At 47.7% G+C, this 71,283-nt stretch overlaps 1 protein-coding gene across 1 annotated transcript; it reads left to right on the forward strand.

Annotated features, from left to right (window-relative positions):
* Positions 1–19,433: 19,433 nt before the first annotated feature.
* Positions 19,434–48,213, forward strand: LITAF (lipopolysaccharide induced TNF factor). Its single transcript, XM_087815651.1, has 4 exons — positions 19,434–19,479; positions 38,638–38,862; positions 43,801–43,957; positions 45,837–48,213. The coding sequence occupies exons 2-4, from the start codon at positions 38,643–38,645 to the stop codon at positions 45,943–45,945; spliced, it is 486 nt and encodes a 161-aa protein (XP_087671777.1). The 5' UTR covers positions 19,434–19,479; positions 38,638–38,642; the 3' UTR covers positions 45,946–48,213.
* Positions 48,214–71,283: the final 23,070 nt, after the last annotated feature.

Consider the following 71,283-nt stretch of genomic DNA (forward strand, 5'->3'; position numbering starts at 1 on the left):
GGCACCACAGCACCGTTTAAAACAGTTGAGTGCCCAGGCTGTGCACAAAGGGGCTTTTGATTCTGGGGCCGACCTGACATCTGCTGGGGGGCACTCCCTTCCCACTGCCCAGGGTGCGGGCTGGGGAGCCGGGAGCGGGATTAAAGATTTCCTGCCTGCCCGCCCGCTGCATCCTTCCCTGCTCCTCGCTCTGGCCAAGCCACCCCCACCCCAACTAGGCATAATTTTAGAAACGTAATAGTTGCTGCACTGCACATTCTTGGCCTGGAGCCTGTGGGGGCAGGTCCTAACAGAATACAGACATTTCTTTCTTAGGCCATGTCAATAGAGATCCTCTGTTTTCCCCGGGGACAGGTTTCTGAGGGGCCATTGTATGCCAACAAGGTCCTCGCACACTCACTTCTTTGTGGGGTCTCCCCACCGCCCTATCCCACCCGGACTGCATGATTTTGCAGGGTCAGTACCAGCTTCTCTTTGCCTTTTTGGGGTCCCAAAGCCACTAGGAACAGTGGGTCTATGGATTCGAGGGCCCCAGGTGGTGGTGGTGGCTGCAAGGCCCCTTTGCAGATCACTGGGGTAATTTGGTGTCATAAGCTATAAATGATGATCTGGGCCCTCTGGGCCTGGGGAAAGAAGGCCTGTAGGATCTTAAGATCCGGAACTTGGACAACAGTCAAGGCTTTTGTTTCCTTCCCAGACCAGGAAAGCCCGCATGATCTTTTCAGGTTTCAAGGAATTGCCCATTCCTGGAACCTGCATTCTCGGGGCTTCTGGAGTCTGAGGGAGAAGTGGGTAGGAAGGAGACACATCCAGAGTCTAAGCACTGGTGCGGCAGGCTCCGGGCTGCACACCTCATCTGCTTACCTTCTCTTCAACCCCAGCGGAGGGGGGAAGAGTGATGTGCCCATTTACAGATTAGGAAACTGAGGCTCTGGGGGGTGACCTGCCCATGGTCACTCAGACAGTACTGAAGCCCGAATTCTCTACCTTGGGAGTACCCCCTCCCCCTTCTTCTTCTTCTTCTTTTTAACAGCTTTACTGAGCTATCATTTGCACACCATACAAGGCGCCCATTTAGTGTACAGTTCAATCGGTGGATTTTAGTATAGGGAGAGTTGTGTGAACATCACCACTGAGTTTTAGAACCTTCTCTCATCATGAAAAGAAACCCAGTGCCCTTTAGCTATTACTTCCCAATCCCCTTGTGCCCCCAGCCCTAAGCAACCGCTAATCTACACTCTGTCTCTGTGGATTCGCCTATTCAGAGGCTTTCATATGAATGGAATCCTACACTGTGTGACCTTTTGTGTCTGGCTTTCACTTAGCATCATGTTTCCAAGGCTCATCCACATCGTAGCATGTGCGATGTATCAAACTTCATTCCTCTTATGGCTGAATAATATTCCATTGTATGAATAGACCACATTTTGTTTATCCACCATCTGTTGATAGATATTTGAATTGTTTCCATTTTTTTATTATTGTTAATAATACTATTATGAGCATTCATGTTCACATTTGTATTTCTCTCAGGAGTCCCCCCAGTCTTAAGCAAGCCATTCAAATGCCTACTTATAGGCCTTCCCACTGTGGAACTTCCCTGCCTAGGACCCCCTGCCCAGTCAAATCCAACTTATTCCTCAGGTTCCAGCTTACATTCTTTACTTACGGTGACACTCCCTGTCCTCTCAGCCACAGCAAGAGGCAGGGAGCTTGCTCTGCACTTGTATCCTTTGCCTCATCACCTTTGCTGTGTGATCTTGGGCCACTCACTTAGCCTCTCTGGACCCTAGTGCCTTTATCTGTGAAGTGAGGATCTAATTCTGACCCCATGGAGCTGCTGTGAGGATTGAGATGGCAAGAGCTCTGTGGGCTGGAAGCCTGGGGATGTGGTATTGGGCCAGCATTTGTTCACCTTTCATCAGCTAGCCACTCTCACTCTGCCAAGTTCCACCTTGAGTTAGTGTCTGGATGCTGCTGAACCACTCTCATCCTGCCTTTAAGGAGCTCAGGCTAGAGCAGAGGTTCTAAACCAGGGACGAGTTTGCCCCCCCCCCCCCAAAGGACATGTGGCGACAGACATCTTTGGTTGTCACAATGGAAGTAGGTGTTACAGGTATCTAGTGGGTAGGTGCCAGGTATGCCACTAAATACCCTACAATGTACAGCCCCCCGCAACAAAGAATGATCCAGTTTCAAATATCAACAGTGCCAAGGTTGAGAAACCCTGATTTAATGATGTTCTTGTTATACATTTTTCATGTGTGTATATATTTATTTGTAACCTTGCCTCTTGCCAAAATGGATCAGAAGTAACTAACAAAGATATCAACAAAACAATTGGATTTTAAAAAATGAGGAAACTATGGGGAAAAATTACTAAGAGGAAAAGACAATAAAACAACACCTGTGCTAAAGCACAGTACTGCTTCCAGAGCTGGGCTGTGCATTTGGTCTGAGCTTCCTAGTGGCCAGAGCAAAAAGGGAAAGAATCAATTTAAAGATTTTCACCTTTCTAAAGTTGCAAACAAATTAAGAGCTCCAGGGGAGACTGGCTTTCTTGGGCCTGACAACTCAAGGCTTTTCTCTTATCAGCCCTTATACAAGGACCATGGAGAAGTGCTGGAGATGACATTACTGTCTTAGCAATAGCCCCACCGGGAACACAATAGCGAGTGTCACATTCTCCAAAGCAGGCCTGTAAGACTGAGAGCAGCTTGACAAAGGCAGTCCTTCCAGCTCCTGCTCTGAGTGTGGTGGTTTACTTTCCCAACTTGATGGCAGAAAACAGGGCCCATGCAGTTCAGAACAGTGACAGAAATAGTGGTTCTGGAGCCAGCCTGCCTGGGGTCAAGACCTGGATTTACTCCCAAGTAGCTGTGTTTCCTTGGGCCATTATCTAAACCCCTCTGATCTCACTTTCTTCACCCATAAAATAGGACAGAAATAGTACTTACCTCACAGGGTTGTTGGGGAATTAAATGAGATGGTATGTACCAAAGGCTGACCCCAGGGCTGGCAGAAGTAAATGCTTAATCCACATCAGCTATTATTTCTGTGCCGTGAAGTGTGTTGAATAAATACTTTGGAACACCTACACTTCAGATTCAGCCTTGGGGTGTGGGGCATGTGTTTGGGATCCAGTCCTGCTCTGGAAGGCAGTGAAGGGGTGAAGATTTTTGGGTGGGAGACATCCTGTAGCCAGAAGTGGTCAGATCTGATCCTGCTGTGTTCCTGCTTCAAACCTTCTCTGATTCCTCATTATATAAGGGCAGCATTCAAATGCTTTATCCAAAGCCCTTGGGGCCCATTCCTGACTTACCACAAATTTTTCTTTTCTACACCCACCTCCATTCTATGCCCCAATAATTCCAAACTCCAGAAAATTGTCAACCTGCCAGACCTTTGCCTACTCAGTCCCCTCTGCCTGGAATGCTCTCCCTTCCTATCTGCTTTGCTCATATATTAAGACTTGACTTGAGCATCAGCCCCTTTAAAAAGTCTTTATTGGATCCTAGGCCCTGGGGAATGGTAGTTTCTTTGTATCCCGCTCCCTCCCCAGCTGTTCTACTAAGACTGCTGTCAGAATGCATATTCATCACTCACTCATTGATTCAGAAGCTCATTCATTAATTTACCCAGTCACTCATTAAGTTATTGATTCAATTACTCCCTCATTCATTCATTCATCGGTCAATTACTGGGGCCCTACTGTTTGCTAGCCAATGCTCTGGGCACGGGGGATACAGTAGTGAACTAAATGCACAAAAATCCCTACCCTTGGGCCTCTGTGTCTTAGGCTTTATACATAGTAAGTGCTCAATAAACTGCCCAACATAAAGTTCTCTGACATTATCTCCAGCCTCCCCAGCCCCATGCCCTATGTCCTAGGGACACTGCTATTTAGTCCCCCAAACATGTACCGCAGGCTCCCACGTCCTTGCTCTTGCTGTTCCTTCTGCCTGGAATGCCTCACAAGGTTGGCCCCATTGCCATCCCCACTTTTCAGGGGTCGAGGCAGAAGCTCAGAGAGGTTGCAGAGCTTGCCTCAGGTCACACAGCCCTGGAGGCTCAGAGCTATTGTTCAACTCAGGTTCTTCCAACTGCAGGGCCAATGCAGGCCGATGGCTGGGCTCAGTGCTATTCATGCAGGGCCTGTGGCGCTGAAGGCCGATCACATTCCTAACTCCATGTGTCGGACCCAGGGTCCAAAGCTGGAGAAGGCAGATGACCTCGAATGATGCCATGAGGCCCCAGGCTGGGGTCCATCAGGGTGCCAGGGCTTCTTAACAGAAAGAAAAGGCCATGATCAGACTTCATTCTGCGATCTGACTGGCCTGAGTTCAAATCCCAGCTTCACCACCTACCGAGTTCTCTGACTTTGCTAAATCATTTCACCTTTCTGAGCCTCAGTTCTCTCACCTATAAAGTGGGGTTTGTAATAGTCTCATTGGATTATTGTAAAGATTAAAGGATATGCCGTGTGTGAAAAAGCGAAACAAAACAACATAATCCAATCATATTGGCCATTGTAATTACTGTCCATAAGTATTATTTTAACAGTATTTAATTTTAATTAGAATTGTTCAAAATAAATAAGAGGACTCAGCCACTAGCTTTAAGGGTTTACATTCCTCAGCCTTGGCCTAAACTCCTCCAGGAAGCCCTCCCTGACCACCCCACCCAGGTTCACCCAGAGCCTCTGCATCCTTCCCTTGTGAGGCTCTGCCCTGTTCCCATTTCCCATTATTAATGCATCTGATGGTCTCGTGTCGGGCCTCTCTCCCCGCTGAACTCAAACTTGTCTTGGCCCCTACTTGTTCTGCGTGGCCTGCCCCTGGCTGGCATCTAATCATAGCCCATAAATGTTTGCTGTGTGGCCTAAGGAGGACAGGGATGCCTGAGATGCCTTTGCTCCTCACTCTGCGGCCCAGAGGAAGACATTCCCGGAGTCCTGGGGGAGGGAAAGCAGGCCAGGAATTCCTCTGTCGGGCACCACTGAGGCCGAGGGTGCCCACGTGGGTGTTGGCAGAGCCCTGGAAACTGTGCCACATGCCTGCCTGTCCTCACGCTGCTGGAGTGTGGGCGGGAGTGGGCGAGGCTGGCCCAGCTCGGCTGGTGGCCTGTGTGTTTCCTTCCTGCCGGCTGAGAGCTGTCACCAGGTAAAGCGCAGCGCCGGGCACAGCGAGCTCGTCTCCACGCCTCTGCACCTGTTCCTTTGGGAGTCACCGCCTCGCTGCATGGCCTTGGGCAAGTCACTTCACTTTTCTGCGCCTCAGTTGCGTCGTCCTCAAAAAGGGACAATGAAAGGTGTTACCTCTTGGCACGGCTGTCAGGATGAGACGGGAACGCCCGTGAGTGTCCTGCTTACGAAGTACTCTGAAAATGTGAGCTGTTTTATTTATTTATTTATTTATTTAATTATTATTATATTTTCATCGTCACCTGAGGATATTTTTTCCATTGCTTTTTCAGAGAGAGTGGAAGGGAGAGAGAGAAAGAGAGAGAGAGAGACATCGATGTGAGAGAGACACATCCATCAGCTGCCTCCCGCATGCGCCCTGACTGGGGCCGGGGATCGAGCCTGCAACCGAGGTACCTGCCCTTGGCTGGAATCGAACCCGGGACCCTTCAGGCTGCGGGCCGACGCTCTAACCACCGGGGAAACCGGCCAGGGCTTTTTTGTTTTTTTCAGCCCCCCTCCACCCTTCTCTGCCCTGCCAGCAGGCGTTTATGGAGCACCTACCACTTGCCAAACAAGCTGACTGCCTGGTGCCGGAGACACAGCGAACAGGATCTTGTTTCGAACAAACCAGATTCTTTTAAAATGTTTGTGAGACCGTCGGGGAAATGTAAACCCAGGCTGGATGACATGGATGAAATCCAGTAATCGTTCATTTCTTTTCTGGGACGTCGTAGCTTTGTGGTTATAGTTTTAAAAACAGTCTTCGTCTTTTAGAGACTCAGACTGAAGTGTTTACAGATGAAATGATGTGATGGCAGGGATCTGCTCCAACATAATGCAGTCCCCAAAATGAGCTTATTAAAAAAAAGCCCAGCGGTGGGAGGGGGGTGGGGGCCGTAGGTGATATCAGATGATGCCGAAGGTGTTGGTAACGGTCCGTGATGAGTTTCACAAAAAAGGCGACCCCTTAACTAAAGGGACGATTACAAGCCCTGCGTGGGCGATGCTCCTGAGGGGAAAATGGGGACCCGAAGGTGGGACAGGGAGGCTTCGGTGGTCCCTGTGTTGATTCTGAGTGGATGGTCAGGGACAGGTTTCCAGTGGGCATGGTGGCTCCGGTTTTGTAGGAACCGCTCAGAAGGTGTGGACTCACCCTTAGGGATCCTTTCTTTCCCCCCAATCCTTCCCTTCTTTCTCAAGCCTTGTTTCATTGCAATTCCCTTTCTTTTCCTTCCTCCCTCCCTCTGTCCCTTCCTTCGTTGTCACCCACACCCTTGCTCTCTCCCTCCGGTACTCTCCTCCTGCCCCCTTCTGAGCTGCAGACAAGGCTGGGAAGGGGGCCGCACCCTGGGGGGCAGCCCTGGGAAAGCGCTTGCCAAAGCTCAAAGAAAGGGGGGTCTCGTCTGGAAGCAGGCAGCAGCAGCTTTTCAGACATGAGGATCCCTGGGTCTCGTGGGGGGGCTCTTGGGGGTCCCCGAAGGTAGAGCCAACACTGACTGTGTCCCCACCCATCCATCTGCCCCGTCTGGACAAACGATGGCCCCGTCCTCTCTGCTTAACATATGCCCAGTGCTACATCTGCGTTCCCCTCCCCAAATTCATGTGTTGAAACCTAACCCCCAATATGATGGTGTTAGGAGGTGGGACCTTTGGGAAGTGATTAGGTCACGAGGGTAGAGCCCTCAGGAATGGGGTCAGTGCCCTCATAAAAGAGATTCCAGAGGGCGCGCTCCCCCTCGCACCATGTGAAGACACATCGAGAAGACATCCGTCTATGAACCGGGAAGAGGGTTCTCACCAGACACCGCGTCCACCGGTGCCTTGATCTTGGACTCAGCCTCCAGAACTGTGAGAAGAAAAAAAAAAGTCTGTTTATAAGCCACACAGTCTGTCATATTCTGTCAGAGCAGCCTGAATGGACTGAGACACCCACATTCTTCATGGTCACAGCCTACTGATGAAGTCTCTGGTGCATAATTCAGAAAAAAGTGCCATCCTCCCAGCCCGGGCTCTGGACACCGAGGACGTGGCTTCCAGGTTCCCACGGCGGAAGGAGAGGAAGGTGCCCTCGGTGCCCTGCAGAGCCCTTAGGCCTCAGTCCACTCTGCTGTGTCTCCGGCCTTGGTTGGCTGCTGGAGTAGCAGAGGAAATCTCTTTCCTGCATCGCTCCTGCTTTCTGACATGGGTGGGGCTCCTGAGCCACAGATGGTCCATGTCCCCTGACAGAGGTGGTGGTGACTTAATCACCCCAGCTGGCAGTTCCTTAAAAAGGCTTTGGGTCCCTGCCCTTTGCAAAAGCAGTTTTGGCAGAGCGTTTCAGGGACCTGGAGAGGTCTCCACTTTCCTTTCCAGCAATCACACTTTTGGGAATTTGCCCGAAGGAACTAATCCTAAAAAAAAGAAAAGAAAGGCTGAGTGCCCAGCCTTTTTTAACAATAGGAGATCTTCGGCAGACTGCTTGGTGGAGTCCTAAGTTTTTATAAAAAGGAGTTAGGAGAATTCTTTGTCAGCATGGAAAATACGATATAAGGTAAGCTGAAAACACAGTACCCATATGCGGAGATGGCCTGGCTGGCCTGGGGGTCCCCAGACTTTCCTGACAGTCTGTGATATTGTCATATTGCTCTAAGAGGTAGGAAAACCAGCCTGCGTGTGGCGAGGGGTGGGCGTGGGGGTCCCAGCTTTGCTTCCCAGCTGGCAGCCGCATCCCCGGGACTCTGCCCACCAATCGCCAATCCAACGTTAAAATCCATTTTACAAAATGAAGACTGACATCATAAGGCGTATTTCCTTTTTGGATGATCCTGTGGCTTTCTGGAGGGGAAGGGAAGGCCGCCTGGAAACAAACCAGGGAGGCCCTGGAAGCCCCCTGGGAGGCAGAGCCCCGCGGGGCAAGGACATGGTCTTTTTCACATCAAAAACGTGTTGACAGCTCGTATAGCACAGCCTCTCTCCTGGAGACTGAGGCAGGCGTGTTTATTTTTTCTAAAAGGTTTAAAAAGGTCTTTTATTTTATTGCAAAAGCAATACATGCTCATTGTTTAAAAGAAAACCCCAAATAGTACCGAATTGTATAAAATAAAGCTCCTGCTCCCTTCTCTTCAGAGGGAGCCTCCCTGGTCTGTTTGGGTCCTTTATTTCTTTTAGCTATTTTTCCATATCAAAGGTTTTCAAACTATTTTTTAGCTCCAAGCCGCAGTGAAAAAATAGACTTTGCGTTGTAACCCAATACTCGGACACTGGCATATTACTAAAACACAAGTTTTAGGCAATGATACTTATAAGGAACGCTCTCTGGGGCTGTCCTATTCGAGTCTATTCTAGTCCAGTCTAGTCGATATATTCCATTCCGTTCCAAAATGAAGGTTCTGGTGAAAACCCAGTCAGGTGGTTTCATGTCCCACTGCATCAGCGAATCAACTGCCGTAGATATTAACACAATGTTGATTGCTAGCTATGCTTTTAAAAAAATTTATTTTTAAATGATAGTTGACATACGATATTCTACTGGTTTCAAGTGTATAACATAGTGATTAGACATTTATACCACTCATGAAGTGATCACCCTGATAAGGCCGGTGCCCATCTCACGTGACATATAGTTATTACAGTATTATTGACTATGTTCCCTATGCTGTGCTTTACATCCCCTTGACTGTTTTTATAACTGGCAAGTTGTACTTCTTAATCTCTTTGCCCTTGAGGACCTCACAGCCTGCTTTCCATAAGTGGACATGCAGGGCTATTACTTCCTCCTTAAGCAACAGAGGGACTTACTGAGTGGTTTTCCACCATGTATTTGTCAGCTTCCTCTTAATAGCTAGGTTCTGGGGGATCTCCCATCCACACACAGGCACAAGGACGTCGGGGTAGTGAAGCTAGCCCCTCTCAAAGATCTGATTACTGCTGGGAATGGCCTAGGGAGCGGTTCATTGAGGAGCACTTCTGGGGAGCAGAAGAACCCTTTGCTCCCCTGCAGGTCGCCGTACATCCAATGACCACACAGGACTTCATTTCTGCTTTGTTTCTCAGTCTGCTTACGATGCTGGGAAATACTTGTGTGCATTTTAGGAAATGAGTCTGACCCCAGTTCACTTCTCCTTTTTCCTCCGGTTCCTCTTTTGTCACTTGAGGGGACCCTCCTCAATGCTGATTCCAAAGCTTTTCCACACCGCTGGTCTTCCTGTTCAGAGGCCTCAGGCCTTTTGTATTGTCCAGCATGGCCAGTAAGCTTCCAGGTGGCAAGAGCTGGCCGCGTGCACACGCACGCAGTCGGAATGGGGCCCTCGGCGGCAGTGAATTAGAATGGGCCCGTTAGTTGTAGTCCTGTCTTAGGTTCAAATTCCGCTGCTGACAGAGGCAAAACCTTGGGTCTCAGTCTCTTCATCATTTATAAAATGGGGATTATACTTTTTAGGCAAAAAGGATAGAATAATGTGTAAGCACACGGACTTTAGAAAGAGCCTGTTTGAATTCCATTCCTGGCTTCACACTAACCAGCTGTGTGACCTTGGACAAAGTACTTAACTTCTCTGTGTCTCAGTTTCCTCATCTGTAAAATGGGGAGAGTTGTAGTGTCTACCTCATGGGGTTAAATGAGTTAATAAGATTCGGCATGTAGCAAACAATTACAATTTTTTAATAAATCACGGTTTTAGAAAGAGCATATTCTTGGTTCAGGAGGCGGGAGGTCTAGTAATGAGCATTTAGTCCTGTCTGGCCAAGGAGGGAGAACCAATCTTAGAGGCCCTTTCCCCAGCAGGCTTGCCAAGTATTTCTTCCACATCTCAGCGTCTCATTTCGGTGGCTCCAAGAAGGTGTGTGGGGGGGGGCAGGGAGGTGGGTAAGGGGGAGACAACCTCATCTCTGGAAGGTAGGTGGGTGGAAGGGGAAGCAGCGTAATTCACCTGTTTTGTGGAAACTCAGAATAACAAGGCCTGATGATACTGCCAGGCCGGGGCCTCAGGGCTACCTGTGCTCGAGCAGGATGCAGAAAGGGGGAATGAAGTGTGTGGAGGGTGCCAGGGTGCCCTTCCCTCCACACTGCCTTCTCTTTATTCATCTGCCAGGCCTGCGCTGGGCATCTGGGGCACATCTGGGAGCAACACAACGATCCCTGTCCTCCCAGAGCTGACAGTCTAGCTGGGGAGACAGATGCGGAATAATAAACATGATGTTGTTCATTAGAATGTGGTAAGTGGTACAGAAGAGTGGGGGAGGTGGCAAGAGGGTGGGGAGGGGCCATAATTTCAGATAGGGTGATCAGTGTGGGCCTGGTTGAGAAGGCCACATTTAAGCAAAGGCTGAAAGAAGGGAGTGAGCCATGTGGATACCTGGGGTGCCAGTGGTGCAGGCAGGGGGGATGGCAGATGCAAAGGTCCTGAGGCAAGAGTGTGCTGAAACAGCAGGGAGGCCTGCCTGCGCGGCAGAATCGGAGTGAGCAAAGGGCAAGGGTGTTTGGAGAAGAAGGCAGAGAAGAAATGGGGCTTAGGCTGCATAGGGTTCTGGAGGCCTTGGGGAGGGTTCTGACACCTCTCTAGACAGTGAGAAGACGGAGTCAGGAGCTCAGGTTGGGGGTGGTTGGTGGTTTGTGTCATGAGTACATTTGCTTGGGTGGGGCCATTTTCTTATCAGGGAGCTGTGGCTGCTGCTAGCAGATCAAAACTGTGATTCCAGAAACACACGGGGCACGTCCATAGGCCTCGTGGGGTTTTGGTGGGGACTTTTGTATTTGGTGGAAGGGGAGCCTAAAAACAACAGCCAGGCGTGGGGACATGCTGCTTCCCTTCAGGAGTTCATCTCCCTGTCATGGCCACAGTGGGAGACGGAGGACAGCTGAGAAAATGGGAGAGTCTAGCAAGAGAGGTTGGCTGAGATCCTGCCACTAGGAAGGAGGCAAAAAGGTGACTTGGTCTAGGCCTCGTGCCAAACTCAAAGCCATCACCACTGCTCCGACCATTTCCTCAAACCGAAGGGGCCTGACTGCCCGTCCCCCACACCAAGCCCTAGCCAGACCTCTGGACGTTAGGCAATTCCAGGCTTCCACGGACCCACGTGCAGGTCCCGGGCCTGCACTTCTCCTTCTGGCTGGGAGAGAAACCAGCCTTGAACCAAGTTCAGCAGCTAGTGCTAGGCAACCTAGAACTGATGGGCAAACACTGGTGTTCAGGTTCAAATTCCAGGAAACACAGAAACAGCCTAGCAATACGCGCCTGGGAGAAAACCCCAGATGAGGAAGTTCCTTTGAAAGCCAGATGGGAAGGTGGCACCCGTGTCCGGGGCATCTAGAGAGACAATGGTGCAAGGGACAGAGGGCCTCTGTGGGTGCCCTGAACGAGGGGAGGAATCTGCATGGAGACCTGGGTTGGACAAGGGGAAGTTGGCAGACTGTTTCCTTTCAGACTGGGGCTTGCTTCAACACACAGAACTGCTTGTTTCTGTTTTATAGGTTGGGGCTCTGTAGAGACTGCACTGAAGGGAAAGGCTCCGAGGTTCAGCAGCCTGAAAGACACGGAACTGGGTGATCTAGAAGGTTCTAAGTTCCAAGAAGCTCTCCATGGCATGGTGACTAAACACAGACTTGGAGACAGGCAGCCTGGGTTCAAATGCCACGGCTATCATTAATAGCTGTGTGACCTTTGGCAACTTGCTTAACCTCTCTGGGCCTCAAGTGCTACATCTGTAAAGTGAAGATATAATACTTCCTTCATAGAGTTGTTGAGGGACCAGTGCCTAGTGCACCATGGGACTGTGTGTAAAATAAATAGGATTCTGGGATGTATGCTCCACCTACCCAGCCAGGGCTGTGGAACGGATCTCAGAATGAAGCTCTTCTGTGCCACTAAGACATGTGTATCCGGGAGGCTACCAGAAGGAGCCAGGGATGATTGCAAAGTCACAGGGTACTCACTTATTACCTATTTATTATTTATCTCCCCTGCTCCCCATCAGAACATAAACTCCAGGGGAGTCAGGACCTTGCCCTTTACTTTATTATGCTGGTCCTCTCCTGGGGAGCAGTCCTGGCACCTGGGACATATCGGGGGAGGGAATAAAGAGGCTGTGTGATAGCCTCGGAGTCAGCCAGACCTGGTGCAAATTCCATCTTCAGTCACCTTCTTGCTGCATGACTTAGGGCTTGTTACTTAACCTGTCTGGGCCTCAGTTTCCTCATCTGTAAAACAGGAGGGTTTTTTGAAGGATAAAAATGAGATAATGAATGTAAAAGCACTTTGGTCAGGGTCCCGCACCCAGTGGGGACCCAGTGGGGACCTAGCTAGTGTTTCCCATCACTGTCATCATCACTGTCATCATCATCAGTCTGTACTGGGTACTCATTCTGTGTCCCTTGCCGATTGCTGTGGCTGGCGTGTGTCTTGTTAAGTAGAAGCAGAGGCAGAGGCACACAGCACGGCATTTGGGTGTTGTTATTAAATGCGTCAGGCCTCTCATCCTGAGGTCACAATCTCCCTGTCATTTGTGGTACACCCAAAGCAGGTAACCAGGTCCCCTCTCTGGGCAGGCCAGAAAAGGCCCACCTGCTACTCGGTGGGCCTGGAAAACAGAGGTGGAGCCAGTTCCAGGACGGTCTCCCACACCTCTGGGGGAAAGGCTGGCCAGGTAATTCTGGGCCTCAGCCTGGGCCTCTCCCTGGGCACTGGCTGCAGGTGCCATCACCCACAAACAGAGACAAGGGACTGACTTGGGACTCCTGTCCTGGCCAAAAGCAGATCAGGCAGGTGACATTGCCAGATAGAATAGAGAACACCCAGTGAAATATAAATTTTAGACTATGAGTGATTTATTTTGATTTTTAGTTTCAGTATGTCCTGTGCAATATTTGGGACATACTTATACTAAACAATCACTTGCTGTTCATCTGAAATTCAAATTTATCTTGTGTTTTTATTTGCTATATCTGGCAACTCTACCAAGGCCTCTCTCTGCTCCCAAGCGTCCAGAGCTATGGCTCCAGCAAGGACAGTGAGCCAGTATCAGGGCACAGGGTGGGGGTGCAACCTTGGGCCAGTGTCTCCTCCCTCTGGCCTCAGCTTCCCCATCTGCGTAGCTCAGCAGTCAGAGTCTCTGCCTTTGCGAGGATGAGTTGTGTGATGTGTGTGGGAAATGTGTTTTGGAAATGGAAAGGTGTTATGGAAACATTAGTTACCAGAATTCATTGTTATGAGTAACACAGACCAGGCGGTGGAGGCTATTTTCAGAAACTGAATTCCTTTTTTAAAAATTAGTTAAAAAAAAAAAAGAATTTGTGTTTGTTCTTGAAATGCTAGAAAATCAAGAGTAGCAAAAGGAGAAAAAAAATTCTTAATTTTCATCACTCAGAGACAACCTTTTATAGTGTTCTTTATCCTTGAAAAAGTATGAAGACTCTTTTCCAGGCATGTGTGTGTGTGTGTGTGTGTGTGTGTGTGTGTGTGTGTGTGTGTGTATTTTTCTTTTTAACAAAATGTATCCTATTCTGTATTTTTTTAGGAAGCCTGTTTTTCTCCCCTGGCTGATGTCATTTTTTAAGTAGAATGAGGAAGTCTCACCCAGAGGAAGTCTCTTCCTTCTAACTGGTCCCTGTGATTCCAGGGCTACTGGTGTATGTGTGTCTACTTCCCAGATCCTGTCCTGGGCCCTTTCTGATTAGAACACAGCTGCAAAGTCTTCAGTGGGAAGAGAAAACAGTCACAAGTGTCAAGTAAAACTGTGTGGCACCCCCATCCTTCTGTGTTCAAACAGGACATACAAGAGATGCCTGGTTTACTTTTTTTTTTAATTGAAATAAAATTCACATACTACACAATTTAACATTTTAACCATTTTAAACTCTACAATTTAGTCACATTTAAGTACATTCAAAATATTGTGGAACCACCACTGCTACCAACTTCCAGAATATTTTTAGCACCCCCAAAAAGAAAACCCATACGCATTAGCAGTCACTTCCCACTCCTTGCAGCCCCTGGCAACTGCTGATCAGCTTTCTGTCTCTGTGGATTTGCATATTCTCAAAATTTCATGCAGATGGAATCAAAAGACGTGTCCTTTCGTGACTGACTTCTTTCACTTAGCAAAATGTTTTCAACGTTTATCCACAATGCAACATGTTTCAGTACTTCCTTCCTCTTTATGACCAAATAATTTTCCATCATATGGATATACCGCATTTTATTGACCCAGTAATCAGCTGATGGGCTTTTGGCTTATTTTCACCTTTGCCTCCTGTGAATGAGGCCACTGTGCATATTCCTGTACACATTTTTATTTGGCCACCTAAGGATGAAACAGTAACCGCACCATTTTCTAGTTCCACCTGCAATGCTTGAGGGTTTCAGTTTCTTCACATCCTTCCCAACACTTGCTATTTCCATTGAAAAAAAAAATTATAACCACTGTAGTGGGTATGAGGTGGTATGTCATTGTGGTTTTCATTTGCATTTCCCCGATGACTAATGATGTTGAGCATTTCTTCATGTGCTGGTTGGCCATTTGTGTATCTCCTTTGCAGAAATGTCTATTCAAGTCCTTTGCCCACTTTTAATTTAACTTAATTTTATTGTTTTGTGGTAAAATATAGATACCATCAAATTTACCATTTTAACCAATTTTAAGTGTACATTTATTTCAGTGGCATTCACAATGTTGTGCAACTATCACCACCATCCATCTCCAGAACTTTTTTTTTTAAAGACTTTTTTTTGTTTTGTTAATACCCACCTGAGGAGATTGTTTTTCCATTGTTTTTCAGAGAGAATGGAAGGGAGGGAGAGAGAGGAGGAGAGAGAGAGAAACATCGATATGAGAGAGACACATGGACTGGTTGCCTCCAGCACACGCCCAGGCGGGGATGGGGAGCAAACCCACAAGGGAGCTACGCGCCCTTGACCAGGAATCGAACCCATGACCCTTCTGTGCACCGGCTGGCGCTCTAACCACTGAACCACGCTGGCCGGGGCCAAAAAAAGGACAATTTTTAAAGAGCAGTTTTAGGTTCATAGAAACTTAAAAGGAAGGTACCGAAATTTCCCACATCCCTTCCCCCCACATGTGCACAGCCTCCCCATTATAAACATCCCCTCCAGAGTGGTACGTTTGTTAAAACTGATGACCCTACACTGACACTGACCCATCGCTATCACCCAAAGTCTCTAGTTTACATTAGAGCTCATTCCTGGCATTGTGTACTCTGTGGGTTTGGACAAATACAGAATGACAAGGGCCCACCAGTATTTTCAAGGCCCTAAACTTCTTCTTGGCTCTGCCAATTTATCTGTCTTTGATCCCCCCAGTTCCTGGCAACCACCGATCTTACTGCCTCCAGAGGTTCGCCTTTCTGCAGAACATTTTCATCGACCCAATGCCCATCTTAAAAATTGGCTTGCTTGTCTTTTTGTTGTGGAGTTGTAAGAGTTCTTTATAAAATCTGGATAGATCGATCAATCTATATGACTACAATCAAATATACGATTGGCAAATATTTCCCCCCATTCTGTAGGCTGTCTTTTCACACTTTTTTTTAAAAAAATATATATCTTTATTGATCTGAGAGAGAGGAAGAGAGTTAGAAACATCAATGATGAGAGCCATTGATCAGCTGCTTCCCGCACGCCCCTGACTGGGAATTGAACCGCAGTCTCCTGGATCCTAGGTCGATGCTCAACCACTGAGCCACGCCGGCCAAGCGTCATTTCACACTCTTGATAATGTCCTTAGGTGCACAAAGGTTTTTAATTTTGATGAAGTTCAGTTTATCTATTTTTGTCCCTTGTTGCTTGTGCTTTTGGTGCATATTTAAGAAACCATTACCTAATCTAATAATCCAAAGTCATGAAGATTTACACTTTTGCTTCCTTCCAAGAGTTTTATAGTTTTCCGCTTTTGGGTTAAATTTTGTGTATGGTATGAGGTAGGGCTCCAACTTCATTCTCGTGCCTATGGACATCCAGTTCTTCTAGCACCACTTGCTGTAGAGACTCTTGCCCCAGGGAATGATTTTGACGCCCTTGTTGAAAATCTATTGGCCACACATGTATGGGTTTATATCTGGACTCCCGATTTTATTTTGTTGATTTATAGGTCTAGTCTTATGTTAATACCACGTGATTTGATCGCTGTAGTGTTTATAGTAACTTTCGTAATCGAGACTCGTGAAAAAATGAAGGCAACTTTGGGTGTGTTTTTTCAAGATTGTTTTTCATTATTTGGAGTCCCTTGTGATTCTATATGAATTTTAGCATCAGTTGGTATAATTCTGCAAGAAAGGCAGTTGGGATTTTGATAGAGATTACATTAGATTTGTACATTGGTTTGGGGGGGTAGTGCCATCTCTGGTGGTTAGTTTTATGTGTCAGCTTGGCTAGGCTATAATACCCAGTAATTCAAGGAAACACTAACCCAGGTGTTGCTGTGAAGGTGTGCTGTTGATGTCGTAACTGCTACAGGTTGGCTTTAAGTAAAGGAGATTATTTTGGTAATTTGGGCCTCATGCAATCAGTTGAAAGTCTTTAAGAGCAAACTGAGGTTTACCAGAGGAAGAATTCTACCTATGGATTAGAGTTTCAGCTCCTGCCTAAGAGTTTCACATATATTTATTTATAACTATCATCTATCTATTATCTATCTCTATCTATCTATCTATCTATCTATCTATCTATCTATCTATCTATCTATCTATCTATCATCTATCTATCTATCTATCATCTATCTATCATCTATCTATCTACCTATCTATCATCTATCATCTATCTGTCTATCATCAATCATGTATCTATTTATCTGTCTGGTTCCATGTCTCTGATAGAACTCTGACATCACATGAATGTCTCTCCATTTATTAAGGTCTCTTTAATTTCAGCAATGTTTTGCAGTTTTTAGTGTACAATTCTTAAACTTCCTTAAATTATTTTCTGAATTTCATTTTTGTATCGCTCCTTGTTAGTGTATGGAAATGCAACTGATTTTTGTCCGTTGCCGTAGCATCCTGCCATCTTGCTCGCCCTGCTTATTAGCACGACTAGTTTGTGTATGTGTGGATTCATTAGGCTTTTCTATACAGAAGATCATGCCATCTGAGAATGGAGACAGTTTTACTCTTCCTTTCCAACCTGGGTGCTTTTTACTTCTGTTTCTTGCCTAATTGCCATGGCTGGAACTTCCAGCACAGTATTGAGAAGCAGTGGCAAGAGCTGACATCCTTGCTTGAACCTGATCTCAGTGGGGATGATGCCAGCTGCGGGCTTTGCACAGATGGTCTTTATCAGGTTAACAAACTTCTCTTCAATTCCTAGTTTGTTGAGTGTTTTTATCATGAAAAGGTGTTAGATTGTGTCAGATGCTTTTTCTGCGCCTATTGAGATAATCATTTGGCCAGTTTACTTTTCTTGGCTTCTCGGAAGCATTGGGTTGGAAATTCAATCTCTGTGGTTTTTCGGGGATTAAGAAAAGGGTTACAGTTTTACAGCTCTCCCCAGAAAAAAATCGAATACTCACAGCCGTGGTAAGTGTTTAGGGCAGATGAAAAAACACAGCCAGCTCCTGCAGTTGAGGGGAGAAAAATGCATGAAAACGTGGTAGCACCAAGTAAAAGACAGAAGGAAATTCAGGTGTGTGATTGCCTTTCACTCTGTAGAACAGAAGGAAAGAATGGGAGGGAGAACATCCACATGGGGCTGGTTTTTAAACATTTTTCTCTGACAGATTTTCTGTAGGGCTTGTGTCTCGATGGTTTAGGATACTCTGGTTTAATGTCAGGACAACAGGTCCTTCTGCCCACCTTGAGGATGGAGAATGGTTGAGGTTGGGCACAATCCAGCTTTCTCTATAGTTAGAAAAAAAAAAAAAAAAAAAGGTTGGCCTTACTAATAACGTCTACCTGACAAGTCCCCATGCTTGGGAGGACTTTGAAATCTCCTCCTCTGACTGAGTAACACGGGCATGGCTGATGGTAGCTGGGTTGACATAATGAACAGTGGTGAGTGATTTGAACAGGGATGGAGAGGACAGTTTGCTGTGGGACCTTGGGCGAGTCACTCTCCCTGTTTAGGTCTCAGTGTCTCCCTGTCTCAGTGTAAAGGCAGGGGACTCCACCACCAGAGGAGTTCTAGGATCCAGGTCTACGAATCCAGGAATGCCCAAGTGGCATTTCTCCCTACAGCCACACCAGGGCTCCACCCATCTCCAGGACTCTATACTCTCAAAGCCCAGCACAAGCCCATTAATGCCCTATAATGACTCACCAGGGAACCCTGCTCCATCAGGGCTTCAGATATTACAGTAGCAGGCAGATGGGCTCTTATCAAACAGGCAGGCAGCAGTCATTTACCGGCAGAGGGCTGAGTGGATGTTGAAACAGGAATTACTAATTTCCAGAGTTTCCAGTGATGACGTAAGACAGTGCCTAGGGGCCACAGGCCACCCTGGGGACCTACAAAGCAGTAAAAATAGCAGATAAGATTTATTTAACACAATCTATGCTAAACCCTTTGCCTGCATTATTTCAGTTAATCCTCAGTAGATCGTAAGAGATAGGTACTGTTACACCCATTTTACAGACAGGAGACTGAGGCCCAGAGGAACTGACTTACTCAAAGGCCCAAGGAGTACTTAGGGCTGTCTGGATGCGCCTGAACGTACAGATTTGAGTTACGGGGAGATAAGGGCCACCCTCAAAAGGACAAGGAGCGGGGATCCCTCAACACGCGATCTGGGACTTGAGGTGGGTGGTCCCGGTGTCTGAGGGTGGGGGAGGGGAAGGAATGCCGAGGCGTGAGGCGGGGGTGGAGGGGCAGGCGCAGAATCTGAAATGGGAGACCCCAGGATGGAGCGAGTTGGGGGCTCCGAGGTCGGCACTAGGGGCCTGGGCTGAAACTGGGGGTTCCAGGGAGGGGGGAGGTCCGGGGTGCAATCTGGCCGGTGGGAAACCAGAGAGGTGGAGGGGAAGGGCAGAGTCCAGAGGGCAGGCGGTCTCTCGCGGGGTCAGGCCGGGCGGGCGAGGGCCGGGGGTGGTGGCCCGGGGGTGCCCAGGCGCGGCTGCTGGCGACGCTGGGAGGCAGCGAGGAGCAGGAAGCCTGGGCCGCCCGCCCCGCCCCTCCTGGCCCCGCCCCGCCCCGGGCCCGCCCCTCCTGGCCCCGCCCCGCCCCGGGCCCGCCCCTCCTGGCCCCGCCCCGCCCCGGGCCCGCCCCTCCTGGCCCCGCCCCCGCCCCTCCTGGCCCCGCCCCCGCCGAGGTGCCGCCGGCCCGCCCGCCTGCGCTGCCGGCTCAGATCTCCCGGCTCGACTGGCGGCGCGAGCGGCGGTGAGTGCGGCGGGGCAGCAGCCGGGGCGCTAAGGGAGGCACGGCGGCGGGGCCGGGAGCCGGGGGCCCTGGGTGCGAGCACCTGCCGGGGGCCCGGGAGCAGCTGAGGCCGGGGGACCCGGGGCTTCGCGCCGGTCGTGGCGGCCGACGACCCCGGCGGGCCCCGGGGTTCGAGACCGGGTGGCGGGCGCGGGGCTCCGGCCGAGAACTCCCTCGCGGGGCCGGCGCGGGCGGGTTTCCAGCCCCCCAGCGCTTGTCTCGGCCGTGGGACGGGCGGGGTCCACTCCGGCGCCCCGAGTGGGCCGATCGTTCGCGGATCGCGCGCGGCGGGGCCGCCCGTCCCCGAGCTGAAAGCGCGCTTCTCCGGGTGCGCGGCGCGCTCTGCGGCAAGCACTGCCCTCATCTTTCCAGGGAAGTCGCGATTCGCCCTGGTGGCTGCGATCTTAAAGTTGAGATTTTTTCAGACTCGTCACCCGGGAATTCTGAAACAAAACCAAACAACAAACCCCGACGAATCTCCCGATACAGGTCCCAGAAATTCGGCTTCTAGGGGCCACGGCATCTGCGTTTCTGCCCCTTCCCGGGGGAATTCACGCAGGACCCAGGACCACCCTCAGTGGGTGCCCGTGTGGTCACCCGCGGGCCTGGGGAGTCCCGGGAGATGAAAATCTGGGACACAACGCAAAGGGAGCGTTGGCCTGGCTAGATTCCCGCCGCCCCGTAAGATTGGCACCCAGTGAGCGCAGGAGTTTGCCCATTTTCCCGTCAGGATGAATGCTGTGGGCACAGGCAGGGGAACCTGTGGCCGAGGTGGACATTGCCCCTCCCGCCAAGCTAGGCAGGTGCCCTCCCCTTAGCTTTCCAGGTCAGTATGCATATGGCAGCGGGCTGGGTGTTAGGCCAGGAGCTCCTGATCAAGGTCAGGGAGGGGAAATGGTGAATCCTGGAAGGGCCATCATTTCAGGGATCAGGTCAGTTGGACCTTCACTAGCTTTCACTTTTGTGCTTTGGGATAGTGGGGCTGATGCCATCCACCCTTGGACTGTGCTTTGGTGGTTGGGAAATCCAGTTTCTGGAAACCACAGGGCCTTCCTATCTAACCCATCAGGTTAGACTCTGCCACCAGTCTTCCCATGGGAGATAAATCTCTCCCCTCCGCCTTGGTGCTGGTTCAGGGGCCTTTTGGAAGGAAAGTTGTCCCTGCAGTTCTCCTGGGGCCCTTTTAAGGAAAACCATGGTTTGCATTAAGGTGAGGCTCACTTACTTTCCTACTCCCACCCCTAACCTTCTCAGAGTGGCTCTTTTAAAATAAGACTAACCTGGGTGCCTGCAAAGAGAGCTTGGATTCTGCCACCATGTTTGGTTTTATCATAGTTGGATCAGAATCCAGAGAGCAGGTGACCTGTTCTACCTGGCGTAGAATAACACCCATGCTGCACTTGGCTTTCCTCTCAGCCAGTCCTTGCTTTGGGATCTAATGTGCACCAGACTCTCTAAGAAACACTTATTGTAGGTCTACTATGGGAGAGGCCCATCTTTCCTCTTTCCTATTACTTTAAGGCATTAATAATAGATGCTTTTATTCACATTTGAAAAAGTATCCTTGTAATGTTGCCATGGATTAAGTGACTTGGTGATTGATCTGAGACGGAGAATCAATTTGTTAAGTCTCTAAAATACTAGACTGAAGTAATTCGCTCTTTTTGGTGAGTAAATTTCACTTTGTTCCTTCAGTCCCTTTCATGGGCTGGCTGTGGGGAAATGAAGTGCTACCCTTGCCCTGGAAAGGACACAGCAGGAATGGCTCCTGGTCCTAAGGGGTTTATGCTATGAGTGGAAAGTGGAAACACACACAGTTGTTAAAGAGCCAGTGCTCACTAATGCCCGAATGGGGGTTAGGAGAAATGGAAGGGAAGTTGCTTTGAGCATGGGGACAGGTTAATCAAGAAAAGTTTAATAGCAAAGCTGACGCCTGAGCACATTTGGCAGAGGGACATGGGGACACCGGCAGCATTCCGCATTTGCAGAAGCATCTCAGCAAAGCTTCGGAGGAGGCGCAGACACGCCCAGGGTTGAGGACAGTAAAAGGAACCATTGAGAGAGAAGGAGTCAGAAGGTATTTCCAGCTTAAATTAACTTTCAAGGACATAAACAGTGTATGAATTGCGGTCCTTGACCATCCACACTGACCAGAAGTATGTATGATCCCATTCTGAGAACAGGCTGGTGCCTGTCAGGGACTTAAAATTCTGCCACCCAAGATGAATCTCCCCACAGCTATAGTGATGGTGGGAAAAAGGAGATCCATATGAGGAAGTCCTGGAGTCTTGGTACTGGGCCTTGTCCTCTGTTTTGCTTTTGCTGCCTTGAAAATAGCCCTGTGGGTGAGGTGACCCATCTCATCAGGCAGATAGGCCTCCTTAACTGTCTCTCTTTAGTGCAGACGTGTTTGTGATGTCTTTGGTGCTCATTTGGCTGTCCATGGCCTGTTCAGCACTTGATTGGTGGTTACTTACCATAAAATTGTTATTTGAGCTTAAAGCCGTACTTTCCTGAAGCCTGGAAATTTCATCCTGTTGTTTGAATCTGCGTTGGCACTCTGGGCAGCTGTGGTAACACTTCTGTAGCTAATGAAGTTGCCCCTCAACTTACTTATTTCAGTAGAGGAACTGTGTGTAATTTCATAGGGTTTGAGGTGTGGACAGAATCTAGGGTGTCTGTAGTGATTTCCTGCTCCCCTACCTAGTAGGTAGGAAGTTAATTCACCAGGATCCTGAAAGCCTAAGGCACTTTTTAAAAAAAATTATATCTTTATTGATTTCAGAGAGAGAAAGGGAGAGGGAGAGATAGAAACATCAGTAATGAGAGTCATTGATCGGTTGTCTGCTGCACAACCCCCCCCCTCCCCCCCACTGGGGATCTGGGGATCGAGCCCCCAACCCAGGCATTTGCCCTGACTGGGAATCTACCACGATCTCCTGGATCATAGGTCGATGCTTAACTGCTGAGGCACTCCTGGTCGGGCCTGAGGCACTTTCTTTATCACTTCATTCTTTTTGGTGTTAACTTCAGGAAAGATAGTGCCGGAGAATTTAAGCTACTTAGCTCTTGGAGCTTTAGAATTGACTGTGTTTCTGGGGTAGATTTAAGAGCTTAGCATTGACTTGCCTGAACCTTGAGTTCAGGGAGGTTATCATTGATATTTTTTAAAGTTATACTCAAAATAACAATATTACAGAAAGTATGTAAGATGAAGAAAATGAGGCATAATCTCAGCATGTGAGTGTAACAGCTAACATGTTCGGGTTTTTTTAATTCAGCTGCCTGGCCTTTTGTCATGGTGCCTGTTTTTTTATGGAGTTGCAATCAGGGTACACACAATTTTGTCTTGATGCAGTCCCATTAATGTTCTCATTGCACTGTTTCATCAAAAACCGTCATGTGGAAACTGGGGAAGTGGTTTCACCAGGAATCCAGAGGGAAATTGCCCGCTCTGGTTCTGGGGGAGCAGCCCAACTCCCCAATCGAAGCATTTTCCATTCTGCAATTCACTGTAATTTGTACTCGCGCTGTGTTTGAACCTGCCTTTCAGATTGTGGTAACTGTATCTTTGACTTGTGGAATATACTGCCCTGCAGAAACAGACAGAATTCAGAAGATGGAATTTGAAAGCATTTCTCTGAAACATTGCACTGTGAATGTCTGTGTTTTTATGGAAGTGGACTGAATTTGAATTTTTGGGGTGTCAGATAGCCTAACAACCATGGTATAATTTCTCACTTCCTTTCCCGAAGATGGCTGGAGATGCCAATTCCCTCTTTTGTCTAAATTCTCCCTCCTTACTAACTTAGAGTTTTAGAAGCGCCATGTATGTTGGACTTTTTCTGGAACCATAAGCATGTTAAATTCCATTACAACAAAAACAGCATTGCAGAGTCTTTGTATTTTAAAGATGTCTAGCCAATGGCCCCGACTAGCGATATTCCGTGTAATAAAGGTAAAAGTGAAAGAGTTCCTTAGGGCTTTTGTAACCAGGTTTCACTTTTGCTTACACTATTGTAAAAAAACATTTTTCTCCTGAGACTGTAAAAGACCAGATATTTTGGGCCTTTCCCAGCTGGTCCTCCACCTTGTGTACAAATTGGGCTATTTTCTTTGGAGACCTGACAATTTGCATGTGTGCCCTTCTTTTGCTGAAGGAATCCCTTTTTTCCTGGGGTCTCCTGGGGTCATTTCTGTTACACATATTCCAGGATGTCTCCCTGGTTTCTTTTCTGGGGCTGGAGGGTGGAGGCGGGGAGTGGAATTGAATAATCTTCCTTTTTTCTTCCTGAAAGAACTGATCTTAGAGGATTAAGTTGGTGGTGAAAACACTGCTTTATCTTCTCTCTGAAGGCCTTGCCCTTTTGTGTGTTGGTCTGATACCTAAATCCAGAAAACAGTTTTATACACATCATGAAGATGTATTTTTAGAAGAGTTTATTACCAACATGTGGTTAGACCACTTTGTTGAGAGTTTTGAAAGTTACATCTTAAGGGAGGGGGACAGATTTGTGGAATATTAATGTGTATTCAGCTGGGAGGAGTTTGGGAGATTACTTATATCTTAAACGCCTGATCATTTGCTTAAATTTGGGGATATCTTTTTTCTTTCTTTCTTTTTAAACCTCCCAATTAGAAATATTAGAAACCCTGGTCATCCACTTAATTTTTTTAACCTTCCTAGTTAGAAATATTAGAAACCAAAATACAATAAAAAAATACTTTCTTTTTAAAAAACAACACACAACACCCTTTTTTATATATAGGATGTCCCCAAAAATGTATACACACACTTTGAATAATTATAAAGGCAGTGTTTATTAAAATACATTTCTTTTTCAAAATTGAGCTATCAGCTGTTAAAGTGTGTGTACATTTTTTGGGGGACACCCTGTACATATATTTTAAAAATTTAACTTGAGCAACTTTGGATGAGGCCTGCCTGCCCCATTTTGCCTTATAATAAGTTTAATTTTAGATCTGCAGGAAAGTTGCAGTTAACATAGGGGTTCCCGCATACTCCTCACCCAGTTTCCCTGTTGTCAACATCTTACATCATCACGGTATATTTGTCAAACTAAGAAACTGACATTGGTTCCTCACTATTAACCAAACTCCAGACCTTATTTGGAGTTCACCAGTTTTTCCACTGATGTCCATTTTTCTGGTCCAAGATCCCATCCAGGGTACCACGTTGCCCTTAATCCCCCGTCTCCCGGTGTACTCTGGTCGGTTACAGTTTCTCAGTCTTTCCTTGTTTTTCATGACTGTTTTTCAGGAGTCCCAGGCAGGGATTTTGTAGAATTTTTCTCAAATTGGGTTTGTCAGATGTTTTTGTCATGATTACAAAGGAGTTATGGGTTTGTGGAAAAATGCCACAGAGGTGACATGCCCTTCCTGTTACGTCACATCACATCAGGGGACACATGATAGCCATGTGACATTGCTAATAACATTAACCTTCATTGCTAGATGAAGGTGGGGTTTGCCAGGTTTCTCCACTGTAGAGTTACTCTTTTTCTCTTTTTATTTATTATTTAAAAACAAGATACTAAATCCAGCTTGTACCAGGAGCAGGAGGGAAGAGATTAAACTTCACCTCCTAGAGTGGAGGGTATCTACACATGTCACTTGGAATTTTTTTTTTTTTATCGTTTTTTAATCCTCATTGAGGATATTTTTTCCATTGCTTTTCAGAAGGAGAGAAGCGAAAGGGGGAGAGAGAGAAACACTGAAGTGAGAGAGGCACATGGATTGGTTGCCTCCTGCACGCACCCGGACCAGGTCTGGGCATAGAGCCTGTAACCGAGGTACCTGCCCTTGGCTGGAATCGAACCCGGGACCCTTCAGTCTGTGGGCCTACGCTCTGACCACTGAACCAAACTGGCCAGGGCACTTGGAATTCTTCTGTAAGAAGAATTCTTCTAATGCACACTTCAAAAGAGCTGGCACTGTGAATATGCCTGTTGTCTGTGGGGTAATGTAGGTCATATATGCACATGAAATCTCAGCTCTGCAAGGAGGTAGGCTGTGTATCGCTTTCCCAAAGCTCTGTGGGGAATCCAGAGAAACAACAGAGCCCTTGCTTGCCTTCGAGGGGTGTAGTGTGGTCCATTTGGGCAGCAGAACCTAACTCGCAGACAGGAGGCAATTAGGCCGCATGAGGAAGGCATATGCCATCAGGGCTGCGTGGCATGGGCTAGGCGGGGACGTGGGACAGGCTTGAAAAGAGGACAGAGGTTAACGTTTGCCTCGCTGTCTCACCTTACTCCTAAGCCTTGCTAAAGGCGAGACTGTTGTTTTCCATAGTTTTCAAAGACATGACAATTACAGTACCCACAGTCATCTGGAATAGATCCAAAACGGAGGAAATAAGCAAATATAAGACTGCCAAGTAGTGTAGGTGTTAGCATTAAGCCAGATGCCCAGGCTGTTTACCTTTCTCATAGGTGGCACCCAAGGAAACTAGTAACCCTTACTTTACCTGGAGTCCTCACACCCCAGCTTCTGGTTTCCCAGTTGTCGGAAGCTGGGAATCAGCAGACGGAGAGGAGGGTTGGGGGCTGTGCTGCCATCGGTCCAGGCTGGACTATGGGCAGCCTGGGATAGCATAGCGAACAAGCATTTTCTTAATTATTTTTGCACATTTTAAGAAGGCAGAGGGAAATATGGGATCAATTTTAGAACATGGTTAAGATACTTTCTGGGGAGGGATGTTGAAAGAGGCTGTCAGTCAGAATGAAGCAACACCATGAGACTGGCATTTGCGTTGTTTAGACGTAATCTGGGGGAAGGACCCCCTTGGCTGTGGGCCGTGGGGCCTTTGATGTGTGTTTGCACTGACGGGGTAGTTGTTGGGTGGCTTTTGCTGTGGTTGGTTTCTCCCAGTGTTCTAGGTTTTGAGGCTTATTTTTAGAATCTGAACTCTCCTTGGTAGGAATTGAATACTTTTAGGGGGTTTTGAAGTTGCTCTTGGGCTACTGGTTAATGAAACAGAACCCTTGTGTGAGATCCGTCCCTAGAGGGTCCAGCCTGGTGCCCACCTCGTCCAGGCCGGGCTGTTGGTGGTGTGAATGTTCCCATAACCCGACTGTACCCTTTGGCCTCACCATAGGACACAGGTGTGTCTGTTCTGCACGCTTGGCCACACTGTCCCCCAGACCCTCTACTTGCCTTAGAACCTGGACTCAGTTTCCCCTTGTGTCTGCCCCCGTAATCTCTCCGTGTTGGTTAACTTTACCTCCCCAGATGGGTTCCTTAGGGCCGTCGAGGGAGGATCCGTGTCTCCCCAGCCCCTCATCTACCATCAGCTTTCAGAACCTCCTGTGTGAAAAATGGGTAATAGCAGGTGGGTGGGTGGAGGTGGAAGAGGGCATAGAGGGGATAAATGGTGATGGGAGATTTTAAATTAAACTAAAAAAAGAAAATGGATAATAGCACAAAATGCAAAGGGAATAACTTTATTTTGGTAAATAGGATGTGGTTAGTACAAATTTGAAATTATATAGCAGGAATGGTAGAGTACACATCTTCTCACCAAATAGAAATGATCAGAAGCTTAATCACTGTGCAAACATTCCGGGAGGGGCCGAGGGCCAGGTGCTGGGTAGGAACATGGGACACAGTTCACGGGACAAAGGGCTGTGATGATGTCGTTTCACTCAGAGGCAGGAGGACCTAGGAGGCCAGCTTGGGGAAGGCAGATAAGGGTTTGTAAAGGAGGCTTTTTTCTCTATTAAAAAAAGATTGGATTTATTTTCATTATAAATATAATTACAAATATAAAGTTACAATCAAATTATAAATTCGTTGAGTTATAGATAATAAACACATTAAATTTAATTTATTTTTCTTAATTTAATTTTTATTATGTAATATTGCTCTGGTTCAGTATACAAAAGATCAACAAGGTTATAAATGTGAAAAGCATTCGTTCCACTGCATCCCCAGTTCACCTGCCCTGCTTACTGGCAGCCATTGTTAGCAGTTTCTTGTGTATCCGTTTGGAGATATTTCTGCTTATTACATAAGGAAATATGTATGTTCCCTGATACACAAATGGTGGCTTGCTATAAACGGTCTTTGGGATGTTTTCAGGCAGTGACATATCTTGGGGATTACTGCATTTCAGCACAAAAAACTTCCTCGTTCTGTTTTGACGGTTGCATACCATTGCCTTGGGCGGATGGACCATCACTGATCTACCCGGCTCCCTGCTGATGGACGATTAGGTGGTTTCTAGCAACATTGCGGGGAATACCCCTGTGTGCTCCTGGTTTTGTCACTTTCCCCATGTATGGGGTTATCTCTAATACAGATTCATGGAGGGGAATTGCTGGGTCAGAGGACTCGTGCATGTTAGATTTTGGCAGATGCTTCCATTGCATAAGCCTCAGTTTACCTTCCCACCAGTACTGTGTGACATTTACAGCCAGGACAGCGCCGTGTGCAACCAAATGCTTTGCTCTTTGCCAGGGTGAAAATGGCAGATCTAATAATGGGTGAAAATATCCTGTTATCAGTTGTGAGTTTATTTTAAAAACACCTTTTATTTTTAGAATAGTTTTAGATTAACAGAGAAGTTGCAGAGTTAGTGCAGAAGTCCCGTATACTCCATCCAGCTGCGCCCTCATTGTTAACGTCTTACATCACCAGGTATGTTTGTCGCAGCTAAGAAACTGACATTGGCACCTTACTATTAACCAAACTCCAGACTTTGTTTGAAGGTCACCAGTTTTTTTCCACTGGATTCTGTTCCAGGATCCTACACTGTATGTAGTTGTCATGTCTTTTCCTCCTCTGGTTTCCTTAACCTCGGCAGTTTTGAGGAGTACTGACCTGGTCCCCTGTAAGAAGTTGTCCAGGGTGGGGTTTGTGTGATGTTTTCTCATGATGAACCTGGGGTCAGAGGTTTGGGGGAGGAAGACCACAGAGCTGAAGTGTCTTTTTCACCCCATCCTATCAGCAGGTATGTGATGTCCAGGGAACTTCTCCCTGCCAACGTTAAGCCTGGCCATCTGTCTCCCTGTGGTTGTAACTGCACCTCCCTGCTTTGGAGAGAGAGGAGCATCTTTTCTTATGCGAAGATGAAGTTGTCCAGCAATGGGTCATGGTCGGCTGGATGCGTGTGGGGTTGAGGAGTGGGGGGACCACTGGAACTGTGTGCAGGCCCTCGAGTCCCTGGGGACCTGCTGTAGAAGGGCTGATGGGAAGGAGCAGCCCCTGAAGGATACTGAGGCTCAGGGCCAGGCCAAATGAGGAAGCCCTTCCCGAGGGGGTGCCTGGCAGCTCTGAGAGGAGGACAGAAGCGGAGTGGGCTTGGAGGGGTTGAGGCTCAGGAAAGAAGGCTGTTGAATCCGTGGATGTGGGCGAGAGGCAAGGAGCCCTAGGGCCTGAGGCCCAGGCTGAGGGAGGAGGGGCATTTTGCTTTTACATTTTCACAAGAAAAGATTTGAACCACTACAGAGAATGGATTCTCGATGCTCGAAGTGTGATGGGGTCTGTGCTTGGGCCTTCCTGCCCCTTAGCAGTGAAACCTCTATGTCACTTTGTGGGCAAGCAACTCCTTCCCTGGGCTTTACTCAGCTTCCCTGTAAGTAATTAGAACGGGTGTGTTTATAGTAACCCACGCGCCCAGTGTTCTGAGTACGCCCACTAGCTTCATTAGTACAGCAGCCCTCCGAGGTGTAGATACTTTTATCAGCCCATTTTCCAGCTGAGGAGACCGAGGCACACAGAAATGAAGCAACTCGCCCCAGTTCAGCCAGCCTAGAAGTGGCTAGAATTTGAACCGAGGGAGCTTGGTGCCAGAGTGTCTACTCTTGAACATTCGACCGGCCTTAAAATTCCATTGTCTTAATACTGTTTTCTTCCAGCATTTTTTACTCCCCTTTCCATGCCCTGCCTGCTCACATTTTTCCATGCCCTCTCTTTCCTCGGAGCAACTGTTGGGTATTCAGCAGGCCGGGCCAAGGTCCATGCCATCCCTGCTGTCACTTGAGCGATGGGTGGTACCCGTCTACTCTCATGAATGGTGGGACCACATGCAGGTGTTTCTGAAAATGCCACATGTGGCGGTGTGTTGGGTGCCAGGCAGAGATGTCCCTCCTGTGACATCCCTAAGCTCAGTGGCAGTGGCCTTGGTTTCCCCACCAGGTCATTTTCGGATCGGGCCCTGCTTTGGAGCCCCTTGTACCTTGAACAGGTGTCCAAGGGGAATTGTGTTTGGCATTATCTCTGCCCTCTTCCTCCTTTGCTTTTGGCCCTGGCCTGCCAATGGGTCATTTCACCAGAAAGGGACGGGGGTGGGAAGGAAAAATGACCCAAGATTCCATAAGTCCCTCATCTGCCACTAGTGTCCCCTCAGTCCTTGCCAGGTATCAGCGAGCACTGAGGATGGAGATGCCTGCAAAGGTTGAACTCTGTTCCCCCTTCCCGGCCACACAAGTCAGCAGGAGTTGCTGATGTTACCGCATCTCGGCGTACAAGTGACCTGGAGCCTCCAAATTTTCTTGACACTTACGGAAAAAAGACAGCTTGTCGTTTCTGGAGAATGGATGATGACACATCATCCATATTGAATGAGTGGCTTTAGAGCCAGGCCTAGGACCAGGTAATGAATGCCGAGTGACAAGTATTTCTGAGTTTGGGGTGGTGGCAGTGATCACGAGCCCAGATCTTGAATGGATGATATCGTCACAGGAAGCGCCACTTCTATAACCCCCACCAGAATTGGGAGTGGATGCTGTCAGAAACCAGGTGCCGCTGCAGACAGCAATGTGACAGATTTGCATCAGGGAATAGAAATGAACGGATCTTGAGGCTTGGAGACTGGCTTTTTTTTCTTTCTGATTTTATCTTGTTGGTGTTTGCACGCCTCCACACTTCCTCTTTCAAGTTCTTACCACCCACATCTTGACTTGGTCGCCTGCTGCACGTCCTAGGGTGCCCTGTTGAGAAACATCGCTCCCCCCAGGAATCCGGGAGGGAACAGGATCCCAGACCCAATTAAGTGATTCCAATTCTGGAGCATATCTGGTGATGCTTTGGCCACATGCTCACGTTGCCTTGAGCGAACTGTGAGACCATCCATGACTGAGGCTTGTCACATGAGCATCTTCCTCTAAAAACTTGCTTTCTCAGATTCTGAGTTGAGGCTCTGAGGGTAAGACCTTCTCATTTATGTCAGTTTCCAGATCTTGATGCCATCCAAGATGGGCCTTGGTGTCCTTTTTATACCTGGCTATTTTCTACAAACATTTGTTGAAGCATCAGGGTGACCAGCTTGTCCTGATTTGCCCAGGATTTTCCCAGCTTTAGCACCAAAAGTCCTGTATCCAGGGAAACCCCTGGGCAAACTGGCATGGTGTGTCACCCTATGAAGCACCCATGATGTTTGGAGCCTCATTCTAGGTGCTGGAGATGCAGGTTTTAATAAATTAAAATTTTTGCTTTTATAGTTATACAGACTGGTTGGCAAGACAGACAAGTAAAAAATTCCGTGACAAGCACAGCAGAGGAACACTTATAATCACAGCTAACACATCCTGAGTGCTTGTGTGTCCCTTGTTCTGGGTGCTTTTCACAAGGATTTATTTCATCTTCCCAAGAACCTTAAGAAACTACCATTGTGCCCATTGTACAGATGGGAAAACTAAGGCACCAACGTCATGCCTTGGGACATGGGGGAGCCTGGATGTGATCTCAGGCACTCTGGCTCCAGACCCTGCACCCTTGATTTCTGCACTGTGAGGAGAGGTTTGGGGAGGAATTCTGCCCTGGGAAGGCCAGATGTTATTTCTTGGAGGGAGTGACAAGCATGCTGGGATATGATAGGTGAGAGGAATTTACAGACACATTGGGAGGGAAGGAGGGAAGGGAGGGAGGGAGGGAGGGAGGGAGGGAGGGAGGGAGGGAGGGAGGGAGGGAGGGAGGGAGGGAGGGAGGGAGGGAGGGAGAAAGAGTGAGCCTGGCACGTTGAAGACATCTAAGCAAGGTTGCTGGTGCATAAAAGATTTGCATTTGCAGTGGTGGTAGGAGGTGAAGTGAGAGGGGTGGGAAGTGGCTGTCCAGTGAGTCCTGGAAACCTCCCTCCATTCTGGGCAACCTGGTATCTTTGGTTACTCTGGTGGGCACGTTGGAGGGTATCAGACCCCAGTGGTCTTGATTTTAGGTAAATGGCAGTCACTGGATGGTCTGGACAAAGACTAGAGGTGAATTTGGAGGCTCGGGTTGTAGGCTTTGGCTTGTGACCTGGAGACCAGAGATTTCCAGCAATGCCTCTTTTTTCTTTTTATTGAAGTAAAGTTCATATAACATAAAACACACCATTTTAAAGTGTACAGTTCAGTGGCATGTAGTACACTCAGTGTTGTACAACCATCAGCTCTGTGTAGTCCCAGAACATTTTCATCTCCCCAAAAAGAAACTGGACCCATCAGCAGTCACTCCCCATTTCCTCCCGACACCTTCCCTCCAGCCCCTGGCTGCCACTAATTTGTTTGCTGTCACTGGATTTACCTGCTCTGGACATCTCACATGAATGGAATAATGTAAGATGTGGCTTCTCTCACTCGGCATCATGTTTTCAAGGCTGACTCCGGTGGTGTCTTGGAGCTGAGTTATCAGTGACAAAGCTGCTCGGCCAGCCACCTCTAGACTTCCCAGAAGTCAGATTCTTCCCTTAGATTAGAATTTAGGATTCCAGGCAGACTGCTGCCAGCCTTGGCTCCCAAGATGTCGAGCAAATGCGGGTCTAGGCCCAGGACAAGTGAGAGGACCCTCAAGCTCTCCTGAAACAGCAGCTCTCCTGGTGTGTTTCAGGGAATTCTAGAGCTGTCTAGGCCACATTTTTGAAGAGCAGCTCCGTTGCTGAAAGTAAGGTCCTTCATGGAGTTTATTCCCATGTTCTGAGGTTTTGGAATCAGTTCATCAACATCACAGGGCCTGAAGGCGTGGCTTTCCTCTAGGATTTCCAGGGCTTTTCTCTTCTCTTTCAACAGGATATTAGAAAGCTGGGACTGAGCTGCTCTGAGACTCTGCTGGCTCAGAGGCCTTTGCCTTTTTCTCCCCTGGTGATGGCAGCATGTGGCCAAGATCTCCCAGCTCACAGTCACTTTATTTTTATTTTTAAAATTTTTTTAAAAAACATATCTTTATTGATTTCAGAGAGAGGAAAGGAGAGGGAGAGAGAGAGAGAGAGAGAGATAGAAACATCAATGATGAGAGTCATTGATTGGCTGCCTAGCCCGCATCCCGGGCATGTGCCCTGACTGGGAATCGAACCCCGATCTCCTGGATCCTAGGTCGATGCTCAACCGCTGAGCCACGCCCAGCCGGGCCACAGTCACTTTAAATGTGTAGCTTTGGACAAAATTTGCATCTCAGAAATTCTGAGATTCCTCCTTCATCGTTTGCCTCCCTAAAATGAGAAGGAAGAGCTACCTTTGGTTAATCAAGACCCTGGCCCCCACCCTTATTAAAAAGGCGGAAGGTTTTGCATTGCGGAGTCCCGGTGACAAAACTACTTAGACTCCATGATAGGCAGGTGTTTCTTTTGTCTTGGCTGTGTGGTATGAAAGTCTGCGGGAGATGCATCTTTTCACCTGTGTTAGGGAGGCAAGGAGAGAGGTGACACCTTGAGAGGTGTTCAGATGTGTTGCTTCCGCTGAGTATTTATTGTCTATTCGTTTTGTTTGGGGACAAGGTGTGCAAAACGAGGCTGCTGATTGTGCCTGGATCTCCAAGCCGGGAGGTGCTTTGGTGAGATCTGAAGAGCTTCGGAATCGGTGGGTATGGGTTCAAACCCCAGCCCTGCCACTCCATCTGTGTGACTTTGGACAAGCAACTTAACCTCTCTGGGTCCCAGTTTTTTCGTTTGTAAGTCAGGATGATGATATCAGTAATCCCTGACTCAGTGGTTTGAGAACTGCATGGATGGCACATGTCAGGGCATGAATTTACAGGGCCCATTACAAATAAAGTTAGGAGCCTGACATGGTTCATGTTAATGCAGTTGTGAAACTGGGAGTGGGGAGAGTGGAGAGTAGTAGATTTTGCTCAGGCCAGAACCTCTGGACTCAAAGATGTCAAAATAAGATTTTAATAGCTTCCTTAACTGGTACCCCTTAGCACTCTAAAGTTTCTTTCTGGGGTGAGGACCCAGCAGGTTCAAGATCCAGACGAATGACTGGTGACAGGAGGAATTGGTTGGCCCAGCCAGCCCAGCAGCTCGGCCTCAGTGCAGCAGAAGGGAGTGTCCCCTGGGCAGGCCACCCTATCCTGCCCATCTCCCTCAGCTGTGGCTCATGAGATTAAGGTGTGAGAGGGCTGGGCATGTCTGCAAAAGAATATACAGATGTAAGGGACATTAGGACTTAGTAAAAGGTTAGAATGTGTTTGGATGATTGCATTGATGACAGCAAGGAAAGAGGAGACACATTTTAGAAATTCTGGATGAGGAAATGTTGGTGATTTGGAAAACTCATTGGACCCACACGTGGATTCTCAGTGGGGACTCAAGGGAGTGAAACTTGGTTCTTGGGGGGTGGAAGGAGAAGTGAAAAAATATCTTAGATATTACAGTGGTGTGTGGCCCTCCAAAACTCAACCCTACCCAATGAAATCTTATTTCTTAGTATTTCATTTCTCTTGTTAGGCAGAAATTAAATTATATTTAAATTAATTAATTAAATTTAAATGTAATTTAATTTTACTCCTTGGGGCAGGGGTAGGGGGGTGGGAGGGTAGTGGGGGAGGCAGCTGTAATGAAAACAAGATTGAGAAATCCTGTTCTCTACCGGTTCCATGGGTTCCAGGAATGATCTACACCCAGACTCCTTCCTCTAGGCCAGGAATAAATATCCACATACCCCCTCACTGCCCGTTTAAGACAATATCTTTCACTAAGCAAATTGTTCAGACTTGGAACAAGGGAAATTTTCTGCGAGGGACCCCAAAATTCCAAGTGGCATATTTGCAGATGAGAAAGTAGGGGCTAGGATTATGCAGGGGTCAGGAGCCAGTTTCGAAGGCCAAGCCCAGTTCTTGCAGCAGAAATGCAGCTCATGGATTGAAAATGCCCCCTTTCCTTTTCTACGACCAGCGCTCACATTCCGAGACAGAGCATGGGCCCCGTGCAGCCCCAGAGGCGCGGCCCAATTCCAAGTGTCCAGAATTTCAGGGTGGAGGCGGCCGAGTTTCCACCCGAGAGGCCTTCTGCGTGGAGGGCCCTTGGGACAGCATGGGTCCCCCCCCCTCGGGCCAGCCTGCTCACACTTTCCATATTTAAAATATGGGTTTGGAATGCCTCCCTGGACTTGGAAGTAACTGATAAACCAGCCATTCTGAGATGATGAAAACAAATCTCCAACCCTTCGCCTTTTCTTGATCTCTATGGGAGAGGGTGGAAGGTGAATGGAGACTGGCCTTCAGTGTGTTCTCTTAAATGGACAATCGGGAAAAGCCACTCTCTGGGGTTTAATAATAAAGTTAAACAATGGTGGGGGGGCAGGGAGTGGAAGGAGACCCCCTTGTTCCTTTACTTCCCCCCACGAAGCTTCATGTAACCATGGCAACCAGGGCTCTGCAGAGATGCCCCAAGGCCCAGGATTCTCAAGGCTGCGCTTTTATGTGTAAAACTGTGGCTTTGTGTTTTGTTAAACTCAGATGCTTTCCTAGGTTTTCCACTTTGTCCCTGTAAAAGGGACACAAGTATTAGATATAATTGTGCTAGCGCCTCAGCTCACAGGCAGCCTGATTGGAGTGACAAAGGGTTCTCTGGTGACAGTGGAGTGTGTGTGAGTGTGTGTGTGTGTGTGTGTGTGCACCTGTGTCTGTGTTGGAGTGAGAGACTTCTCTTAAGAGTGTCGTGGTTAGATCAATGAGTGAATAAAACTATCCTAAAAAAGTGAAAGAAAAAAAAAAGTGTCAGGTTTTGGGTTTAGATAAGGAGGGAGGGAAGGTGGGTTGAGCAAATCCTTTCTGGAAGGGTGGGTGGATGGCTAGGTGGGCCTCCTTGCCCCTGGGGGAAGTCAAATAAAAAGAAATGGGAGGGAGGTAGAACTGTGACTGAGTGAAGTGGCATTTCCTGGCCTGGGGCCTTGGGAAGGAACGCTGTGGAATTTGTTTAGAAAGCTTTCAAACTAGGTGGTTATCTGTTGTTGCTCTTTTTCTTTATTTTTATTTTTTACTATTCTAGTTCGTTGCTCTCATTTTTTTCAAAATTATAAGCATGCTTTTGTGGCTATTTCAAAAGCAATGTTCCCAAGAGCCAATGTCCTGAAATTCTAGAATATAGGATGTGACTGCAAGAAAGGTGATGCCTGGTCAATAAGCAGGGCCCCTGGGCCTTCATTTCCAGAGCAAGGAGTTCTTACAGGTCAGGGACAGAAGGCGCCCACCGCCTGACACCTGTATGTTCTCCCTTTACAATTTCTGGCTCGTTTCTTTCCTTTTGGAGGAGAGAGGTGGTGGTTTTGAAGTAGAGGAATTGCACTTCTGAGTTGAGTATTGACTTCCAGCGGTTTGACCCAAACTGAACAATTTAGGGCATCCCAGACCTTATTTTTCCTTCCCAAAGCACGCCAATGGCAACCACAGCAAACGGGGCTATTTTAGGCTTGCCGTATGCATGGCATTTTCTGCTCCTGTGGGGTTTTTTTGGGGGGGGCGGGGGCTACATGACTCAGTTTTCTTAGTAAATTGTGTAGGACCTGCCTTTCCTGAGACAGGAAGGGACAGCGCGTCCTTGACGTGGAATGCGGGTGTCAATTCCTGCAAAGCACCCTGGCCTGTTCCCCCAGCTGAAGACTCCTTCAGCCCGGTCCCCGCCAGAAGCAGATGGGGAAGCTCCTGGGGCCAGCCTAAGGGAGCAGCAGCAGATTTAGGGGATGGGCCTGATAGAGAAGTGTCCTGGGCTGGTCTTTGTGGTCTGTGTTTGTCCTCCTTCTGCATTTTTGTCTCTGTATGTCAGAGGGACCTGGCAACATTCTTTAACCACTTTTCACAGTGTTCTCATTTTTAACCCCTGAACCCGTTTTCACAAAGATGTCCTGTGACCTGCCCTCCTGCGTAAACCTCCCCTGTATACTTGGGTGTCTGCCCTTCTGGCCTGTCCACCCACACATAGGGGCCTTCTGTGGTTTTCTTCTTGCTTTTCTTACAGACTTTCTGTGTCATCTACCCTTTCTAGGGGGACCTACCTCTTCTCTATAACCTTCTGTGGTTCCCATTACTCCATAGCAGTACTATGCCCTAGAACGAGGAAATGGGCCACATAGGTAATTTTAAATTGTTTAGTAGCCACATTTTTAAAAGTTTAAAAGAAACGGGTGAAATGAATTCTTACAATGTATTATACTTAGCTCCATATATCTAAAATAGTATCATTTCAACATAAAGTTCTTGAAATCCAGGGTGTATTTTTACATCGACATATCCCAAATTGGACGGTAAAAATTTTATAAATGCATTTCACCTTGATTCAGAGTTTATTAAATTTGCTGTTGCAAAAGTAGATTCATGTACCTGAAGTGTCGCAGACTTACATAAAAGTTTTCCAGTAAACGAATTTCATATTCAATTTTAAATTTAAATGGCTTAAACTTAAATACAATTTTAAAATTGAGTTCCTCAGTCACACCAGCCACATTTCAGGTGTTCAAGAGCCTTGTGAGGCAGTGGAGACCCTATTAGACAGCCCAAATAGAGAACATTCCATCCCTCCAGAAAGTTCCATCGGACAGCACAGTCTTATAAAGTCAAAGCAACCCGAAAGGACTTTGAAAATTTTCTGGAACCTGGGCCCAGACTGTGTAGCTTTATTATTGACTTTGTTTTGCACACGTTCACTCTCCCATCCCTCTTTCCACTTGGAAATACGTGCTCTTTCTTCCCTTCCCCCAGAGAAGTCTCTTTTTTCATGCTCGGCTTAATGGCAGCACTTCCTTGAAGGATTCTCCCCTTCTCGCTGCAGTAGAATTAATTGCTGCCTCTGCTTCCCACGGGTTCTAGAAGACGAAGCAGAATGCATGGGAAGGGGCCCCAGGCCCGTTGGAGCCCCCAGACCATGGCCTGCTGCCCTGGGAGCTCATATCCCCATTTCTCCTGAGACAGGTTTGAATGGATCTTCTAACAGGGCAGCCTTGGCCCTGCCCCATTGGAAAACAGAGCCACACAAAGGCCGGCACTGTGTCCTGCTCCGCCGGCTGCCCCGGGGCTGTGAGCATGGGCCTTTAGACAGGAACACACCCTGGGTACGGGCCATGTAATTCTAGGCGAGCATTTGCTCCACGAGAAAAAAAAATCCTTTCTTTGCCCTCACAAAAGGAAATATGCCCCTGGCTGCTCTGAAACTCATTTTTCAAAATGGGAACTGGGTGTGTGTGTGTGTTTACTTTTTTAAAAACTATAACATGCATACAGAAAAGTGCACTAAATTGTACAACTCGAATTTTCACAAAGTTAACATACCATGTTACCAGCTCCCCGATGAAGAAAGAGAACATGACCGCCACCCCCTCCCCCTGAAAAGGCCTCCCTCCTGCCCCTTCCGGACTCTTCGCCTCCCCAGAATGACCACTTTCCTGACTTCTAGCCTCATGATTCATTTTTCCCATTTCTGAACTTCATGTGCACGGCATCACACTGTGTGCGTTCTTGGCGTCTGGCTTTTGCTCAGCGCTCTGTCCGCAGTAGCTTGTGATTGGTTTCGAATGCCTTTGTCTTTTCTGGCACCTCAAGCTTTATTTGTAAAAACCACAGCAGTTCAAAAAAAAACATTAGATGTGAAAGATAGGTTGTTGTTGGGTGGTGGTTTGAAGTGTGAAGAAACTTCTGCTCAAGTTCCATTGACGTTTGCTTTTGGGATTTTCTAGGTTTGGGTGATTTTTGGTTGTCATTGTTTACCTTTTATCTTTATTTAGGGAATCCTTGTTAGTGATAATTCTTGGGTCTTGAAGGGATGTGAACTCCCTTTCTGGCTTTTGGACAAGGCTGGACACGAGTCATTTCCTCGGATTTTCTTTTTGTCAGGTAGAAAATTAAAGATGAGGGTGGAGAAGAGAGAGAGAGATGTCAATTGAATTACTGATTTGGTATCTTCTGGTTTTGCTTTAGGTGAAATGTCTGCTCCAGGACTGTACCAGGCGGCCGCTGGGCCCTCGTCGGTGCCCACTGCGCCCCCATCCTATGAAGAGACGGTGGCCATTAACAGTTACTTCCCCACGCCTCCTGCACCCATGCCTGGGCCAACCACGGGGCTTGTGACCGGCCCTGATGGGAAGGGCATGAACCCTCCTGCGTACTACACCCAGCCAGTGCCTGTCCCCAACGCCAATGCAAGTACGTGTGGCCTCTTGGTCTTCCCAGTCCCCCTTATCTAAGCCTTTGCCTTGGGGGCTCCTTGAGAATCAGCAGAGCCACCCAGGTGCCTCTGAGTCTAAGCAAAGTGCCAGTCAGTCCAATTTTCGTTTGTATAAAATGTTACATACAGTCCTTTAGGTTCTGCACCAGTGAGGCTCATGGCTTTTCCATAGTAGAGTACAGTTTATGAGCTGTCTCAAGTCCGCCGTAAACCGACCCTTTGGCACTTATACAGAGGCACAGCCCACTGTGCCAGAGAAATGGGGTAATGACGCTTAGCTTCTAAGGGCTCCACCCTTGCTGCTCAGGTCTGATAGAAGCTCTGGGCCCTAAGATTGGGCTGGAGTAGGAGAGGGAGGAGAAAGAGCCATGAGTGGGGAATGGGTGAGCCGAAACCTGCCCAGCCCACCAGCACACCATTTGCAAAGCTTGCTCCCCCGCCTTCCAGCAACTTTTTTTTTTTTTTTTACATCTAATAAGGGTTTAATATCCAAAATGTATAAAGAAATCATACAACTCAACACCAAAAAGACAATCCAATTAAGAAATGAGCAGACGACCTGAATAGACAGTTCTCCAAAGAGGACATACCGATGGCCAAAAAGACATATGAAAATATGCTCAGTGTCACTAATTGTCACAGAAACACAAATTAAAACCACAATGAAATATCACCTCACACCTTTCAGAATGGGGAGGGCCTTTCTTTTAAAGCTTGTTCTCTAATCCATTGCTTCCCACACTTCTTCCAAAGAAAGCATACCTGAAAAAGCGTACCATGTGTCGTGCACAGTGGGCCAAATGGCCGAGGCTGTTGGCTGCTACAGCCGGCCAGCGTGGGGCTCCAGCCCCATCATTGCCCGCAGCAATAAACCCTGGGGCCATCAGTGTCTTGGCACACCGACATTCATCTGTGTGGCACAGTGAAGACTCCAGTGTGGACACAGACACGTGGCACTGGACACAGGTGGCTGCCGCTGGAACCATGGCCTCCATGCCTCGGAAACTGGGTGTCGCTGTGTCCACTGCTGTTGCCGTCTCGATGTGTACCGTGCATGGCTCATTTCACAGAACAGGCAGAGTAATTCGGTATATTGCTTCCAATGAGTAGCCTCCAAGTCTGGCTCTCCAGGCCCTCCAGGAAAGTACAGCATCTTTTTATTTAATGTTCGCAATTCATTCACATTGTTCTGAATTCAGAGAACACAGGTGTGCAAGAAGTTTCACTCCCTTTCCCGTTGCACCTCATTGACCCTCACAACTTTCAGGTCACCACTCTTTAAGTTTCTATATCCTCCCACCATGTCTTTTTGCAGACATAATGAATACAAATAAATACTTACCACTTCCTTTTCTTACCAGAAACGGTAGCGTGCTACATACATGCTGTGTGTGTGTATGTGCCTTCTTTTGCACCTTTTTTTCTCACCAAAATATTCACGTGAGTACGTAGACAGCTCTCATTCTCTTTTGCAGTGGCACAGATTTCCACTGTGTGGATGCACCACAGTTTATTTAACCAACCAGTATCTATTAATGTTTACTTGGCTTATTCCCAGGCTTTTGCTTGTAAACAGCACTGCGTATGTCATTTCTTAGGTATGTAGAAATGCTTAGAAGAAATTCCCAGAAATAGGATCTCTGGGTCCAAGGAGAAGCACATTTATAATTTTGGTAAATATTGCCAAATTGCCCTCCACGAAGGTTGGTCGTTTTGCACCCCTGCCAGCAGTGTCCGAGAGTTTCTGTTTCTACAGAGCCTTTGCCAACAGAGTATATTGTCCGACTCTTGAAGTTTTGCCAATCTGATCAGTAAACAGTTGTATGTTGGTACAGTTTTAAATTTCATCTGTTATAGTGAGGGAGGCTGAACATCTTTTCATTTGTTTAAGCCCATCCGCATTTCCTCATAATAGCTCCCCTTCCTGCTGGAACTAGCTACAGCTGGTTCCTGTGGCTGCGCACCGTGACTCTGTTTGAACCCCTTTCTCCCAGAAGCCAGCGTGTTAATTCGAGCACTTCTTTTAATATCGGTCCTTGAAGGACCAAAATGGAAGAGCTGGATCTTGCCCCAAGTATCCATCCTTCTCGAGATGAAGGAAACCGAGTCAGAGGTGACGGGAGGTGGGCTCCATCTCCAGCGTGGGCTCCAGCTCCCCAGACTTTATCGGGCTTTGCTGTTAAATGCTTGCGTTGAGAACAAGTGGCATGGAGGCCTGTAGACCATGGCTCAGTAACTTCAGAACATCCACATGTGTGACCGTCCTGTAGCTTCTTCCTTTTCGCTTCTCCTGTCTTCCCTTCATTCTTTCTTCCTTCTTTTGTATCCCATGCCGTAGGGTAGAAGTCTGACAGGTCTCCCGAGGCTGAGGTCAAGGCCTCTGCAGGGCTGCCTGCCTTTCTTTAGGCTCTAGGGGAGAATCCTCTTCTTGCCTTCCCCAGCTTCTTGGCTCATGGCTCCCGTCCTCTCCTTTCAAGCCACACCAGCAGTCCAAGCCCCTCTCCCCTATCACGCCACTCCCCCAGCAACTTCATGGCCTTGCCCTTGGGGACCTCCTGCCGCCCAGGTACACAGCTGATTCAGCATCGCGAGCGGCTCAGGGATATCGCCGGGTCAGAGAGTGGTCCCGTGAATTTGGGTTCACCTGACCCCCTGTGCCTCAGTTTTCCCATCTGTAAGTTAGGGCTCGTCAGGTACCTACATCAGAGAGTTCTTAAAATGAAATAAAATTTTATGTGTAATCATTTGATTGAAGTGCTCGAGTAACTTTGACCCCTTGAGAAGGGAGAGGACAAGAATACTTTGTCTATTTTAGATCACTCTGCTCAATAAATAACTCATTCTTGCACACAAAAAATGGTCAGTAAAAAGTACACCTAAGTGCTAAAGTATGCTTCAATGCTGCTTCTCTGGGAGGAGCATCTTTGTAGGCCTCTCTAGGAGTGTTAGGCTCACTTAGCCCTGGGCTATCGTTAATTTCCCCTAATGGGGAGATTACAGCAGTGACATTCCAAAGGAGCAGAAGGAAGTCACTTTGACAGAAATACGAGCTTCAACAACTTTGCCAAATACCAACGAGAACATGTAAAACTCTAAGGGCTTTGGGACTGACAGGACTCTAGATTCTCTTGTGATGGTTGTGAATGTCTGTACATGTCTGCCACATAGTTTCCTCTTTTTAGCATGATTTCCGATGCTCTTTGCACATGCCAGCACGCTTCCCCGACTTGTCATGAAGAACTGCATTAGGGTCCCTGCTCGCTGAACTCCAGCCTTTTCACTGGGCTTTGGAGTTGATAAAGGAGCCTGCTTTAGTGAAAAGAGGGAATTGTTTTATCGAGCAGCCACTCTGTCCCAGGCACGGTGTGAGGTTCTTTCTTTACCAGCCTTATCTTATTTAATCCTAACAACAACTCTGTTACATCCATTTTTTTAAATAACAGCTTTGTTGAAATATAATTCCCAGACCAGAAAGTTCAGTCTTTTCGAGTGTACAATTCAATGGTTCTAGTTTGTTCACAGAGCTGTTCAACCGTCACTAATTCCAGAACATTTCCATCACCCCGGAAAGAAATCCTGTACCCACTAGCAGCCATCCCGTCCCACTCCCCCAGCCCCCGGGCAAAAACCCACCACATCACGGTCTCTGAAATTATCAGCTGCAGAACCACCTTCATAGAACCACTCAGGGAACTTAAAATAGTTTGGGGGCCCTGCCCCAGACCTGCTGAATCAGACTGTGTTGGGGGCAGGGCCTGGGAATCTGCATTCTCGGTAAGCTCCCCGCACTATTCCACGGACAGTTGAGTTTGAGAGCCTGGCCCAGCTGAGCCAAGTCCCTCCTCCAGGGACACAGTCCTTTTCCCATCTCGCCTGTGGAGGTTCTGAGAGCCCCTCCAATGATAATTCTAGAACCCTGCCGCTATTTCCTCTTTTTCCCTTTGTGTCACCCCCTCCCCCCAGTTTTTAAATATTAGATTTGGTTTTTATTGTAGAGCATACATATCAGGGCAAAGTGCCGCACGCTCAACTACAAATCATTTTGAGGGGAAAAACGCTGTAAAAAAAAAAATAATAAAACCGCAACTGCTTTAGTTGTTCAGCCCCAGCTTGAGGAATCCACGCTGGTGGTTCTGGCCCCACAGGGGCTTCTTGATGGTGGCCTCCCGGATGTCTGCAGCCATTTTAAAAATTGTGGTAAAATATACAAGATAAAATATATCATCTTAATCATTTCCCAGTATAAGCTCAGCTTTATTAAGTACATTCACATCCTCACGCAACCACCACCACCACCCATCTCCAGAACTCTTTCATCTTGCAAAACTGAAATTCTGTCTCCATTAAACAACCCTCCATCCCCCCTCCCCCCGCCCCTGACAACCACCATCTACTTTCTGTCTCCATGAATTTGACTACTCTAGCGATGTCTTTTTTTTTTTTTAACATATCTTTACTGATTTCAGAGAGAGGAAAGGAGAGGGAGAGATAGAAACATCAATGATGAGAGAGTCATTGGTCAGGCCCGCAACCCGGGCACGTGCCCTGACCGGGAATCGAACCCCGATCGCCTGGATCCCAGGTCGATGCTCAACCGCTGAGCCACGCCCGGCCGGGCTAGCGATGTCTTTTTGCGACTGTCTTCTTTGCCTCCGCGTAACGTCCTCAGGGTTCACCCATGTCGCTGCATGTGTCAGAACCGCATCGCTCTTTAAGGCTGAGTAACGTTCCATTGTACGGGTGGCCCGCACTGTGCTTGTTTGTTCATCCGTCGATGGACATCTGGCTCTTGTGAACAGCGCTGCTGTGAACATGGGTGTGCAAGTCTCTGCCAAGACCCTGCCTCCACCTTTTCGTCATCTAACAAATGTCTTCCTGGTTTACTAATCAGGCTCTGCCCTTTTTCCGTCCATCAGTTGCTGTGCAGACGGTCTACGTGCAGCAGCCAGTCTCCTTTTTCGACCGCCCGGTCCAGATGTGTTGCCCTTCCTGCAACAAGATGATTGTGACCCAGCTGTCCTATAACGCCGGCGCCCTCACCTGGCTCTCCTGTGGGAGCCTGTGCCTGCTCGGGTAAGTCTGGGGTCCATTCGCACCCCCAGGCTCTCCCACATTCCTCTCGCAGTATTTCTCAACTGTAGCACGTGCTTCTGTCTTGCGGGTGCCGCCCTGTGCACGTCGGATGTTCAGCAGCATCCCTGGCTCTACCCACTATACGCCAGGAGCGCCTCCCCCCATCGTAATAACTGGATATTGCCTCCTGCTGAGGACCGTGCTCCTGAGCATATCAACGCCTGGAAGTTGCTGTCCCATCATGTCTTCTTTTTTTCAGTCCTCACCCGAGGATATTTTTCCATTGATTTTCAGAGAGAGTGGAAGGGAGGAAGGGAGGGATCGGAGAGAAACATCGATGTGAGAGAGACACATGGGTTGGTTGCCTCCCACATGAGCCCCTACCGGTCCCGGGATCAAACCTGCAGCCCAGGTATGGGTCTTTCATAGGAATCGAACCCAAGACCCTTTGGAGCGAGGGCTGACGCTCTAATCTCTGAGCCACACTGGCCAGGGCCTACCATGCCTTCTTGCTTATCTGTTCAAACCACCCCCTGCATGTAGGGACAAGCATAGCAGCCACTTGCATCTGTGTAGGGAGATACCTTAGGGATTTCTTTTTCTTCTAGAATTTCGTGACCTAAATAATGTTTGCCTGACTCTAAGAGAAGCTTTAAACAGTCTGCACATTAAAATACTTGATAGTCATCTTTTTAAAACTTCTTATCCTTTTATGAGCCCCAGTATTTTTTCCCGTTGCCTCTACAAGGGGATTGTGTAAATATTTATGTCTGCACCAAGGGTATTTTATTGAAAGAGACAGTAGTTTCTGTTCTAGAAGAAATGTGAAGAGACACAATTTAATTTTTCCCCCCAAACAGATAAAGGCAGCCACCTTATTCCTGGCCAGGGGAATCTCTCAGAAAACCACGGGGCTCTCTTTCCTTCCTCAAAGGAAGTGGTGTTCGTGTGTTTCTCTTCCAGGAGCCCTTGCCTCTTGTACAACTGGCTATTTCTTCTTATGCCCGGGCCTCATGAAGGTCCTGCCTATGTTTGCTGATTACATAGGTTAAGAGACACTATTCTGGGGAACTTTATTTGTCTGTTGCTCTAAGAAGCAGCCTCTCCATATGGAAAAGTGATCAGTCTGAGACAGAGGTCAGCAAACTACAGCCCAAAGGCCAAATCCAGCCTGTTGTAAGTTTTACTGGAACGCATCACACCATGTGTATATGGGTTTTCTGTGGCCGCTTTCACACTGCAACAGCAGATAAAATATGTTCTATCTGGCCCTTTACAAAAGAAATCCACTGACCCCAATCTAAGACTTTGAAAGGTGCCCAAAGAATCCAGCATTTGAAAATATGCTCAGTGCAGTCTGTCTGTGGGAGCAGCCTTGGCATTGGTTGGCGTATTACTTTCCTAGAGCTGCCATAAATGACCACAAACCTGTTGGTTAAGAACAATAGGAATTTATTCTCTCACAATTCTGGAGGCTCAAAGTCCAAAGTCAAGGTGCCAGGCTCCCCCTGGAGGCTCTAAGGGAGAGTTCTTCCTGCCTCCTCCAGCTTCTGGTAGGCCAGGTGTGCCTTGGCTTGTGGCAGCATCACTGCCCCTGTCTTCACGTGGCCTTCGTCCCACTGTTTCTGTGTGTCCTCTCCTCTTATAAGGCCACAAGTCACTGGGCTTAGGGAGCCATCTGGATAATCCAGCATGACCCCCACCTTGAGATCCCTAATTAGATCTGCAAAGACGCTTTCTCCAAACAAGGCCTCGCTCATAGGTTCAGGCTGGAGGGGGGGAGACGGATATTAGGACGCCTGCTGTATCTCCTTGGTGGCTACCATCCAAACCCCTGCTTGCTGACATGCCCCACGTGTGGCTGTTTTTGTTTTCCCAGGTGCATAGCGGGCTGCTGCTTCATCCCTTTCTGTGTGGACGCCCTGCAGGACGTGGACCACTACTGTCCCAACTGCAAAGCTCTCCTGGGCACCTACAAGCGTTTGTAGGACTCGACCAGACCTGGAGGGAACCGTGTGTGGCAGGAAGTCCTTTCCGACTCTCACCCAGCTCCACCCCTGCTGGAAGTCCCACCTTGGTGGTCTCATCTCTCCAGCCGCTCCACTTTCGTGTCTTCTTTTGGGGGGAAAATATCGCAAAAGTAACACACTTCCCATCCCCGGAAACTGCTGCTTGGAGTTGTGCACAGGACATGCAAAGACATTCACCTTGAGTGCCGGGTCAAGGGCTTCCCTCCCGTCGGCCTCGACCTGAGTCATCCCATCCAGCTGTGGTCGTTGCCTGTCCGAATGTCTTCTGGTGATTTGCCTTGCCAGCTCCTCCTCTTGCCTCAGTGCGCCTTCCCCGTGGTGGCTCAAACTGAGAAGCCACAGGTGGCCTTATTTTTGAGACTGTTCTGGCCTGAACATGGTTAAGCCAGCCTTTAGTGCTACCATCACGGCCGTCTGCTGTCACGTCTGATGACAACCATCTCGCCTTCAGGCCTGGCTCTCAGACTCTGTAACTGCAGGCTTTTCACTAGCACAGAAATTCACTTTAATTTCTTACTTCACTTTTAAGTACACGGAGGGACTATCCACAGCCCCTAGAGCCACACCCTGAGGTCATAGTGCGCGCTAGACACATAAGAGCTGGGTCCCATCATCTGTCCGGCTTCCCTCAGTTCTCGGTGCCAGGTCCTCAGCCGCTTCCCATGAAGGGCTTTTTCTTGTGGAGAAACTATTTGTATTAACAGTTTTTTATGGTCTTTTGGTTTTAAACACCTCTGAACATCATTTTGAAAGAAGGGATTTATAGAACCATTTTCCATAACCATATAATTGGTATCATTTTCCCATTTGCCAGGGCACTCTTTTATATATTTGTTTTCCGTAATAGAAAAAGTAATGGATAATTGCATCCACTGCCTTTGCTTGGGTTTAGTGTGGTTCTTACAAGTGTCTGTAACGGGACTCTGAAAGTGGGGCCCCTTTTGGGTTCCCAGTGGTATGTTTGGAAAGAGAGAAAAGCATGTGTGAGCACGTCCGGGCACCATGGTGCTGAAAAGCTTGGGGACCTGAACTATTTCATAGGAATCTAAAGTCTGATTTTATTTTTTAGAAATATAATTTGTTATATAACATGGGAGACATGATTTCTAGGACTCAAGCAGCTAGCCATAGTTCTCGGTTGCTGCTGTGTCATCTTTGAAATCAAGACAAAGCTGGACTTGACTTCCCAGAGTCCCCATTTTCATAATAAATAGGTACAGGGAGTGCATGTGAATAATAATATGTAGACACCAAGCCTAGTCCTTGAATGAAAATCTGTATATTGGCTGAAATTTAGAGTTGTAACCATTGATTCAGCTTACTCTTTTGATGTTTTGAAAGTTTCAGTAATTATTTTTGCAACAAATATGGATACCACATCCTACTTTGGTGTTTATCTGCTTTTAAAAAATAAAGTCTCTGGTTCATTTGGCGAACTGCTCATCAATTCTTACAGTGTGAAGAAAGGTCTCGTGTGTCCAGCCGTTGTTACAATGAACCTTTATTTGCTGCCTAACAGTAGAAAATCCTTCCTGATAAAAACTTCAGACTTACTGAATGTCCGTCGGTGTCGAGATGACGACGTGGAGTTGGGTGGATTGCTAGTGAGTCAGATTTGAACATTAGGCTATTGGAGCTCAGTAAGCGTCATTGATGGCAGCCGGCCACAGCTTTCAAGTTTTAATAAAATGCACAGAAGAAAGCCGGCCCCATTCATTGCCCGAACAAAACCTGCTTTGTTAATTGATCAGGGTGGTTGTGAGATGCTAAAAGGAGAGCATTGTGACTCACCAGGAATATGAATGTCATCCTCCCCTTTCCTACCTGGGGACAGAACTTTGGGAAGGTGCAGGAAAATAATGTCATGTTGGTGTGGCTTACGTTGTCATTTCAACCCAACCTTACGGTCAGTTTTATATTCGTTCTCAGGCTGTTACTAATTACATATGCAAAATTGTCAAAACATGAGCCGTGTTTCAGGGACCATAGGATATACTGTGGGCCTTTTAAAATAATGATGTCAGGTGCCTGGAGACCCCCTCTTGAACCTGGGCTCACCTGAGCATTTATTGGACATACCATTATATTGCTCAAAGGTCGGGCTTACTCATATATTTGTACCAATTAAAGGCTCTTTCATTCTGCCGCTGTTTGTTGGGGACTTTGGACTTAGTTTGTTGCAAACACTGAGTCACATTCAATTAATAAAAGTACTTTTTATATCTACTTAGACCTCAAAGAAGAATTTTATCAATTTCCAACCCCCAAATGGCTGTATTTCTTTTATACTTTTAGTCCATCTAGATGAGGTAACCTTTTCTATAAGTGTTGGTTTGTGTCTTGTTAACAACTATTCAGTTATTGCATCTAACTAAGCCAATTTTCAGCACATGACTGATTGCTGGCTGGCCAAAGTGCTTCCCATGAAAATGATTTTTCTGGGACAACTGACTTCCCTAATGCCTATGGAGGACACTTCTAATAGGCACTAACTACTTATAAACATGGCTTCGTACATGCAGACACAATGTGGCCTTGGTTTTCTCCCCAGCGACAGCCTGTTGCGTTTGGGATGTTAAAATCCTTCTCTGACTTTCTGGGCTCAAAGACCTCCGTTAGGACTAAGTGTAGACCTTGGACTTTTACTTATGAAATTCTGATTTGCATTTTGAAGCCTATTAAAGTTATCCTGCATTTATGACTCAAATGTTTACAATGAGACATCTGTTTTTCATGGCGCACAAGTGAATTGAAAGTAGACCTAGTAAGGGCGATGAAAGAGAAAGGAGATTTTTAGTTCAAGAATTTTAAAGAAACATGATTCTGAGGCTCAAAAGATTAAAAAAAAAAAATACTTCATGGCCAAGTATACAGTCTAGTGCATTTACTTAACTGTTTTGTGACTGTTCTCTGTGGTATTAGGGAAATGTTCATGGTTTAAGTACCCCTTTTTCCCCTAAAAAGAAACTTTTTTAGAGCAGTTTTAGGTTTACAGTAAAATTGAGATGAAAGAACAGAGTTCCCATATACGCCACACATGCCCAGACTCCCCCGTTATCAACATCTCTGCCAGAGTGGCGTATTCGGTACAGCTGATGAATCTGCACTGATAATCACCGTCACCCAGAGATATGCAGTGGGTTTGGACAAGTGTGTAATCACGTGTCCATCATTATAGTATCACACAGAGTAGTTTTGCTGCCTAAAAGCCTGTGCTCCACCTATTCACCCTCCCTCCCCAAGCCCCTGGCAGCCGCCGATCTGTTTACTGTCTCCACAGTTTTGCCTTTTCTAGAATAGTTGGAATCCTATGGTATGTAGCTTTTTGAACCTGGCTTCTTTCACTTAGTCATATACATCTAAGTCTTCTCATAGCTTGATAACTCATTTCTTTTTAGTGCTGAGCAACATTCCATTGTCTGGGTAAACCACACATTTAAGTACTTTTAGAGCTCTTAGCACTGCAGTGTCTCGAGTGATCTTGGACCCAGTTTCCCAAATGGGCCAGATCAATTTAGGGGCTGTGCCCAATACCACGTGTCATCATAGTACACAGAGTTTTAAAACCTGTGGTTATATAGTTGCGTCTGTGAGGGGGTTACAGTGCAAAGGGGGTGCCAAGGGCAATATCTGGTAGCCTCTGGCCTGGCACATCCTACAGCTGTGTTTTTCATGTTTCTCATTGGTTGGCTCTGGCTGTATTTGAGGTGTTGTACGGCCTGGGTACCAGACGCAGCCCTACCTGGGAAGAGTGAGCAGTAGGCTCAGCACTGTCCTGCCAACACTTCCCGTTGCTTCTTTTTTAAAACAATCTAAAATTCGCCTAACATTAAAGCATGTAATTCAACGACATTTAGTACACTCGCAGTGTTTGTTGCCCAACCATCACCTATATCAGATTCCAAAACATTTTCATCAGCCCACCTTAAGCTCCACACCCAATTCCTCCTCCCCGAGCACCTGAGAGCCACCAGTTTGCCTCAGTTTCTTTGGATTTGCCTGTTACGGACATTTCATATAAATGGAATCATATAATACGTGACCTGTTGCGTCTGGCTTCTTTTCACTTAGTGTTATTTTTTCAAGGTTCATCATGTAGCAGTGTCACTGCTTTGATTTTTTTTGTTGTTGTTTAATATTTTTACTGATTTTTAGAGAGAGGGGAAGGGAGAGGGAGCGAGAAAAAGAAACATCAATTCAGAGTGGAACATCCATCCACCACTGGCTGCCTCCTGCACGCCCCCTACCAGGGATGGAGCCCGCAGCCGGGGCCTGTGACTAGAGCCAGGAATAGAACCCAGCAGCCTTTCGGTGCCCGGGACGCCGCCCAGCCAACCAAGCCACACCGGCCAGGGCTGTGCTTTGTTCCCTTCAGTGGCAGAATAATGTTCCCTTGTATGTTTACACCACATTTTGTGTATGCCTTTGTCCGTTGATGGATATTTGGGTCACGTCCACCTTTTGGCTATTGTAAGTGATGCCACTGTGACCACTCGTTTACAGGGTTTTGTGTGGACGTATGTTTTCATTCTCTTGGGTTTGGAATTGCTGAATCATATGGTAACTCAGTTTAGCTTTTGAGGAACCGCCTGGTGGCTTCTTAAATGTTTCCTATTGTAAAGCCACATCCAGCAAGGCCTACCCATTTGGAACTGCCTGGTACAGAGAACTTGGTGTCTTCTACCACGAGAGCCGTTTGGAGCAGCCTGGTCTGGGGGCAACGAAGCTGGATTCAGAGCCAGACCTTGGGCTGGCCTGTCTGACTCCTCAACGCATCGGAACCCCAATCTGGCCTTCTGGGGCTCCCACTGTGTCTGAAAAATGAGGAGGAGTGGTTGCCACATCCCAGCCCTTCTGCGTGGACCCTCTTTTGAGAAGGAGCTATGAGCTCAAAATAGAGCCCTCACGTCCGACTGTCAGTCCTGTTTACTTGTACGTCCAGCTTGGGATTCAGCAGCAAAGGGGATGCTGGACTTCCCTCTGGAATACCTGGTGGGGAGGAAGACATTAAATAAGAAAATCTAACATTACAAACTGGTGCAAACAGGGAGCAAAAGTATAGGATATGTTGGGGGGAGCACCTCAGCCTTTAAATTATCAAGTCATTCTGCCGTTTTCCCCTGGTGAGGAGCAGCACTCAGGATTCAGCACAGCCGAGCTGAGAGCTGTAAGAGGCTGGCTGGTCTCTGTTCTGTGTCACCCTGTGATTTAATGTGCAGTTTCTCCCTCTCAGGGTGGAATCACCAGAGTCCTTCTGTTTCCTTTGGAAGAGTGACAGCCCTTGGAACTTAACCTTTTTTTCTAGTTTGATTGAGGGAGGTCTTCTGATTTCCTGTTAATAAGCAGGAAGAGCCGGGCTGGCTTCCAGTAAGTAGGTGGATTCCTGGGGTGTGACTGCGTACCTGCCCCTGATCCGAGGAACTGTCCCATCTGCCTGGAGGGCCACCGGTTCTCCCAGGTGTCTGCCCCTGAGAGGGGGACATCCTCTTGAACCTGGGATCATCTGACCAGACCTGGCCACCCCCAGGAAGGACACTGTGGAAAAAGGGAAAGTGGGAGACGTTTGACAATCAGCTCTCAGTGGGGTGGTTTCTGTTGCTTTGTTCTCAGGAGTTCCTGGCCCAGAGCAGGAAGGGAACACGTGGCAAGAACACAAACAGTCCCCTAGGAGAGTTTTCTAAGCCAGCATTTGCATTTCTTGTTTGTGTCTGAAATTAAAGTGGTAGGAAAAAAGTGCTTAGCATAAGGCTGGTGGGGGGGTCGTGGGTTGGGGTCTCTTCTTACAGGTGCTCAAACCTGAAACTCTTGGCACAGCAGTGAGCTCCCAGCAGCAGGGGTGGGGCGGGGTGGGGGAGGGGTGTGTGCCTCGGGTCACAGGTCCTCCGTTAGCGCTCTACCTGCGGGCATCTTCCCTGGGGGCTTTTCTCTGTGATGTATTGGTTAAATGGCCCTGTTTTTCTAGCATACTCCTTGTTTTATCTTCACCTGGCCCTCTGTCTAGCAGTCTTAGGCCAGTGCGCTTTTGTAAAGGGCCTGGGGTCTGGGCCTGTGGGAGTGTGTCTGCAAGTGTGCATGTGTCGGTGGGTGTCTGGGAAGGTCCCAGGTGTGTGTGGTGTGTGTGGGGCTCTGTATCTCTTAGCTGCCATGAGTGTCTGGCTCTGCATGTGTGTGTTTGCAGGGGGAAAGGAACTGACCGCTGCTTGGAGCTCCGCTCTCCTGGAAGCTGCCCCCTGCGCATTCCCTCCACAGCTTCCCAGCTGTGCGTCTGTCCTCCAGCTCTGGAGCCCTCCAAGGATTCCGAGACCAACTGTGGTAGACAGTCAGATAAGACATGAGCCAAGCAAGGACGGTGGGCCAGTTACAGAAGGTCACCAGGGCTGAATGTGCCAGACACTGAGCAATGAAAAAGAACTGGTAGGGCAGATACTGGAAACATGCAAGACCTGCCCCTGAGACCCCTCTCCACCCTGGAATGGCAGGTATTGGACATAAGTATTGTTATTCAGGACCTTGCCCCTAAGACACGTCTCCACCCTAGAATGCCTCGGGTCGTGCAGGTCAGATTCTCCTGATCTTTTCTCCCCCAGTATGTGGTTAGTCACGTGGTAGCCCCCCATCCTAAGAGGGGAACAAGGGGGCTGGAGGAACCCCCATCTAACCTCTATACAAGGACAGAAGATGACCGGATGGGCCCTGATGGGTCAGTTTGAAGAAGAAAATAGGTAACCCCCCTCCGAGGGGTAAAAAGGAGCCCCAGCCCACTCCCCAGGGCAGCTCTTTAAGCTGCAGGCTTGAAATTTCTCTTCCAGTGTACTTTCTCCTTACTTAATAAACCTTCTCTAGCAAGTTGAAGTCTTGGCTCTGAAGTCTTTTCTTAGCCGGAACTCAAGTACGGAGGTTGCTGAAACCAGGTCTGGCCTGACTCCCGGTGAGACACCTGGCGCCACTCTCGCTGCCTACAACGCAGACTCCCTACAACACAACCACCCCGGCAGGGGACTAAAGGGCACAAATGAATGTTCCTCCCAACCTAGCCTACATTAAAGCTGCTTGGAATACCATTTGGGCCAGGACACGCTGGCCTCACCATGTTAGGCTTCAGGCAGGTGATTTCAGCTGGGAAATTCCAGTTCTCCACAGCAGGACTGGGGCTGGCGATTGCTCTGCATGGGAGAACCCCTGGGGGAGCATTTGGGAACCTCTACGCTTAGCCACACCTCAGACCAACTGAATCAGAACCTCCCAGGGTGCCATCTGGCCTTGGGCCGACCTCTCCACTGGGCACAGCTGGCACAGTGCCCAGGGCCCAAGATACTTTTGAGGGGACAGGGAAATGCTTTGCTTTTATTTCGTTTTTCAATCAGAAGGGAAAACCTTGAGTAAAATAATAATGAATTTTTGATAATAAATTCAATCTGGAGTATATTCCTCTTTCTATCAACAAAGTTGTAAAACACTTTTGAAAGTATTTTTCTGGAGGGAGGGGCCCAGGGATGGCAGCAGGTGGCTGGCCTCCAGGTTGCAGACTCTGGAGTTTGGCTTTAGTTGCAAGGCTCTATCGATGTGGTAGGATTAATAATGCCTCTATTCACTCAATAAATGGTTTTTTGGGTGCGTAGCATGTTCTGGGGACATAGCAGCAGATAGAGACAGGCCCTTTGCTCTTGGGGAATTTAAACAAGAACGTCCTCATTTTTGGATGGTTTTGCATGCCGTCATAAGGTTATCTTGCAGATTAACACTTCCTTGAATACTGTCTTCACCAATCCTGCCAAGAACTTTTCCAGATGGAAAAGAAAAACATCACCGGTTTACTGATGAAGCAACACAGACACAGAATAAGCGTGATTTACATGGGCCTCCTGAGCAATCCATAGCAGGGCAATTCCTTCTGGTCCTATACACCTTGCGCTTGTTAAAATACAGAAGGCCTGGGGGCGGGGGGTGGGGTAGAAACATGCTTTTGTTTGTTTGGTGGTTCCTAAGTGCAGACACGTTTAAGAAATGCTGCTCTGCCCTCGCCCACTTGGCTCAGTGGTTAGTGTCGGGCCTCGGACTGAAGGGTCCTGGGTTCAATTCCAGCCAAGGGCATGTACCTGGGTTGCAGGCTCAATCACCGGCCCAGGTGCGTTTGGGAGGCAACCAATCAATGTGTCTCTCACATCGATGTTTCTCTCTCTCTCCTTCCACTCTCTCTGAAAAGCAATGGAAAAAGTATCCTTGGGTAAAGATTAAAAAGAAAAAAAGAAAAAGACATGCTGCTCCCTGTGGTCTGGGACTAGATCAGCCAGAAAGAAGAGGCTGAGGGCCCAGCTAGGTGGAACCCCAACCTTGCACTATTGGCACCTGGTCCAGGTCACTCCTGCGGGGGGGGGGGGAGGGCTTCCTGTGCATCGCTGAGCAGCTTCCTTGGCCTCTACTCACCACATGCCAGAAACACATGCCTCAGCTGTAACGACCAAAAAAAATGCCTTCAGACATCGACACATTGATAAGTATTCTCAGGTGGACAAGGTCACCCCATTTGAGAACCCCTAGGCTAAGGGCATGGGTTGATTCTTGAGCGGTTTACATGTAAAATATGCTCATTTGCACAGACAGGAATGAAGCGCTGATACTCACGACAGCGTAGATGAACCTTGAGATCATGGTGCTCAGTGAAAAAAGCCAGACGCAAAGGCACAGATTGTAAGATTCCATTTATATAAACGTCCAGAATAGATGCATCCATAGAGACAGAGCAGAGCGGTGGTTGCCAGGGCCCGCGAAGGGGGGACTGGGGAGGACTGCTTACTGGGCACGGAGTCTTCCTTGGGGAGAAAAAATGTTTTGGATCTAGACAAAGGTTACACAGCATTGTGAATGTTCTAAATGCTACTGAACTGTTTCCTTTAAAATGGTTAATTTCATGTTAGGTGAGTTTCACCTAGATAAAAACGTGCCAATTTGTATGACTTACCATGACGGTAAAGTGGGGCAGGGTGAGCTGTAAGGGCAGTGGAAATCTGAGTGGGTATTTCAACCAGGTTGTAACCATTAACAACCGTAATAAGGGTGTAACGTACGATTATATAATATTTTAAAGGCAGGCATAGGATTTGTGGGCGGGCCCGCAGCTACCATCCTGGAAGAGCGCAGCGCTGGGGTCCAGAACGCGGCCAGCCCTGCGTGCAGATTTGAGAAGGAAAAAGATCCCAAAGCAGTTCCATCGAGAACGGTGACTGAGGGCCCCGGCCGGCTTGGTTCAGTGGCTAGAGCATCGGCCCGTGGGCTGAAGGGTCCCAAGTTTGATCCTGGCCAAGGGCACGCACCTGGGTTGCAGCCTCCATTCCCCGGCCCTGATAGGGGTGCGTGCGGAGGCAACCGACTGATGTATCTCTCTCACATTTATGTTTCTCTCACTCTCTCTGAAAAGCAATGGAAAAATATCCCTGGTTGAAGATTAAAGAAAGAAAGAAAAAAGAATTGTGACTGAGACACCTACAACCTGCAGAATGGCTAGGGCTGGGGCGAGTCATTGAAACTTCCTGCGCCCAGTTCCTCTCCTCTCTAAAATGAGGCTGGCGGATCCTCCCAACTCTAAAAGTCTGTGGTGGGAAATGGGCAGATGCAGGGGAAGGCTCTGAAACAGGCCAGAACGTGTGGAACATTTGGGGCAAGCTCCTGGATGAGCCAGGAGACCTCTCAAGAGACAGGCTTGGCACCTGAGCAAGTCTCTGCAGGCCATTTGAAAGCCCCCATATTCATTTCACAGGTGGGCCACAGGGTGCCTCCTGCCTCCGGGCCTGGCCTGGGAATGCCACCAACAGTGACTTTTGCACTCACTGACCCAGGCAGAGGTGTTTCTTGTCTCCATCATGACTAATGCTCCATCCCCTGAAAGCAGGAGCAAGTAAATGCTTGGGGCTGGGTGACAGTCCTCACAGGAGCTCATCCCTTGTGGTGGGGGCTGTCCTGTGTATTGTTAAGCAGCTTCCTTGGCTTCTACTCCCAGCTGGTGTGAATGGAATATCACTCAGGTGTATTTCTGTTTGGAGGAGGCGGGGTTGGAAGCACGTGTTGGTTATAGAGCTGAGGGCAGGTGAGGTGGCTGCTGGGTCTCTGAGTAGCTAAGAAGTGGGGGAGAAGGTGTTGGGAGAGGCATTGGGAGAAGCAGGCCTTGGAATATGGGAGATGTATTCAGACTTCACTGCAGAATCTCCTCTGTAAACAGCCACTGACAAAGGGCTTTAAGGTAAGAACTGTTTTTTTTGGTTTTGTTTTGGTAATAATTTTATTTAGATGTAATTCATATACCAGGCAATCCACTTACTTAAAGTGTACAATTCAGTGTTTTTTAGTATATTCACAGAATCCTGCAATTATCACCACAATCAATTTTACAACAGTTTCAACACTCCAAAAAGAAACCCTATACCTTTTAGTCTCCATTCCCCAATCTTCCTCCACCCGCCTCCCCCAGCCCAGGCAGCCACTAATCTGCTTTCTGTCTCTCTGGCTTTGCCTGTTCTGGACATTTCATATAAATGGAGTCATATAGTAAGTGGTTTTTGGAATCTGGCTTTTTTCACTTGGCACAATGTCTTCAAGGGTCATCCTTGTAGGGTGTAGTTGGTTCGTTTTTTATGGTCAGATAGTCTATCCATTGTATGGATAAACCACAATTCGTTTATCCATTCATTTGTTGATAGAGACCTTTTTCTAAGAAATTTATGGTTCTAAAATAGCTGCTCATTGTATGGACCCTTCGAAAAAAGAATGAGCCGAGTACCATTTGTCAGTGAAAATATTGTTAGCTTTCGACTGTATTGTATTTTTCCCCTCTGTATTTGTTTACAATCTTTTATTATTGTGGCAAATCAAGGTAGGAACTTTAGAGAATAAAGGTGCTGCCACTTAGGGTCATACCAGACAACAGACATGCATCGGGGTTGTCCTGGGCAGACCTGAGGTATGGCTGCCCCCTTCTGGGCCAGGTGAGAGCAATGAGCTGTCTGGGCCCAGCAGGCCCTGGGTAAGACAGTCCTGGAGTCCAGCTCCGAATGAACGCCTAGGTGTCGTTTTTCAGGCCTGACCCCTAGGCCTACAAAGGCAGCCCCTGGAGGAAAGCTGCCTTCCCCACAGCATGCTTGGGGACAGCCAGTGCAGTGCAGCCTGAGGGGACTTGCAGTCCAGGGCTCAGGCCCCTGGGCCGGCTGTGCTCTTGCAGACCTGCATCCTTAAGGCTCTTTATCTGAGGCCTTGGGCAGGGGTCTCCTTCAGGTGCCTCTGCCGAGGCCTCCAGATGGAGGGTGGGGAGAAGGGGGAACCTTGGAGACACTGCTTCCCACGCAGAGCTCAGGGCATTTCCTACCCCAACCCCCCTCCAGCTCAGAATCCATAAAACTGCCAGAGCCTTTTGTTTCGGGGCTGCCTCAACAGTGAGAAGACCCCACCACGTCCGTGTGGCTTTACTCAGCTGCTCTGACCCGGGCAGCCAGCGGACGCTGAGCTCCCCACCACGGCTTTGGCTGGGAAACAGCATCTGCATTGGGGCCTGCAGCTGGTGCGTTAGATTAAGAATATGTTCTATGTGTGGTGTCAGATGGGCACTAGGCTTATTGGGGGCGTCATTTTGTAAGTTATATAAATGTCTAATCACTATGCTGTACGCCTGAAACTGATAGAGTGGATGTCAGCTGTAACTGAAAAATTAAAAACATTTTAAAAGAACATTTTAAAAAAGCATCTGTAGATGATGACCCGCTGCATGAGCTCAGGCTACCCACATGGGTCTGCAGGGAGCTCCCTCAGCATCCCAGCTCCCGCTTTGGCGCAGTGAAAGCCCCAGGTCATTTTTTTAAAAAAATTATAGTTGGTATACAATATTATATCCGTTTCATCGTTTTGATTGAAAGTGCAGTTTCAGGCCCTGGTCCAGTCGCTGAGTTGGACAGAGCACCATCCTGATACCCCAAGGTTGCAGGTTCAATCCCTGGTCAGGGCAGGTACAAGAATCAACCAATGATGCATAAATACGTGGGAAAACAAACCGATGTTTCTCTCTGTTTCTCCTCTCTTTTCCGCCCCTACCCCTCAAATCAATAAATAAAAAATTAAAAAAAGAAAATGCAATTTCAGTTTACTCGCAAAGAGGAAGTGAAGTCACGAAATATTACTTACAGAAATGGGGGTGGAGTTGGGGGAAGGGCAGCCACCGTCCCAGGTCGCCGGCTAGCAGGAGATAGCGGGGTAGCAATTATATGTTACGTGTAAGGTGCTTGGGGCGGAGGTCACTACCTTTCTGCAGGCTTAACTCTAAGTGTTCATTGTAAAAGGTGCTTCGGGAAAAGCAAGGTGGGACTTGTAAGCTCAGGTCCTGATCTACCTGCAGACTCCTTGGGAGCAGGGTTGTCACACTGTCAAAGGCGGGGCGGCAGCCCTGGCTGGGTGGCCCGGCTGGCTGGAGGGCTGTCCCGCACACCAAAAGGTTCCAGGTTGGATTCGCGGCCAGGGCACACACCTAGGTTGCGGTTGGAGCTGTTTTGTCGTCACAGCTGACCCGGTGACGAGGGATCCAAGGGGGGGTGGTCTCTGCCCTTGAGGACACTATACCGCCTGCCTCCCAGGGCTTCCCGTCCACAGCCTGTACCCACCTTCTCTCTCCCGGGCAGAGCGCCCACACCTTTTCAGGGTTCCTTTCCCCGAGAGCACCGGGCCCTCACCCTTCACCGGCTGCCCCTGTCACATGCAGACTTCTTGGCCTTGTCACTTATAAAGTCTTCATTTTCCAGGAAGCGTCACATGCCCCAGGTGCCGCAGGGAAAGCGGGCGCTCCCTCCCGCCTCGGCTCCCCGCTCGCGCCGGGCTCTGTATTAACAAGCACGTTCGCGCATTTTCTCCCTTGCTTCTATCTTTTAACACGATGGGGGCATAAAACCTGCACCACTCTGCATCTTGCTTTTTTCACTTAACAAAATATCAGATCTGATTGGGTGTTTCTCCAGCGGTGTGCTACGCTGCGTGAACCTGTGTCACTTACGCAACCCCCCAGTGCTGGCACTGAGGGACACAGCAGGGGTCTCCAGCGCTCGGCTGTTACAGGCCACGACGTGAATAATCTTGTGTGTTCGGTGCTTTAGACACAAACAGGTATGACTGTAGGATGATGTGGGCAGAATGGCCCCCGAAAATATCCACACACTAGTCCCTGGAACCTGAGGCACTTTGCAGATGTGACTAAATTTATGGACCTTAGTATAGGGGTGTTGTCCTGGATTATCTGCGTGGTAAACCCAATATGATAAACTGAATAATGCGCCCCCCCCCCAATTCATACTTTCATCCTCAGAACCTGTGAATGTTTCCTTATATGGTAAATGGGACTTAGCAGATGTAATTAAGTAAGGACCTTGAGATGGGGAGATTATCCCGCATTATCCAGGTGGAGTCAGTGCCGTCACAGGGTCCTTAAAAGAGGGAGGCAGAAGCCAGAATCAGGAGCAGGTGATATGACGACAGAAGCAGAGGTGAGAGTGATACTCTTTAAGGTGGAGGAAGGGTCCACAAGCCAGCGAGTGCAGGAAGCCTCTGGAAACTGCAAAGGCAAGGAAGCAATTCCCTGGACCCAGAGCTCCAGGGGCAATCGGCCCTGCCAGCATCTCCATCTTAGCCCAGTAAGGTTAGTGTCAGACTTCTGACTTCAGAACTGTAACAGAATAAATCTGGTGTTTTAAGCCACAAAGTCTGTGGTAATTTATTACAGCATCCACAGGGAACAAATACTCCCAGTCTATTACGAAAAGCCCTCTAAGCGGAGAGCTTTCGCTGGCTGGAGGCAGAGAGATGAGACGGGAGGAAATATCTGAAGCCTAAGAGGGGCCACAGGAGGGGCCAGGAGCCATGTCTGAGGAGGAAGGTGGGCAGCCTCCAGGGACAGAGCCAGGCCCCCAGTTGGAAACAGGAAGGTCACTGGTTGCTTCTTTATGTGGCCTGACCGGGGCTCAGACCCGCAACCTTGGCGGGCGCATCGGGACGGAGCCCTAACCGACTGAGCCCCCCGGCCAGGGCTGCCCTGGCTGCTTTCCGAACAGTCATGCGGAGGGCCATCCGCGTCACTGTGGGTACCAACAGTTTGTTTCTGTTCGTGGCTGAATGGCCTTCCGTTGTATGGATGTGTGACAATGTGTTTATCTTTTCACCTATTGATGGGTTTTTGTGTCTCCTCCCCCCCCCCCGCCCCCCAGTTTTGAGCTTTACAAATAAAGCTGCTATGAATATTCACGTCCAAGTTTCTACCTGGACATATGCTTTCTTTTCTCTTGGGCAAATATCTCAGAGTGGAGTGGCTGGGTCAGTGGCAGGTGAATGTGTGACTTTTGAAGAAACATACTTGTTAGGTTTATTTTGTGTTTCTTTATGCTGAGGTTGAGCTTCTTTTAGTCTGATGAAAGCCTATTTATGTGCCGTTTTCCGTGAACAGGGTGCTCATATGTTTTGTCCATTTATTGCATAGTCTATCTTTCTCCCACTGTATGTGATGCTATTTTTATCATGTGATAATTCCTGTGTATACTAGGTCCTTTTCTGGTCCCTCTTTTCTCCACTTGAATACACTATAGAGCCAGACGACTTAACCAGTAATTCCAAACTCCTTTATTTTGCCCATGAGTAAATGAGTCCAGAGAGGTCAAGTGACTTTCCTAAGATCACACAGCTATTGAACAAATGAAAAGTTGAGCTAGTGCTCCCCCAACCCTGGCTTTTCCAACCTCACTAATAATCAACAGGGAACAGGTTTTGTTTCAAAGGTAAAAGATATAGCAAAAAATAGAAATCATACTATGTATGCTCTGAGATTACAACTGCATTAAACTGGAAACTAATAATAGAAGGATAGCAGGAAAAGTCCAAAAATACTGGAGATGAAACAACACACTTCTAAATAACACATGGGTCAAAGGATAAGTTTTGGAGAAGTTAAAAAATATTTCGAACTAAATGAAAACAAAGGTACAACTTGTCAAAATTTGTGGGATTCTGCAAAAGCTGTGCTTACAGGAAAACTTACAGTATTGAATGCCTGTGTTAGAAAAGAAGGATCTAGAATCAATAATCAAAGCTCCCACCTTAGGAAACTAAAAAAAGAAAGCAGATCAAAGAAAGTGGAAGAAAAGAAATAATAAAAATTAGAGCAGAAACCAATGAGACTGAAAACAAAGTCAGAATCCGCAAAACCAAAAGCAAGCTTTTGAAAAGATAAATAAAATTGATAAGCCTCTAGCCAGGCTAAGAAAAAAAGAGAACAGACACAGACAACAGTGTGGTGACAGCTGGAGGGAAAGGGGGGTGAGGGCAGGGGGAGGGGGAGGGGAGCCAAGGGGGCAAAGTGGGGACAGAAAGAGACTTTGCTTGGGGCAGTGGGCGCACAACACCGTGTGCAGATGATGTTGTATTGAGTTGTACATTTGAAACCTGTATGGTTTTGCGAGTCAGTGTCACCCCAATAAATTCAATTAAAATAAATAAAATGAAAAGAAGAGAAAGGACACAATTACTGATATCAGAAACGAAAGAGAAGCTATCAATACCCTTCCCGTGGACATTAAAGGGATCGTACAGGAACATTAGCAACTCTGTGCCTACACATTCGATAACCTGGATGAAATGGACCAATTCCTTCAAACATACAATCTGTTAAAACTCACACAAGAAGGAACAGAAAATCTAAATATGCCTGTAGCTGTTAAAGAAATTGAATCAATAATTAATAACCTTCCAGACAGGAAGTGCCAGGCCCAGGTGTGATTTCTACCAAACATTTAAGAAAGAAATTATACCGAGTTCTCTTCAATCGCTTTCAGGAGACAGAAGCAGAGAGCACGCGTCCTAACTCGTTCTACGGGGCCAGCATTGTGCGGCCTCCAAAACGAGGTACACGACAAAAGAGAACGACTGACTGATACCTTTCATGAACATAGATGCAAAAATCCTCAACAGAATATTAGCATATTGAGTCCAACAATGTCTACAGGGAACTGTATACCATAACCAAGCGGGATTTATCCCAGGTATGCAGGGCTCATTCAGCATTTGAAAATCAGTTAATGGGCCCGGGCGCTGTGGCTCAGTTGGTTAGAGCATCGACCAGATAGGCCAAGATAGTGGGTTTGATCCCCCGTCAGGGCACATGCAAGAATCAACCAATGAAGGCGTCAGTAAGCGGAACAACAAACTGATGTTTCTCTCTCTCTCTTCCCTTCTCTCTCCCCCCTTCTCTCCTCCTTCCTCTCTCTCTCTCTAGAAAAACAATACATTTTTTAAAATTCTGAGATTAGAGTTGAATTAAACTGGAAACCACACATGGAAAGATTGCAGGAAAGTCAGTTAATGTAATCGGTCACATCAACAGACTAAAGATCCCCTGAGCCCATCAGTAGATGCAGGAAAAGCAGCTGATAAAACCTAACGACTTTCACGACAAAGACTCCCGGTAAACCAGGAACAGAGGGGAACTTGATAAAGAACATCTATAAAAAATCTTCGGTTAACACCACACTGAAAGCTGAGAAACTGGAAGCGTTCCCGCCGAGGCGGGAATGGGGGGTGGTGGTGTCCCTGTCGGTACTTTTCCACATGGTACTGGCAGGGAGGCGAGTGCAGTCGGACAAGGCAAGGAAACAAAAATGAGGCGTTCCGACTGGCAAGGAAGAAACAAGCCTGTCTTTCTTCTCAGACGACATGATCATCTATGTAAAAAATACAAAAGAATCGATAAACTTCTCAAACGATTACGCTAGTACAGCAAGCTTGTAGGATCTGAGGTTAATGCACAGAAGTCGATCACTTTCCTATCTAGCAACGAATGAGTGGAATTTGAAAAGAAAGGCAACACCATTTATAGCATCACCCCCAAAACGAAATACCTAGGTATAAATCTAATAGACTATGTACCGGATCTACGTGGAAAAAACTACAAAACTTTGATGAAAGAACTCAAAGGACTAAATAAATGGAGAGAGAGAGTCCATGCTCATGGGTAGGAACTCAATATTGTCAAGATGTCAGTCTTCCCAGCTTGGTTTATAGATTCAGTGCAATCCCAATAAAAATCCCAGCAGGTTATTTTGTGTATATCAACGCACTGGTTCTGAAGTGTACCTGGAGAGGCCAAAGACCCAGGATTGGCAATATAATACTGAAGGGGAAGAACAGAGTTGGAGGCCTGACGCTGCCTGACTTCCAGGCTTCATATAATGCCGCAGCATTCAGGAGCGTGCTGGTGTTGAAAGAACAAATAGATCAGTGGAACGGAATAGAGAGCCCAGGAACGGACCCACCTAAATACGGTCACCCGCTCTGACAAAGGGGCGCAGGCGATACAAGGGAGCAGAGACAGTCTCCTCAACAAATGATACCAGAGCATGGACTTGGGGTAGCCATGCTGTGTCCGTGTTGGTTCGTTAATTGTAACGAATGCGCCACTCTGGTGACAGACGTCGATAATGGGGGCGGCTGTGCATGTGTGGGGTGTGGAGGAATATGGGAAATGGCTGTGCCTTCCTCTCAATTTTGCTGTGAACCTAACTGCTCAAAAAAAAAAAAAAAAAAAAAAGTCTTAAAAAACACGGTGGCAGTGGTTTATAAAGCACAAAAATCTTATGTGGAATCGTCCACCCAGGTATGAAGAGCGCATTGCGCCCCCTAACGGTTACTTCTCTACCATGGTTTCTCTCTCGCACCAGCTCTGCAAGATCATATCAGAATTTGATGGTTTAATGAGGCTTCTTAATTCTGGCAACTCTGGCTTGGGGGTGATGGGCTTTAATTTATACTCTGCCTTAAGTCAGAAGTGGAAGCTTGCTCCCCGGTGTTGGGAGACCCAATCCTGCAAATTCTTTCAAGGAGAGAAAGCAGGACTTAGCTTTGGTGGAAGAGGTGGGAAGGCTTGTTTAGGAGGGTCTGACCATGAGTCAGGTCCTTGAGTCCTGGTGCTCCATCCAACCAGTTCACCACATTTTTGTCCAGTAATGTAGACGTGGGGAAAGGAAGCCAAAGATGCGGGGATCCCTATCTTGACTAACTCTGGTAGACTGGGGTGATGGCCAACCCCACCAGTCATCAGAATGGCCTGGAGGGAGCCCCACCCTGCTGGCTCTGATTTTCCAGGCCTAGGATGTGATCTCTATGTGTTGGCTGGAAACCTCCACCTGGAACATTGCGAGGCTTTCTCCCAGGGTCCTGGTGGTGAGACGGGAAGAAACCAGGACTGTGGGCAGAGATCAGGCCCCTGCCGGAGGAGATGGAGGACATGATGACCACCGAGCATGGCTGTCCGTTGAGAGAGGAGGCTCTGGAGCCAGGTGGGGTTAAAATCCTCATGAGCTGTGAGACTTTGGGCAAATGACTGAACCTCTCTGGGTCTCTACTTCCTGTCTGTACAAGGAGATGGTGCTAGTTCCACCTGGCAGGTTGTGGTTGGTGGGGGCAGGGTGGGGGAGGTTTAATTGAATGAGTTAATATTCAGTGAGTGTTTTGCTCGGTACCTGATACAGTTGTGTGTGTTTTTAATTAATTGAGATATATTTGGCATACAACTTTGTGTAAATTTAAGGTGTAAACACTGCTTTGATACATTTGCGTTGCAATACGGTGGTCACTGTAGTCTATCTCATCACATGAATCATGTCTTCTAGGGAACAATTAAGATCTAGTCTCCTGCCCAGGTGGGTGGCTTGGGTGGCTGGAGAATCATCCTGTACATTAAAGGGTTGTAGGTTCGAATCCTGGTCAGAGATGTATGGGAGGCAACCAATCGATAGGTCTCTCTCTCTCTCAAATCAATTAAATGAACAAACAAGCACCATATCCTTGGGTGAAGATGAAAATTAAAAGCAGGATCTGGTCTCTCAGCAAGTTGAATGCTCATCCAGCTTTGTCGTCTGCACAGCTGTGCTGTGGGCTAGGCTTCCAGGGTTTCCTTATCTACCGGCCGCAAGTATACAGTTTCCTAACCATATTATTATCTACCCTTTGAAGTCCCAAGGAAACCTCCCCTCATTAACTGCTGCCAACTCTCCCCTGGCAGGGGAGGCTGGAGGTGCGGGGCTGCCTCCGACCAGGGGCGAGGCTGGCGCCCACGGCCGCCTGGGCCTGGGCCTGTTCCCGGCGCTGGCGGCAGTGACCTGAGGAGTAAGTGACGCGGCCACAGTCCTGGCTCTGCCTTCCGCTCTCCCAGGGGCATGAGGGGCTGTGCTTCCAGATGCCCAACAGCTCTCGGAGGCAGGGTAAAGCTGTGAAATGAACTCTTTAAAAAAAGTTGTTTTCTATTTACTGCAGGAGGGCCTGGGTCACTACTATCTGATAAAAATCTAACGCAAGCCAAAATGTAATTTAAAATTTCCTAGTAGCCACATTTAAGAAGTGTAAAACAGAGGCAGATGAAATTAATTTTAATAATATGTTGTACTTAACCCTAATATACCTAAAACATCATTAGAAAATGTAATCAATACAAATGAGATTAATGAGACATATTTTCTGTACTCTGAAATCTAGTTTTTACCTTATACTCAGAGCCTATTTCAATTTGGATTCTGAAACTTCTCTGCCAATACTTGATCTGGATTTAGATCCCCTAAAATGTAGAGTGGAAAAAGTAGTATCATATACTGAGTTGCTTCAAACATACTTAAAAGTTTTCCAGTAATTGACTTGAGTATCAGTTTTTAATTTAAATTTAAATTAAGTTGACATAAAGTGAAAATTTTCTCCATAACACCAGTCAAGTTTCATATACTCAATAGCTACCTGTGGCTAGTGGCTGCTGCACTGGACCGTGCAGGTCAGATCATAGCTGTTCTATTCACTGTATTTTCAGCACCTGTTTGCCTGGCGCACAGCAGGCTCAGTAAATCTGTGTCGTCTGGATAAATGAACGAACAGGGATCAGAATTAACATCTGAGAAGGCTGAAATGAGATTCAGTATCACATTGATTTCCGTCTATTTCCGATCTATCCCTGGAAGTAAGTAGGATCTGATAGAAAGATTTAGCACCTCCCAAGGCTCAACGTTTTCCCTTCCTTGGTTGATCTACTGAATAACATCCTTGAATGATTTTTGTTTTTCTGAAACTTTAAAAAAAATTTAGATGTGTTTTTTTTGAAGTGCTTGGGAAGTGGAGGGGAAACAGACTTAGTTCAAGCAGAACGCTCTCAGAACACACCTTGCTTCTGGGAAATGCTTCATGGCTGGGTGGTGCAAAGATCTGGAGGTTGTCAGTCTTTGCAGGTTGAACAGACAGGATGCTGGGTCTACGCACAACTGGAAGTTTAATGATTCTGTGTAAACATGTTTAATTTGGTGCCCAGAGTCCATGTTGTCAAAAAGTTCAAGGAAGACTGGACGGGCAATAGACTGGGTTAAAAACCTTTGAAATAGCCCAGCTGCTGTGGCTCAGCTGGTTGAACGCATTCGCCTGCAGCAAGAGGCCACCAGTTCCACTCCCAGTCGGGGCATGTGCCCGGGCTGCAGGCTCAATCCCCGGTGGGCGGCATGCAGGAGGCAGCAGATAGATGTTTCTCTCTCATCGATGTTTCTATCTTTCTCCCTTCTTCTCTCAGAAAAATCAATTAAAAGACATTTTTTAAAAAGTCTTCAAAATAGGGTTTTATCGATTGATATTCTTCTTTAATGCCAAGAGCATTTGGTTACATGAGCCAAAATGTTCAGGGGGAAAACCCTGCCAAATATCCCGCCTTGTTTTGTCGTTTCAAAGGATCTAAGCCAAATGGTTTGAAATGTACTTTCCTCCCATTTGGGGGAAGTGTTTTGTTTTTCAAGGGATTGAACAGGCTGGCGTGTGTGATGATTACCGGTTGAGGCACAGTGGGGTGGTTTTGAGGATAGAAATAGTATTATTGAAAAGCCATTGTATGAAAACAGCCACAGATGGGCACCCGACTAAGGCCTTCTGGGAGGGCAGAGATGGTGCTCAGGAAAGATCCGGGCAAACGGCTGGAAGGAAGGACAAGTGAGGATTGACAGTCGGCGGGAATAGAGGCTTCACATTGGGATGGGTGGAGGAAGAGATGCTGGTCCTTCCTAGGGAGGAAGGTCTGGGGTCCCCTGCAGAGGGTCCATAGGAGCCTAGGAAGGGGGCTGCGGAGGTCCCCAGCCCACTCTGTTCATACTCTGATTGTCCTCTGCAGCTTAGATGGCAAGAAAGGAGGTGTCACAAGACCCACCAGGCAGCAGCACTAGATAGCATTTACTGCTGCAGCCTCTTGGTCTTGCCTTTGTTGATTCGTCCATTCATTCACTCACTCACTCACTCACTCACTCACTCACTCATGATACTATACTAGTTAAGGCTGTGGACTCGGGAGCCAGATACCTGGGTTCAGACCTTGGCTCCGCCACTAACCAGCTGAATGCCCTTAGGCAAGTCACTTAAGATCTCTGTGCCTCAGTGTCTTTATCTGTTAGATGGGAGTATGAACAGCACTTACGGTATTGTTGAGACATTGAAGGAGTGGAATGTATAAATTGCTTGGAACAGTGCATGACACACAGGAAGTGCCATATAAATGTGTGTTGTATTAATTAGTTTGTTCCAGTCTCTACTGGGGACGAGGTACTTTTCCAAGAGCTGGGGACTAGTGTTAATTAATAAAGTAAATCCTATAAAATTATGTAAGAATAATGAAGAGAATAAAGTTCTATGATAGAGACTGAAAGGTGGGGACCTACTCTGGACAGGGTGGTCAGGTAGAGCCTCACTGGGGAGAGACCTTTGTTCTGAGGCCTAAAGGAGTGTAGGATGTCGCAAGCAGGAGGAAGAGTGTTCAGGCAGGAAGGAACAGCATGTGCAAAGGCCTTGAGCTGGAGGAGAAAGGCCAGTGTGGCTGGAAGGTGAGAGTGGAGTGCGGTGTGGCCAGAGGGGCAGGCAGGGGCCGGCTCTCCCGGCAAGGATTTTATTAGGGGTGCAGGTGTGTGGGTGAGGGAACCTTAGGAGCTGTTAAGCAGGGAGTGATGTTCATTGGATTTGGGGGTGGTTGTTTTTTTGTTTTTTTTAATAATTTTTATTTTTGTTTAAAGTATTACAGATGTCCCTTTTTCTCCCCAGTGACCCTTTCTCCCCCATTCCTTCCCCCTCCCCAGTCACTCTCCCCACCATTGTCCGTGTCCTTGGGTTGTGCATATATGCATATAAATTCTTTGGTTACTCTCTCCCCCTCCACTCCCTCTCCCCCTTCCCTCTGACATTCGTCAGTCTCATCTATCCTTCCATGTCATTGAATCTATTCTGCTCGTCAGTTTATTAAGTTCTTTAGAGTCCATGTATAAGCGAGATCATGTGATATTTTTCTTTTGCTGCCTGGCTTATTTCACTTAGCATAATATTCTCCAGGTCCATCCACACTGTCCCAAAGGGTACGAGATTCTTCTTCTTTACAGCTGCGTAGTATTCCATGGTGTGAATGTCCCACAGCTTTTTAATCCACTCATCTACTGATGGGCAGTTGGGCTGTTTCCAGATCTTAGCTATTGTAAACTGTGCTGCTATGAACATCGGGGTGCATATATCCTTTCTGATGAATGTTTCAGGATTCTTAGGATACATTCCTAGGGGATTTGGGTTTTAAAAATTCATTGTCTTGCTGTGGAGAATGAATTGTGGACACAGGAAATAGTTAGGAGGCTACCGCACTTGTCTGGGCAAGAGAGGGTGTGGCTTTGCCTAATAGGATGGGCATGGAGTTGGAGACACATGGATGGAGAGAGAGGAGAATGGATGGAGGGAGGGAGGGAGGGAGGGAGGGACAGGCAGAGAGAGGAAGAGACAGAGGTGTGAACCCTGAGAAAAAAAGACACCTACTAAGAAGGACTCCTGGTGGCTAACTGGGCTCCAATTTTAAAAAAAACAGAGCCTAGCAGCTATTTCTGCACAGGGACCTCTCACACAAACTGCACTTCAGGGAGAAAGAAGCCTGCACTGACCTGCCAGCCTGCCCTGTGTTCCTGCCGCCTGAGCCCGCCTTTAGGAAGGAGCTCCTGGGATCCTACTGCAGCCAACAGGACTGAGGCTCTCCCCATCCAGCTGGAGCTGCACAGCTCCAGCCAACCAGAGCCCCTCTATTCTGATCAATCAGGACAGTGTCTTTTGGGCCAATCAAACTGTGAGGATTTGGAGCCCTCATTTGCATGAGGACAGGCCAATCAAGGACCAGTGGCAGGGGTTTCTGATCCTATAAGCCAGCTCCCCCCTGGCTCAGAGCCAGCACTTTCCTTTCCCCTGAAGGCTGTGTCTCCCTGGCTGAGCTGAAACACCAGAGCTGTCTCACCCTCCCTAAGGGGGGAGCAGCAGCAGAGCTGTCCAGCTGGGAAGGGGCCTGGCCCCAGGGCCACCTAACCCCAGAGCTGTTCAAAGGCCTGCTGTTTCACAGCCATGCTATGTCACGATTGAGCTGTTTTGCACTGAATAAAGTTTCCTTCTTCACTGCATCCCAAGTTAGGGATTCCTGTTGGCATTGAATTGGCACCAATGACCAGAGGGAAAGATGGATAGATGAGGGAGGGAGGGAGGGAGGGAGGAAGATCTGCATTTGTTGATGGAATTGGCAGAACTTGCTAACATTGGACTTGGAGTTGATAGTAAGGGAAGAGTGGAAGCACAAATGACTCCCAGGTTACCAGCTTGAGCAATTGGGGTGGGGGCAAATAGTGTTGCCTCGGTCCAAGACAGGGAAGAAAGTTTGGGTGGCAGGTGAGGAGGTCAGTATTGGCCCTATGAGAAGGAGGAGAGCTGGCATTATCTCTCCTCGCCCCCTTGTTCCCCTGGATCCTTATTGTCTTCCTTCACGAGCAGGTCAGTGATCCATGGGTTTGGCTGTTCCATGCCTCCTGGCCTTACCCTGGTTCCATCTGATTTGTGGTCTCATAAATCCCAGCTTCACTGGAGGGACAGGCGCCTCCAGCACTAGGGCATATGATAGTGAGCAAGTCTCTCAGGACATCCATTTTTACTGGATTCAAGGGACTTGCCGGAATAGACATGGCTGTACAAGATAATTTTATTTCCTTGTAGCAAGGAAAGGAGACAAAGGATTCCTATCCAAAGCTCTGTCTCCCTCAAGGGAGGTTTAGCTATTGTTATATACACTATTTGGTCAGTTGCATGTCGATTTCTACTTTGCAGTTGGCTACATTTATGGGTTGAGTTCCTGTCAAGCTCAATCTGTTGACAGCGGGTCTGTGAAATACTGTGCTACATTGTGACATTTATTTTTTTATTTTAATTTTAAAATATATCTTTATTGATTTCAGAGAGAGGAAGTGAGAGGGAGAGAGAGAGAGATAGAAACATCAATGATGAGAGAGTCATTGATCGGGCCTGCAACCCGGGCATGAGCCCTGACTGGGAATCGAACCCTGATGGCCTGGATCCTAGGTGGATGCTCAACCGCTGAGCCACGCCCGGCTGGGCTACACTGTAACATTTAGCAAGAATAGCATCTAGTAAGAATGGCTCAGACCTTGAGACCCTAGTTCTCTCTTAACACTATCACACCTCTCGTAACCACACAGGGCGGGGCAACTGGAGTGGGAGACCATGCTGACCTTTGCAAGGTTTGATTAGGGACAAGCCTGCGAGGGCCTTGTCTACCTTCCCAGAGAGGCCAGTGGGGCGGAGCAAAGCCAGTCCTGCAAGGCCACCCAGGGTCATCAACATTTAGAAAAACAGCACACCCAGGGTCAAATACCCTAAGCCATCCTGGCCCCAGGCCATGAGGCTTTTCCTCATCCCTATGGTCCCCAAAGAGAATAAAAGTCTTTAGCCAAGTGAGTCCATTTGTATCTTGGGGTGGAATAGGTGAAACTTGGGGCAGATTCTTTACAAAGAGAGAAAGAAGCACTTTGGGAAACGTGAGGTGTAATTACATTTGAGCTCAGTGAAATCAATATGAAAATGTCAATTCAATTGAAAGGAGAAGGGTGGGTGTCATAAATAATACTTTAAGTGTTTCACAAATAGTGAAGTAGGTCTAAATATGTTAGAGAATCGCAGACCTCTGTGCTCCCTAAATCAGATCTTCCCCAGAGCAACTGCTCCCCCTCCCCTCCCCAGCACACCAAGGCTGGCCAGCTTTACAGCTCTGTCTTCTGTAAAGATCAGGATAACCTCCCCCTGACCCCTACATGCTGTCCACCAAGGCAGCAGGTGAGGAGTCAGACGGCCAAGGTTTGGATCCCAGCTGTGCAACCTTGGGTAAGTTAGTTAACCTCTCTGAGCCTCGGTTTCCAACTCTGTAAA

This window comes from Miniopterus natalensis, chromosome 3 (assembly GCF_054644295.1).
Source record: "Miniopterus natalensis isolate mMinNat1 chromosome 3, mMinNat1.hap1, whole genome shotgun sequence".
NCBI lineage: Eukaryota > Metazoa > Chordata > Mammalia > Chiroptera > Miniopteridae > Miniopterus > Miniopterus natalensis.

Excerpts from the sequence above, each read along its gene's own strand:
- LITAF (XM_087815651.1), top strand. The coding sequence starts at position 38,643 with ATGTCTGCTCCAGGACTGTACCAGGCGGCCGCTGGGCCCTCGTCGGTG. Across the intron at positions 38,863-43,800 it reads TGTCCCCAACGCCAATGCAA|TTGCTGTGCAGACGGTCTAC; the intron begins GTACGTGTGGCC and ends TCCGTCCATCAG. Across the intron at positions 43,958-45,836 it reads GGGAGCCTGTGCCTGCTCGG|GTGCATAGCGGGCTGCTGCT; the intron begins GTAAGTCTGGGG and ends TTGTTTTCCCAG.